The sequence below is a fragment of the Nicotiana sylvestris genome, chromosome 6 (assembly GCF_000393655.2).
Source record: "Nicotiana sylvestris chromosome 6, ASM39365v2, whole genome shotgun sequence".
Classification (NCBI taxonomy): domain Eukaryota; kingdom Viridiplantae; phylum Streptophyta; class Magnoliopsida; order Solanales; family Solanaceae; genus Nicotiana; species Nicotiana sylvestris.
The window spans coordinates 41627859-41699947 of NC_091062.1; the positions used below are offsets into that span (position 1 = coordinate 41627859).

General features: G+C 38.7%; 1 protein-coding gene across 1 annotated transcript; it reads right to left on the reverse strand.

The window, feature by feature from the left end:
* Positions 1-29119: 29119 nt before the first annotated feature.
* LOC104223243 (probable LRR receptor-like serine/threonine-protein kinase At1g53430) lies at positions 29120-45791 on the reverse strand. The gene is made up of 25 exons (XM_009774641.2): positions 45653-45791; positions 45394-45561; positions 43390-43567; positions 36417-36488; positions 35657-35725; positions 35495-35566; positions 35331-35402; positions 34987-35058; positions 34835-34906; positions 34642-34713; positions 34461-34532; positions 34300-34368; positions 33553-33615; positions 33387-33452; positions 33123-33179; positions 32970-33008; positions 32820-32869; positions 32245-32612; positions 31837-32035; positions 31619-31756; positions 31121-31239; positions 30713-30923; positions 30388-30625; positions 29963-30113; positions 29120-29664 (listed from the first exon to the last, which is right to left on the reverse strand). Exons 2-25 carry the CDS (start codon positions 45497-45499, stop codon positions 29254-29256), a joined length of 3036 nt encoding a protein of 1011 aa, XP_009772943.1. The 5' UTR covers positions 45500-45561; positions 45653-45791; the 3' UTR covers positions 29120-29253.
* Between the last annotated feature and the right edge of the window lie 26298 nt (positions 45792-72089).

Sequence of the window (72089 nt, forward strand, 5' to 3'; positions counted from 1 at the left end):
CCCATTTGTGTATCCTTAGAGACACGGTGCAGCGCGGAGGTGCCAAGCAGGTCACCTTAGATGATGATGGAGTTTTGAGATTGCAGGGTCGAGTTTGTGTGCCTAATATGGATGGGCTCCGAGAATTGATTTTAGACGAGGCCCATAGCTCCCGGTACTCTATTCATCTGGGCTCCGCGAAGATGTATCAGGATTTGCGGCAGAATTATTGGTGGCGTCGAATGAAGAAGGATATTGTGGCTTATGTGGCACAGTGTTTGAATTGTCAGCAAGTTAAGTACGAGCATCAGAGGCCTGGTGGTTTATTTAAGAGGATTGAGCTTCCCGAATAGAAGTGGGAGCGGATCGCTATGGACTTTGTTACTGGACTCCCGCTGACTCGGAAGAAGTTTGACGCAGTTTGGGTCATTGTTGATAGGCTGACCAAGTCAGTGCATTTCATACCTTTGGCAGTCTCCTATTCATCCGAGAGGTTAGCTGAGATCTATATCCGGGAGATTATTTGCCTTCATGGTGTTCCGGTATCTATCATTTCGGACTGAGGTACGCAGTTCACCTCGCATTTTTGGAGAGCAGTTCAGCGATAGTTAGGCACCCAGGTTGAGTTGAGTACAACATTTCATCCTCAGACGGACGGACAGTCCGAGCGGACTATTCAAATATTGGAGGATATGCTGCGAGCTTGTGTTATTGACTTCGGAGGTTCGTGGGATCAGTTTTTGCCTTTAGCAGAGTTTGCCTACTACAACAGCTACCAGTCGAGTATCCAGATGGCTACTTATTAGGCTTTGTATGGCAGGCGATGTCGATCTCCGGTTGGATGGTTTGAGCCGGGAGAGGCTCGGTTGTTGGGTACGGATCTGGTTCAGGAGGCTTTGGACAAGGTCAGGATCATTCAGGATAGGCTCGTACAGCTCAGTCCAGGCAAAAGAGCTAGGCTGATTGTAAGGTTCGAGATGTGGCTTTTATGGTTGGTGAGCGGGTATTGCTCCGAGTGTCGCCTAAGAAGGGCGTCATATGTCGCTTATTGGTTCGTTTGAGATTCTTGATCGAGTGGGAGAGTTGGCTTATAGACTTGAATTGCTGCCGAGCTTATCAGCCATGCATCCTGTTTTTCATGTGTCCATGCTCCGGAAATATCATGGCAATCCATCCCACGTATTAGATTTCAGCACTGTCCAGTTGGACAAGGACTTGTCTTATGAGGAGGAGCCGGTAGCTATTCTAGACCATCAGGTTCGCCAGTTGAGGTCGAAGAGTTTCCTTTCTGTTCGTGTTCAGTGGAGAGGTCAGCCTGTTGAGGCATCGGCTTGGGAGTCCGAAACGGACATACAAAGTTAATATCCACATCTTTTCACCAACTCAGGTAATTTTCTAATTCCGTTCGAGGACGAATGTTTGTTTTAGAGGTGGAGAATATGATGACCCGAACATGTCATCTTTAATTTAAATATTCCTTTCGAGGACGAACGTTTGTTTTAGAGGTGGAGAATATGATGACCTGAACATGTCATCTTTAATTTAAATATTTACTTCTGTGTTTTTTTTGAAAATGGCAAGAACTTACCTGATATGAACTTAGTAGCACCTGAATAGTCAATGTGAATGTCGTCCCTTTTCTAGAAATATATTACTTATGAGACCAACGTTGGTATTGTTTTTATGTTGGGTTGCATTGATTGGATTATGTATATGTTGTTAGTATTGGTTTCTAGGATTCTCTGACAGGTGGATAGGCCCAGTTACAAAGGAAACTCTAGCGAAATTTTTGGAAAATTACATAATAGACTAAAGTTGCAAATGAGTACGCGCAAGACCTGACTTTGGACAAGCATATATACATGGATATAATGAGTTGTATGATTCACAACATATCAAATTAAAGCTCTTTGAGTCTAGTTTCCAGAACATCAAACCGTTCGTCATTTGGACACTCCTACCAGAAGTTATGACTAAATTACCAAAAGCAGTGCAAAATTTTACACTACCGCGCCGCACCATGCGCCGCCCCATGCGGCGCGGCTGTGTAAATTATCATAGCACCTTCAATTTCGTTTCTAAACACATTTTTCATTACCACGCCGCACCCTACGGCGTCCCACGTGGCGCGGCTGTATAAAAAACGGGTTTTTCTGACCCGATCCCTATTTCATTTAACTCATTTAGGGTTCATATTTTTGGGTATTTTCCGGTGTTTTAGAGAGAGGGGAGAGCATTTCTAGAGAGAGAAAGAAGCATAAGTGTTTTGCTTCATAAAAATCTTTTCCAAACCTTAAAATTCCTCAACTTCTTCATCAAAGAGGTAAGAATTTCTTTTTCCCCAATTCTTCAATTTCGAAATCTAACTAGAAATGGGTAATTAGTAAGATGATTCATGGATGTTCGAGTATTAGTTATACATGCTTGTAACAATAAGGTTATGGGAAGATTGTTGAGTTCAAATAGGTAAAGATTGGGTTAAAAATGGTAGAAATCTTTAAGAGTTTAATTGAGGATTTGAAAGGCAATCCGATGTCGGAATTCGATAAATTTTGTATGGGTGAACTCGTATCGGAATGAGTATTCGGATTTCGTAAGTTTTTCCGGGATTCATGACACGGGTCCCACTGTTGAATTTTAAAATAAATTTCGAATTTTATCCGAAATATTAGTAATTTCATATGGAATTAATTCGTATGATTTATATTGAGTATATTGAATTATTATGACTAGATTTGATGCTTCAGACGAATTCGCGAGGCAAAGGCTTGTTGGAATTTTGAATTGGTTGCAAAGCGAGGTAAGTGTTTGGTCTAACCTTAGCTTGAGGGAATAGGAGTTGAGCCTTATTTGCTACTTGCTATTTGTCGAGTACGACGTATAGGCATGGTGACGAGTATATATACGTTGGTGTCTAGTATGACCGTGAGTCTTTATATTGCGAATATTCTAATTTTGTTGTATCTTCCATGCTTAAATGATGATTTCTATATGTTGTATAGAGCATGTGAAAGAAATTGCAATATTTAAATTTCGAGGAGCATTGGCTCAAGTTACAATACGAATTGAGAAAATATTTGAGATAATTGAACCCTTTGGAGCAATGGCTCAAGTGGTCGAGTAAGTGATGAAATGAAAGAGAAAGAAAGAGAAAGGATTATTAAAATGTACCCTTGTCGGGAAATTGTTGCTTTATTGATTATCTCTCTTGCCAGGATGTTGAAATTATTGATGTTGTTCCCTTGCCGGGATTTAATTGTTTAATTATTGTTCCCTTGCCGGGATCTCTATTATTATTTTATTTACTACCTTGCCCCTTATTTGTGATTGTTGTTTGAGTGAGGAAGAGTGATAAAGCACGAAGGGTGATGTCGTGCATTGTTTGCTATTGTGAGGAAAGAGAGTAAAGCACGAAGGGTGATGTCGTGTTGTACGATGTACCATTTCGTACCGATATCCATTGATTTTATTGTGAGGAAAGAGAGTAAAAGCATGAAGGGTGATGCCGTGCACATGATTATGATATGATTGATTTGGTAAGAACGAGAGTAAAAGCACGAAGGGTGATGCCGTGCAAACTGTTGACTTTTGATACTTGTTGATATTCCGATTTTGTTGCTTCCTTCTTTTATTGAGGATTTCTAATTGCAACTGTTGCCTCCCCACAGCATGTTTCCCCTCCCACATTGACTGATTGATTCCTGTATTTCTTTTTCGCTGTACATGTATATATATTTGAACTGCACAGGTTATTTGGTAGTCTGGTCCTAGCCTCGTCACTACTTCGCCGAGGTTAGGTTAGGCACTTACCAGCACATGGGGTCGCTTTTGCTGATACTACACTCTGTGTGCTTTGCACAAATCCAGGTTTCGGACAATAGCAGTAGAGCGAGAGTTAGCACCCAGACTAACGAGACACCGAGTTAGCCTTGCAGGCGTCCGCAGGCCCGGCGTCTCCTCTATCTTTTATTTCAGTATGTTATCTTATGTATTCGAGACAAACAATTTATGTTATCTTTCAAACGGTTGTATTTAGTACTCTTAGTAGTTCGTGAGTAAGGTGACACCAGTTCTTGGCTGGAGATTTATGTTGAATTTTTGCATTTTTATTCAGTTTTATTAATTTAAGTCTTCCGCTTATTTCCGGGTCGTGACATTGACGGTCTCGGCGTCTCCCAAATTTACTGCTTCGGTCTCGTCTAGATTGCACTTAGGCTTATTATCAAAGTTTTCAACCTCCCTGACAATTTCCTCGGGTATCTCATCTTCTTCATCTGAATCACTATTCTCATGTTGCATTGCCTCATTATATGTCATAGTCACTAGTTCATCAGGAAAAGTGATAATAACGCTGTAGAAAGGAAAAATGTAAAGATAGTAGTGAATAATAAAGAGCAAATGTGTTTGATTAAAACTGAAAAATCATCCAGACAATGTACGTCTCTACGAATTGAGCATTTATTATCTTAAAACAAAATTACAGGAAATCTTAAATGCCTAGAATGACCATAGAAGTAAAATCTGCCAAGCTACCCAGGGACTCGGCGGGCTCGGGATGGTGTAGCAGTCCAATTCTTGAGAACGAATCCCTTCTTTACGGTTTGAATGGTGAGGCCTTCTTCCCCCTCCTCCTCAGTTATGGCACTACAATCCATGTCCTCATCATCCAAGAACAAATTCTTCAACCCAGCTAGTGCTTCCTCTTCTGCAGTCCCTCATATCATATCAGCTTGGTGAAAAACTTGTTCCAAGTGTGGCACTAGTTGCTCGAGAGGGTAGTACGGTCCGCGCCACGGAGGTGACCAATTTCTATACTCTTTCCATGTGTACTGGTATCCGAGCCCAAAGGTGGTACCATGATTTTTTAGCTGTATTGTTTTGGTGATACCTTGGAGGTTCTTTCCCAATCCTTTGCCGGGTTCATATCCAGACTAGGCCAATATGATTTCTATTTTACTACTCCACCATTTATCCTTCTCAATGGCATTAACCCGTTTAATGTCATGATAGGTTTCCCCTCCTAGCCTTCTTCTATGTCCAATGGCCGGGATGGTTTGACTAGTGTAAATGGGGTTACTTCCATCTCCGTGAATGATTACCTTCTCACGGTTCCATTCGAACTTCACGGCTTGATGTAGTGTGGAAGGCACGGCTCCAGCTGCATGGATCCATAGCCGGCCCAACAGAAGATTATATGAGGCTGGTATGTCAAGCACCTGAAACTCGACGTCGAACCAAGTTGGCCTCATCTGCAAGCAAAGATTGATTTCCCCGATCGTGGCCCTTTGAGATCCATCAAAAGCTTTCACATTCATGCTTCTTACCCGTATTTCATGAAAACCTTTGTCCAACCTTTTCAGAGTGTCTAAATGGACAAATATTTAGGCTTGAACCTCCGTCAACCAAGACCCTAGCAATGAATTTGTCTTCAAATTGTACTGTAATATGTAATGCTCGATTGTGACTCAGCCCCTCCGGTGGTAGCTCATCTTCATGGAAGATAATCCTATGACTTTCCAATACTTGCCCCACCATGTTGGCCATTTCTCCGCCAGTGATGTTATTGGGTACATAAGTCTCGCTCAGCACTTTCATTAAAGCGTTCTTATGTGCCTCTGAATTTTGCAATAGTGATAGGATAGATATCTAAGCTGGGGTTTTGTTCAGATGGTCAATGACAGAATACTCCTTTTCATGTACTTTCATCCACATGTCATCTGGCCCCGTCTCAATGATGGGCGGCCTGGTAGTGGCATCTTGGCTTGATCTTCCCAAGTGTTCAGGCGTATAGACTCTCCCAGTCCTAGTCATTCCTTGTTATTGATACCCAATTTTTCCCTGTATATTTTATATAGGCAAAAACTTTCAAAATAGTATATGTATGCATATATAAACGTGTCTAAGTGTTTTAGTATTTTTCCTCATTTAAAAAAAAGATTTTTAAAATCAATTTATTGCCCTATTTTAGTAGTACAAAAAACCAATAATTATTCCCAAAATTATTATTTTGGTGAATAATTTATTTTATTCTCATATTTATACCAAAATATAGCTAAGATAATTTTTGCACATTTTTTATAAATTTATTTAGCATTTTAAAACTAAATTGCATATAATTGCAATTTTAGCCTGCTTTAAGATTTATTTGCATTTATAATTACAAAAATTGATTCTAGTATTTTTAATTTAATATATTAATAATTAATTTAGTACCTATAATTTATTTCAGAAATTATTTCACTTATTTTTATAAAATAAAAAAGGGGAAAAGTGGCTATTTAAACACTAGCCCTATTTCATTTCAATTATAGCCCAAATCAACCCCCCCAATTAACCCAATTTCAAAACCCCAATTGGCCGGCCCAATTTTAATCTAACCCGCCCCTGACCCAACTAATCTAACCCGCTCGACATCCCCTTTTGATCCAGGTCGTTGATCATTTTGATCAACGACCACGATTTCCCCTTTCCTTTTTAATTCACAAACACCCCCCCCAACCCTACCTCATTTCTCACCAACCGCCGCCTCTGAACTCTCAAACTCTCTCAAACACTCTCGAACCATCCCTATCCCTAGCCCCCTCTCACTGTCTTCCACCTTAAACTCACTGTAACCCATGGATTCTCAGGCCATGAGATTGTTAAACTCACCTCCCTTTGCTCTTGTACACTTGGTACTTGAAGATTCGAGGTCTGACCTCGAAGGTTCTTACTCAGATCTTTGCTGGCTCGAGGTTTCATGGCCATCTATGGCTTTGCTCCGGCGTCTACTGGTCTTATGAGCCTGTTTCTTACTTCTCCGACTCAGATCAGAGACCTTTTCAAAGCCTTTCTCATTCTAGGGTTCTTCTGAAACCCTAACCCTTCGAGGTTTTCTCCGATTTTTCTTAGATCTGTTATATATCTATGCTCTACTTGAGTTTTCAAACAATTTTACCAATTTTTTCTTTCAGAAATTATTCTTTTTTAAGGTCTTTGTTTTATGATCTAGGGTTTTTCTAAAATGTTTAAGTGATTTCTGACTTTCCTTTTCCTTTACGTGTACTTGCTCCTACTGTGTTCTTGTATTCTTCCTTTTACCATGCTCTTGTTTGTCTATCTTATTGTGTTCTTCTATATGTGCTTTTCTGCTATAATTTTCTAATGTTTTTTGTGTTCTTCTACTGTATTTTCCTACTAAGTTCTTAAAGTTCTTTGTTTGCCTTCTACTGAGCCCTGTTTAAGTTCCTTTTTAGAAAACTCCTTAAGCATGTTTCTTCTACTATTCCTACTAGTATTTCCATTATGTTCTGTGAATCTCTCTACTGTATTTTTTACCGCGTCCTTAAGTGTGCTTACTACTTTTCTTCTACCGAACTTTGTTTGAGTTCTTCTAAAAGAGCCTCTTAAGCATGTTTCCTCTGCTATTCTTATCGGTATTTTCCATTCTATCCTATGAATGCTGCTACTGTTTGCATGTTACTTTGCTATCATGTTCTCTCATGAGTTCTGAAAGAAGCATGTTAGAAGCCTCAATTCTCTTCTGAAACCCCTACACATGTCTCGACTTAACTTGTTTGCCCTCTCCTTTATGTTTTCTGGTTTGTTCGAACTAGGGCTTTATTTCGAGGACCCCTTAACTCTTTCAGACTGGTTTTGAACCTCTGAATGAGTTTGGATATCTTTATTTTAATAGGTCTAATTGATTGTTTGCTGATTTTTCTTAAGTTAAAATCTTTCCCATCCTTCTGACTTGGTTCATTCATACCAAATCTCAGACCTTGTGATTTACTGGCTGTTAATTGATTCCCTTACCTTATTTGCACAACCGTGTATTTCAAAGACCTTGTCCTTAAATAACGTTTGTGTATTTGCCCCTAATTTGCTACTTTGCACAAAGAGTTTGATTAATTTCTTTCCTTAATTAGTTTATGTCCGTTTGAATCTGAAACCCTTAATTAAGGGAGGTTTTGTGTAATTGATTAGCAATCAGTTTTCAAATTATTTCTTACCTTATTCCTGCCTGCTTTCTACACTATAAAAGGCACGACCTCTTTTTCACAAACACACTTTTCAATTCAGAACACTACACTTCACAATTTACAACTCTTACTCACACTTATAGTATTCTGTCTTCCTGCACTTTGGCTCTCACAAGACTACTGCTTTCTCTTTGTTTGTTTTCTATGAAACTGGTATGTCCTACTTTAAGTTTTAGCATCACTCCAATGTGTCTACTTACAGTTTTATATCCATGGCTACCTTACTGTTTATGTAGAGTTCAATATTTGACTTAATATGCCCATGTTCTACTATCTGTTTCTACTGTGAATCTTTGCTCCCTATCTCATTACCTCTATGTGTTTGTAAGTGGTGACTTAGGGCATGGCAACATGAGTTGTTGCCCATGACTTAAGTTCTGACTAGTGAGGTCCTGACCTCTAACAGGCTGGAGGATGTGCCAGCATATCCCTTTGCTGAGTATGCCCATCAACCTGCTTTTCTTGTGTTATTGCAAATTCCCTACTCCCTTATACCCCTATATGCACTGATTTCAAGTTATTCCCCTCTTCCCTTTCGCTTTTCAGAATTTCACTTCTACACTCGCACTCTTCCTTAGCTTTTAAGTTCTGCCCCCTCTTGTGAGCCTTGCCTTGGGACCTTGAGTTCCCTCTGAACTTGGACACTTGAGGGATGGCTCTTCCACACTTAACTATATCCTAATCTGGTTACACATTTGGGTGTGAGCACTACCCGGAGTCTCTATGAGGCTCTTAGGGAACTCTAACACATCCAAATGAGAGAAAAGCTTTGGTTCATGATCTCTTGAAGCTGGTCCATCTCATACTTCAGACATGGAGTCTGAATTAGGATCCCATTGGTTGTACTTTAATTGCTGATGTAATTTTGCTTTTCTTATTCATTCGGGGCTGTAATAACTTGTAATAAACGATTGGGGATGGCTAGTGAAAAGAGGAGGGAATAAATGTATGCAAAGGGTAGATAACTTGCCTATAGGTTTATAGAATTTTGCATTCACATAGATATCCTGCCTATAAGTTTATTAATTTCTGCATTTACATCCTGTCTATAGTGTACTTATAAATTTCCGCATATCATGTAGACATCCTGCCTATAAGAGTTTCTTTTTGAATCTATGCACTCACATATAGAAATCATGCCTATAGAATTCTGCATTCGCATATAGATACCAGGACTATAAGAACTTCTGCATTCTCATCTTTAGATAACATGTCTATAAGAATTTCTGCATAGATACCATGTCTATAGGGTGCACATGCATGTATATAATATGCCTATAAGACCTTTTTGATTCTTTCATACTCATCTCTCATTAGGCAAACATAATTATAGGCCTTAATAATTAGTGTAATCAGATATCACCTTCATAATAAAATATGACACCTAGACAACATGTTTATGCATTTCTTTGTGTCTATAACAGTGATTTTTAAGTTAACAAACACTTAGAAAGCAGGCCTATAGGAGTTTGAATCAAATCTAAATCGCCTCACTCGTTTTAAGTTTAATCTATCAGTAGTAATGCATTATCAATCGCAGAACTTATTTTACTCTGTTAAAACTGGCGACCTTTTTGTAATCAGTTTACCTCTTTGTAGATATCATGCCTATAGGTTTCGTCTAACAATTAGGCAAACATTAGGGTAAAAGTTTTAACTGTACTAGTCTTTATTAATTACAACCAGTGGGCAGGCCTAATCCAGACTTCTTATCTGAAAATATGTGATAAATCAACCTACTTTAACGTTTTTTTAAGTTTAATTCAGACCATAACCAGTACATGCAAGACATGCTAAACAACTGTCTTTAAGTTGAGGAGGCCTGTTTGAGCCTTTAAATGTTATGTGTTTTCCCATATCTGCTCTATGTGTTTTGTTTGTCGCCCTAAATTTTGTCCTTTAAACCATAAAAGCCCAATCTCCCTTCCCTTTAGGACTAGTAGTCCCAAATACCTCCGGGACTAATAGGATTGGTACGGGTAAGAGCATGCAATAAGTAACGAAACTATTCCGCGTTTTAATACCTTAACGGGGTGGGAAAGGGTAGATATGGATATGATGACTGGTGCGCTAATACCACGTGTAACCCCTCTTCTGAGGAGTGATTACCGGGTATTGCATTGATGTGATCCATATTATTTGTAAACCTAGGACCCCCTTCCCTTTACTTGTTTATTTTACTACTTTTCAGAATATTTAAACTATTTCCCCAAAATTTCAGCTTTCTTTGTTTATTCAAACTTTAATTTATTTGCAGCCATAATGTGACAATCCCTCATATTTGAAACTTTTATTTGCTTACTTATTACTTGTACTTAAAGTCATAATTGTAGCATGGCCGGGAACCACACTAGTGGATCCTGAGGGGTGCCTAAAACCTTCCCCTCGGGATAATTTCTAGCTCTTACCCAAACTCTGGTTTTCTAAATCAAACCCTTCTTAGTGTCCTAATGCACTTTAATCATTAGGTAGCGACTCTTCAATTCAAACACAATTCCCAAAAAGGGAACGAGTTTTCCTCGCAAATGTCATGACCCTGGTCTTACCATCCTTATTTGGTACTGGCACAACATTGGCTAACCAAGTGGGATATCGAGTGACCCGAATGACCTTTGCAGTAAGCTGCTTTGTGATTTCTTCTTTGATCTTCACACTCTTATCAGTCTTGAACTTTCATAATTTTTGCTTGGCAGGAGGGAATGCTGGATCAGTTGGCAATTTATGAACTACCAGATCAGTGCTCAAGCCCGGCATATCGTCATATGACCATGCAAAGATATCTTTGTACTCAAACAATATTTTGATTATTGCCTCCTTCACTTGCAGATCTAAATGCACACTTATCTTGGTTTCCCTAACATCATCCTGGTACACTAAATTGATTGCTTCGGTCTCACTCAAATTAGGCTTTGGTTTTTCTTCAAATTGTTTTAGCTCTTTACTGATTTCCTCAAATGCTGCTTCTTCATCATATTCTACTTCTTGGATTGTTATTTCAGAATTAGATTGGCTTTTAAGACTCAGCTGAAAACTCTTCATGCATGTCATGTCACTACAACCAGCATAAAAAGAACTGTACAAAAGAAAAAAGGACAAAATAAAACACTATTAAGAATAACGGAAAACGGAAAATTGCATTTCATTGAAAATAAAAGGATAGAAGGGTTTGAACATCAAAACAAGCAAAACTAAAAATCTGGATTACAACTCTGGAATAACCTAGATAACAGAAAGGAAAACAAAGCAAACTACCAAAAGTCCTTCCTGGTGGGGAGAGGAGTAGCTTCCCAATTGCTAAGCTTCATGTTTGGGCCAACGAGCTGCACATTTGCTTTACTAGAACCTTCACCAACTTCTACCAAATTGACCTCTTCGAACAGACTTTGGAACCTCTTGATCAGCTCTTCATCAACATCGACCACGAGTTTTGGGATTGAGGAGGTTGGAGGCTTTTCGGCCCCTGGCTTGACAAAAGACTTAGAGATGTGTGGGACGGGCTTGGGGAGCGACCATACCTTCTGTTTCAGATTTTTAACCCTTTTCACGTCCTTCTCTATGGGTATGAATCCCAAACCAAATGTACCAGGATTCCCACTGGGGCGCACTGGATGCACAATACCCTGCAGAGATGAGCCTAGGCCCTTGCCCGGTACAAAACCATTCTTCAACATTTCATTCGCAACCATGACGGACGCGGAGGATAGCTTAGGACCCGGAATGCATTTTCCTTCAGGAATTTTCTCAACAGACACTGTTTCGAAAGTCTGATAAACCCAAGGTCCCTTATCATCTTCAGCTTCGATGAACGGAACAATTGTATCATTACAGGCTGACAAGTCCTCATCACCGTGCACAACTATTTCCTGTGTGTCTCATTCAAACTTCACCATTTGGTATAGAGAAGACGGGACTGCCTTAGCAGCATGTATCCAGGGCCTGCCCAACAACAGATTGTAGGAGACAGCCACATCTAACACTTGGAATTCCATGGTAAACTCAACAGGCCCTATTGACAATTCAAGCATTATATCTCCAACAGAATCTTTACCTCCCCCATCAAAGCCTCGGACACACACACTGTTCAAGTGGATTCTTTCGGTGCCAATCTTCAGTTTTTGCAGAGTGGATAGGGGACAAATATTCGCACTAGAGCCATTATCAACCAAAACCCTTGAGACAACAGAATCTTCACACTTCACCATGAGATAAAGAGCTCGGTTGTGTTTTGTACCCTCAATAGGAAGTTCATCATCCGAGAAAGTGATCCTATTTGCTTCGAAGATCTTGCCAGCTATCTTTTCCAGGTGGTTCACTGTGATCTTATCAGGAACATGTGCCTCATTCAAAATCTTTATCAAGACCCTGCGATGTTCATATGAATGTATCAACAAAGACAAAAGAGAAATCTGAGCTGGTGTTTTCCTTAACTGCTCCACAATGGAATAATCCTGCGCTTTCATCTTTTTCAGGAACTCCTCAGCCTCTTCCTTAGTGACCGATTTCTTTACTGGCATTGGTCTATCCTTGAATAACTTGGCTTTCCTTAATTCTTCTGGGGTGAAACATCTCCCAGAACGAGTCAATCCTCCAGTTTCATTGACTTCTTCCTCTATTTCTTTTCCTTTGTATGTCACTATCACTTGTTTATAATTCCACGGAACAGCCTTGGCATCCACCACTGGAAGCTGGGTTACTGGTTTAATGATGATAGGGGTAGTAGGAGCCCCCTTCACAACTATGACAGGCTTACTTGAAATCCCTGGTACTACCACTTTTGAACTTTTCAGACTTGCCCCGATATCTTTCGACAGCCCTTTCACAACCAACACTGGTGGTTTCGAATTAAGTGAGCTCGGCTTTTCTGTTATCCCTTCAACTATCAAAGGCGTTGCTTTGGTAGAGTCTGGAGCTTTAACCAAATTGCTTTCACTGGCCTGAATCATCATGACGGACTTAGAAGACCTTTTGGGCTTCCTATCCTTGTGAACTATTTCAATCATGTGTGTCTCTGCATGGGCTAGCAAAGGGTTTTGGTTGATTTTTGGCGCATCTGGACTTTGGACTACAATTTGGTTTGTATCAATGAGCTCCTGGATTGCCCGTTTCAAATGCCAACACTTCTCTATGTCATGCCCTGGAGCATCAGAACAATAGGCGTATCTTAGGGAATAATCAAGGTTTTTTGGAGGGGGATTAGGTATCTTTGACTCAATCGACCTCAAGACGTCCAACTGCCTTAAACTTTGAAATAGACTAGCATAGGACTCTCCAAGCGGGGTAAAAGTTTGTTTTCGCTACTGCCTCTCTCTCCTATACTCTAGCCTTGATCGAAAATTTGAACCAGTGGGGGTTTGATAGGGTTGTGGGGGTGGATAGGTATTTGGAGTTGGGTAGATATTCTACGGAGCTGGAGCACGCCATTGCGGGTAAGGAGGGGGTTGAGCATATGACTGTGCGTGGTGAACAAGGTATTGGGATGGCCTGGCTGAGTATTGGGGGTTTTGCGGGGAAAAGTAATGTTGAGGTGGATTATATGGAGCTTGGGCGTAGGCTTGGGGTTGGGGTCGAGGATGGATGTACTGATGAGGTGAACCCCTTTATCCATGCCATGATCCGGAGACAAACATAGCAACATCTTCCTTCTTCTTCTTGCCTAGCAAACTTCCGGTACCACTCTGGATTGCCTGGGTGGTTGCTTTTATAGCAGAATAGCTCATGATCTTACTCGATTTGAGCCCCTCTTCCACCATTTCTCCCATCTTCACCACATCATTGAAAGACTTACCAATGGCTAAGATCAAGTGGCCATAGTAAGTAGGCTCTAGGGCTTGAAGAAAGTATTTAACCATATCGTCCTCTTCCATCGGAGGATTGACTCGTGCAGCTTGCTCCCTCCATCGGAGCCCATATTCTCTAAAGCTTTCACTGGGTTTCTTTTCCACCTTGGTCAGAGATAGGCAGTCTGGAACAATGTCTATATTGTACTAAAAGTGCCGGGCGAAGGCCTGAGCCATACCGTCCCAGGTGTACCACCTGCTGGCGTCCTGGCGGGTGTACCATTCTAAAGCTGCCCCACTCAGACTTTGGCTGAAGTATGCCATCAGTAATTTATCTTTTCCCCCGGCGCCTCTCATTTTACTACAATAACCTCTCAGATGAGCTACAGGATCCCCATGTCTGTCATACAAGTCAAACTTGGGCATCTTGAACCCGGCAATGGGACATCGGGGAACAAACACAAATCCTTATAAGCTACACTCACTTGGTTTCCCAACCCTTGCATATTTCTCAATGATTGCTCCAGACTTTGTACCTTCCTAAACATCTCTTCTTGCTCTGCGTTCTTGGGCAGTATGTCAGTTTCAACATGAGGTTCAAATTGGGGATTGTAAGAGTAAGGATCTGAGACTTTGAAGGTGGGCTCCGGTGCATAGTAGTGGGCATCTGTAGCGGGGAACGCGGGCTCACTGTAGGATTGGTGGAGGGTAGCTTGTGGAGGGGGTACAAAAATAGGAGCAAATGTTGGAGCAGGGTATGAGGTTGTTTTGGCTGGCGGAGCATGAACAGTTTGGGCTGAAGTACCGGGGTAGTTGTGGTAAGGGGTAAAGCCAGGTGCGTGTTGTGGGGAAAGATCAATGGTATTGGGCATCTGGGATTGAGATAGTGGTGTAATGGAAGCAGGGTTTTCTGTGTAGTTGGTAGGGAACGAGGGTGGAGGATGTCCCTTAATCGAGGCTTGATACATTTCTGCCATCTGATGCTTCAACCTCCGGACCTCCTCTTGCAGTTCCGATTCCGACTCAACAATCTCCCTTGGTGGGTCTACAACTCCAGTGTCTGTTTCCTTGCTAACCATGACTGTTTGACGCTTTGATCGGGTGTTGTATGGATGACTTGCCAGGATGCCAACAAACTAACCACCTTCCTGAAACTTAATAGAGATAACAGAGGACAACAACACAAAACCACCATGTTAGCGTTAGAGCATTTATCAAATAATAATATCACATTACGTGCAATGCACCTAGCAACAATCAACGGTTCTAAAATGGCTTTGAGGGTCGCAGGGTCATATGGCATCATACCAATTTGCTCATTTCAATCCTTTCTTCTCTTTCTTTCCAACACCTCTTATCACTCTTTTCTTTTTCTTTCTCCTTTTATTTTGAACCAAAAATGATTTGATCGAACCCAATGTAGGTTGCCTACGTATCATGTCCCTCATGAATCAGACCAAGCGTAGTTCTGGAGAAGTGGTGGAAAATAAATTGAAAACAAAATCTTTTTGAGATTTTTCATTTAAAACTTTTCGATATTAAAATACAAAGGGAAATACGATAATGAAAGACATGACAGACTCAACTACACTACGACAGACTCTGACATTACCTAAAGGACTCGGTACTTCTAGACAAGACACGAAAGTAAAAGACAACATAAGACAATGTCAAAACACTTAAATAGAATGACTCCTCAAGCTGCTCCTGAATGCGACTGTCCTGACCGGGATGGTCCTGGGCTGTCCGTCATGCTCAAACTCTGTAACATGCCTCGTAAAGAAACACCGATGTTGGGAATAAAGGCCCCGGTATGTGCCCCCGCATCCTGAAGGCCAACCCTAAACAAATACTGGCTATGCTGCTCCACGTTTGCTGCCAATCCCGCTAACTGAGACTTTATCAACTCAAGCTTATCCCAGGGATCTTGGTCCGATGCCTCCCCAAAATCATCTGTCTGAACTGCCCGACCCTTGAGTTGGGCTGGCAATGGGATGCTGACCCTTGGCGGGACGGACTGTAACCAAATCAAGTACTCCTGAGTACACTCGGGCCTGCCAACGTCCTCTACTAATGTATTTTTCTTCATCCTCTTTGCATTGTTCTAGTATTGCACATACTTGATTTCATCAGCCGCCTTTTTGCTAAATTTTATGATGTGCCTTTGAAGGTTCAAAGTTGGAGGCTCCTCTTGTCTTCTGCCCAATTGTCGCATTACCCTAACGGGAGTGTACGGCCTGACACACTTGAGTCCTATCAGCATCAGGAAAGGCTGCATGAGGCACCCTACCAAGATATCATCCAAAGGTAGCCAAAGGTAAGCCCACAAAACATTCCCATTTGTCCTCAAACCAAGGAACTCAATCCAAGCCGTGATGCCTACTGGGTACGTAAACTTAGGAGATTTCATCCTGCATTCGATGCATACCACCCGATCCCTCAAGGCACGGTCGATGGGACAAAGTAAGGAAGCGGTGTGCAAATGCTCCATCATCCACAGCTGTAGCAAAAGGTTACTTCCCTCAAAATATCTGACACCTCCCCTAACCTCACTCAGGGCTCGGTACAACTCTGCTAAGAACATCGGCACAACGGTAACGGTTTTGCGTTGCTTCTCATGAAATAGTGTCATTACCACTGACTGTAGACGGGTACTAATGTACCTCTCATCTAATGGAAAAACCAATAATCCCAACAAAGCAAGGCTGAAAGCTTCGAGGCGACGTCTTTGTAACTTTGCCTTGGTTGTGCAGAACTCATCCCAAAAGATATCAAAACTATCCTGTGGTCCAAATCTAGCAAACAAATAATCCAAGGATATCCAAGATTGCTCGAGACATTTTAAATGCTTATTATCTTTCAGGCCTAGGTCGCTGAGGAATCTTGTCCTAGAGTGGTCTCGGGGAAGTATCATGTCCTTGCCTATATAGCTTAAACGAGTGAGACCAGACATTTCCGCCAAGGTAGGAGTCATCTCACACTCTCCAAATCTGAAAATCAAATTTTGCGGATCCCAATAAGTCAGCATCGCCTCCACTAAGTCTGGGCGGGGTGTGATATCAAGAAGGGAAGTTAGGGTGCCCAATCTCTACATTAACTCATGCTGCTCTAACGATGAAAACATTTTCCACCACTTGATCAACTTCCTAGGAATCTTTACTACCATCAGCACTTTGGATCGAATCAGCGGGTCCATACCTGAATGAAGCAAACATGGTTAGCACCTCGGGACACTACGTGACCCCACCACATTTCCTAGTCGACAAATGCAGGACACAACTTGGCTATATTTGCAAAATGGCCTAAGTGGCTGAAAGTGGCTATTAGCGCAAACTTGACAAAGTTGATCTTTAATGCATGAGAAATACTCCATTTAAAGCTGACATGACTCTAATATCCCGACAATCGTGGTCTTAAAAATTACTTTGCAAAAATGGTCGATGTGGCCAAATGTGGCTAGGGACGCAAACACGACGTGGATGGACCTTAAAGTGATATGACACCGAGTTATAAATTCAAGATCCTAAGACATGGGTAATTGAGCCACTCTTGCGAAGATAACCCTATTTTGCAAGAATGGCCGATGTGGCCAAAAGTGGCTAGACATGCAAATTTGACAGGAATGAACCTTAGAATTAAGAGGACACTTTATTGTAGACTCAATATCCTAAGACAAGAAATAACAAACTACTTTGAGAAAACACTTCTATTTTTGCAAAAACGGCCAATGTGGCCAAATATGGCTATACATGCAAGATTTGGCTACGACCCCGGAAGCCAAGAACCTAGGACCTAATAGGAAGACCGGACCCTATGTGGGTTGCCTACGTATCCCGACCCATAAGACGAGAATCAGGTTCGCGTAGTTCGGGAAGATTGGTCATGGGAGAAAGCCTTTTTTTAAAAAATGCAACTAATTTGGAAAAACCATATTTTTTTGTCTTTTTGAGAAATGATGGAAAATGTAAACTCTTTTTGGATTTTATTTTCTCCTTTTTTTGAATTTTTGGAAAATGATGTAAAATGTAAATTCTTTTGGATTTTCTTTTTTTTTCTTTTCTTTTTTTTTTTGAATTTTTTGGAAAATAATGGGAAAATGTAAAATCTTTTTTGGATTTTTCATTTTCATTTTTTTTAAAAGTAGTGAAAGAAAAATATAACTGGGCCCTACTTGCTTCGTCTTTCACCTTTCTTTCCCAAGCATCGGTCCGCCAAATGACCCTCTTACCCTCAAAGATGCAACATGTATCACATAGGGACGATTGAATGTCTTTTTGGGCCACGGGCCCATTTTGACAAAATTTGGATAGGCTTCCTACAAAGGGACACGGTAACTGGGACCGAGCCCTGTTAGGTCTAAATGACATGATGCAAATAAAAATGACTGAAAGGCTGACCAAAGTTTGGGGTTCACTAACAAGGCAATTCGGGGGAGCGTATGGTCGATGGTGGCTGCTCAATCTTTCCACCCACTCCATACGTCCGACGGACCCCCCTCCTAAATTAAGGGTGACTCAACAAAGAGTTCGTGCACGCGACGCGTACTCCGAGACTTGTTGCAGAAAGAAGACTCATGGTTATGCACATGATGATAGTTTATAAAACAGTAACACATTAAGAAAAGCGATAAACAAATAACCAACAAAACAAGGAAATAAGACAAACAAAGCAAATAAAGAAAACAAACACCTCAACCGAATATCCTAAAAGCCAACAAGATCAAATACCAGCTCGAACCTGCAGGTCCCCAGCAGAGTCGCCAGAGATGTCACACCCCTTTTTAACCAAACTTCACTAAACCCTCTTAAATAAAATAAAAGATTTAGTAAAGCTCAAAAGGGTTTTTAATTAAAAAGTGACAAAATTGTGTTCAAAAGGAAATAACTCAGAGTTGCCACCTGACATTGGTTTCGGTGTGTCAGGTCACCATTTTTTTTTAAATGATTTTTCCTTTAAAATACTTTGGACTCCAAACTAAGTCTGCACCAGAGATTCGGGTAATGGGGTTCATTTGACTCGGGGAGAAGGTGTTAGGCACTCCCCAAGTCCCGTAACTAGTACGGTTGCATACTTGATCAAGTTGGCACTTAAAATATTCAAATTGAGGTATAAACACAGAAAAGAAAATAAACACAATAGAGGCTCGAGGTCGTCCCCACCTAACCAAAAGAAAATAAAAGAAGAAAATAAATGTAAAATCCTAAATACTATAATTTTCCCACGAAGTTCGTCATGGCCTCCAAATACATGATACTACGGGGCATTCCCCGGAATAAAATATATACAAATTCTTCGGGGCATTCCCCGGATAAATTTAACTAAGGGAGCGACCTCTTGCCTCAAGGCTAACAAAATCTTAAAGCTTGCCTACCCAAGTGTGGTCGGCTTAAACATGCTCCTATCGATTCAGTAGAATATAATAATAACAATTGAAATCCTTTTTTTTAATTTCTAGTACCCAAACCCCACTGCCACTTTATCCAATTCCAACATTTACACCAAGTATATGTTTTTAATATACTAATTCGCAATAGCAGTGATAAATATGCAGATTAAGGGAAAGACAATAGCATGGTTGAAACAGAACTTCATTCACGCTCAAAATTCGAGTAGGATGAGAAATGGACCTTACCGTCGAAATCTTTCAATTTCGGATTAACAAAAGAACATCCAACAATGAATCACCAACAAATCTTTGAACGAGCAATTGGACGTGCGACCAAAGAAAACTCGACCGACAGCCTCGAATTACAAATAGAGCCAGCGACCGAAACAGCCTTACAAACTCAGTCGACCAGACAGCCTTACAAACTCAGTCGAAGCTCTCAAAGAACGAAAACCGGTATCAACAAAAAGCTTCACTCGATTTGTTCTATTTGGGTTAGGATCTGCTGGATTTTCGGCTGAAAAGGGAGTTGTTATTGCTGGATTCTTGTTACGTTTGAGCTCCAATCTGATGGGGTCTGTGCAACGGTGGGTTTGAGAGGGAGTTGTGGTGGTGCGGTCGTTGGTCGTTGTAGGGCTGGTTGACGCCGTTGCTGGTGGGCGGCGGGTCTGGTGAGGTCGTGAGGTGGGTGACTGTAATGGTTCCGCTGCTGGAGTGTTCGGGGGATGGAGTGACTGGTCGTTCGGAGGAGGGCAGCGGCTGCGTGGCTGGTCGGCGGCGTGAGAGATCCGACGACGGGGGTGGACTAGCGGCTGGTTCCTTTTTTAGTTCAAGACTAGGAAATTGAAAAAAAACTTGGGTTAGGGTTTCTATAATTGGGTATTTTATATGAAGGTGGGAAGGGATGATGGTCATTGGATTAGAAGGAAATAGACTAGGATTAAATCTTGCACATAAATTGGCTAATGGGTTGGGAAGAATGGGCTAAGAATAATTGGGTTTAAGTTAAAAGAAATGGACTCACACCTTTGGGCCTACAAATTTTCTTGTTGGACAAAGACAAACTCAAAAATCCTACCAAAATATTAATTAAACTTAGTTAAGTAAATAAACAAAATTTTGAAATGAAACTACTTTTTTTGTATTTTTAAATGTTATAACAATAAAGTAAAAAGTAAAGAAAATAGGCTAAAGTCATGATAAAATTAAGATACCATGAATAAAAATATACTAATTGATCTTAAACTAAAGATAAAAATATAGAAACGCGATAAACACGATAAATAAAATTATTTTATGTTTTTTTTATCTTAGGACTAAAAGTAAAAAGATTAAAATTATATTAAAATAAAGTCAAGTAAATATTTTAAAAATATTAAAATACTAAAACTAACTTTAAAATTTGTGCGGGTCAAAAATTACGTGCTTACAGAAGTAATCTAAAACGGATCGAACGAACTGAATGTAATTCCTAATATAATCTTTTTCGCTAGTGGTCGATTTGCATTAAATAGTGACACTCATAGCTATCAAATCCTGGATCCGCATCTGTACAGACCTAAACGATGCTTGGAGAATCTGGCGTATCAGTCGTCTTCATTTTCTATTTCTTATCAGTGGGATCTTTTGGCACCCTTTCACCTTCATTTTCACGATTTTTAAGAATTTCAATGGATTTATATCCAACTGTTGTTTAACTTTTCCTTACTCTCATAAAGAAACCCAAAAAAAAAAAAAAAGAGAGAGAGAAACTTTATTCTAATTTATGATCTAATGAAAAAGAAAAATAGATTTAATTTAATGTTCCCTTCTTGACAATTCTCTTGTTTATCCAGCCTTCTTTTGCTATCCTTATCTTTTTCCCTATCGTTTCAATCTCCATAGTTTTTCTCCTCTTGAAAAATTTCACTTACTATGTGGTGGTGGCAGTAAGTGGGGATTTTTTTTGGTAGAGGGGAGGGAAGGGTGGATGCTGGAAATGACAGCATTTGTGATTAAGAGCCCGTTTGGTCAAGCTACCAAAAATTATTTATTTTAAAAAACGCGTTTGTTCAAAAGTGTTTTTTGAAAAAGTACTTTTCAAAATAGCAATTTGTGTCTGGCAATTCGTTTAAATAGTACTTTTTGCAAGCTCATTGTGTTTGACCAATTTTTTAAACAAGCACTTTTAAGTATCAAATTACGAAAAAGGACGGTAAAGGTTCAATTTGTGATTAATATTATTTAGAAAAAAGATGTAAATATTTATTATAAAAGAATTCAATTAAAATATAAAACGTAGAGTAAAAATATAAATTAAAAATTCTAATCAATATAAAATATAGTTATTCCAAAGTAATAACATTGATTGTTTAGTATTACTTGTTGTTTACATGATAATTTAAATATGTCAAAATACATCATTCAATATAAATTTAGAATCTACTCTTAGGAAAATTTAGAATCTACTCTTAGGAATAGGAGAAATAGAATTAAAATATGATAAAAATAAAACAGAGAAGAAATGTATAGTTGAAATAAAAAGGAAAAGGAAAATTTTAAAAAATTAATGAGGAATAATTTGGAAAATATAAACTTATTGTAAGGTTATTTTAATTTTGAACAAATTAATTTTCTGTGTCTGCTTCTTGGAAGGAGCTAGAATTTGTAATTCTCCCCAAAAGCAGAAAAACTGCTTCCGTTACTATTTAAAAGTACTTTTTTATTTTGGCCAAACACCTTAAACTTTTTTTTGGTTTAAAACCTCCAAGAAGCTTTTTTTTTTTTGGTTTCCCACCCGGTGTTCGATACCCGCATTGGAGCCCGACTATATCCGGATTCGCGCCGGGTAAGGCCCCATTCGGGGGGTAACACTCCCTATGAAGGATTTTTTCATACCCAAGGCTCGAACTCGAGACCTCTGGTTAAGAGAGGAGCTGCCCTATCCACTGCACCACATCCTTTGGTGGTGACCTCCAAAAAGCCACCTATTAAAACTGTCAGCACCCCACATGTTATATCTAAAGGAATATTCAATCAGTTGTAACATTTACCTCCAAGAAGCTTGGTTCTAATACTAAATGTTACAACTGATTGAATATTCCTTTAGATATAACAGGTGGGGTGCTGACAGTTTTAATAGGTGGTTATGTGTAGAAAATAAATAAAAACACTCTAAGTGGAAAGAAGGCTATGAATATGATCTGAGTGTGAAAATGGAGGCTGTCAACAGTAGTGAAATGGTGGAGAAATGAGAGTCATTTACTGTGTCTTTTGTGTCTATTGTGAACTAATTAGTTTATAAGATTACTTGTGTCTATTGTGAACTGGATTAAAATTGATGAAACTTAGCTTTACATAAAAATATTTACAAATATGCTTGCAAAATTAGACCATTGTACTACTTCAAGTGATGACCCTTTTATTATTTTTCCCTTCAAACTGAAAATATAATACCCTCGTCATGATGAGTTCATTAGTAAAAAAAAATTCTGTATAAACAAATTAAACTCTTCAAATTGAATGTATTTCAAGAACTCTTCTTGTACACAAACTTCATACTAGGATTGACATATATCAAAATATGAAAGAATTTGATTAGTAAAAAAGGATCTCTTAATCCGATTAAATAATTTGCTTGGTAATCCTATAAAATCCCCCACTCTAGCAGTGCAAAACGTAGTACTTAATAATATGGATGAGAAAAACTTGCTTTCTTCTTTTCTCATTTGTTCGTTTGCATTTTATTGTTCAGTTATGTAGGTAGAGCTGAGAAATCTGATTCATCCACACGTGATGATGATGCATCTTCACAAAGAAAAGAATTAGACTGGTTGCATATCTTTAGGGTTTATGTCTTACGTAACGATAGTAATAAATAAGATTGATATAGTTCAAGTGGTAATTATCTTTTAGTTTATTCCTAGTTTGTTCAGCTATATGGTTTTCTTTTGTTTGGCTTAGACGTATTATTATGAAATTAATAAGGTTAGTTTATAATAGAGTTTCTTTTCTTTGTTCTTATTTTATTAGATTTTTATATTTTTCAGTTTTTCTTTAAGTAGTTATTTCATTTTTTTCTCCGTTTCTACTATATATTAGCATGAAGTTTTGTGAATAGAAGCTCTGCCATTCGAATTACATGATAGATATTTTTTAACAACGAAATGATTCCAACTTAATGTTATGCCACTTTTTAATATTTCATGGAAAATGAGATATTTAAATATCTAAATAAGTACTCCCTCCGTTTCAACTTGTATGCCATAATTTAACTTAGGCTAGTTTAACTTGAGAGAGAAGGTAAAAAATTTAAAACTTTGTCTAGTCCTAAACATGCCAGTTTGCGTAGCTATAAGACTTTTGGAATTTGTAACTTAAACATAAATAATATTTGTGTAGCTTAAAAGCATTCTCAATCTAATAATTTAGTGTCTTGATCTGATGTATTTGATTTGAGCCACACAATTTGCTAAATCGTTTGTCATTGTGACTGATGGTAAGACTCTATATATAATCATGGAAATGGCGCCTCTAAATTTGTCAACTTTTGGATGAAATAATTTAGAAAAAATTGCAGATTTTAGCAATATATTTACAATTAGATTGTTCTATTGAAACTGCAGTTTAATCAAATGAAAAGTCAGTTTAACCTCTTGAAGGACAATAGTTCCTCGCTTTTGGCATATCAACATATTCTTTACTCTACTCTATCACAGAATTCTTCAGCTGGCCACATGCATTAATTTTCATCATGTTACTTATTTTGCTGAATTGCTAATTTCTATGGTTTCTCCTTTCTAGTGTTCTCATCATATATCATGCATGAACTCAGACTGGAACATGGAAAAAAAATATTTATCCATATCTTGCCTAACCATGATCATCATCATCAATGTCGTCAAGTGTTTCCCAAATCTTGACTCATCCATACATGTATTAGAGCATAAGTTAAGCATCAGCTACTTTACTGCGACCAAGTCTTTAGCTAGTAGTTAGGAATTTGTTATTCCTTTATCTTCTCAAATAAATCTCCTTATTCAAGGAGTTTGTTTAGCAAGTAGTTTAGTCCTCCTCTTCTAGAGGAGTTAGTTTAGGGAATTGGTTTGTCACTCTTGTATTTAAAGGTTGCTTTGATTCAATAAAGATATCAGCTTTTTGTGTCTCTCTTGTTCTTATATGGTATCAAGAGCCTCAACAAACTCTAACGAGTAAGATCCTATCTTTTTTCTCTCCCACCCACCCTCCATAAATAGCCAACACTACAGGAGTTGTTAATAACAATAGTGGTGTGATAGTCGTCCAATTTAATCCTGCGTCACAATTGCCAATAAAATTACAAGGCAGCCACAACTTTGCAACGTGGAAGGCACAATTTTCCATGCTTATGCATGGCCATGATCTTTATGGTCATCTAGATGGGTCTACTCCTGCCCCATCTCGCACTATCACAAATGGCACAGTCCTTAGTGCCAATCCTGCATTTGCTCTTTGGTTTCGTCAAGACCAACTCATTCAAAATGCACTTATGGCATCTGTTGATCCAACAATTGCCACTACCGTTGCAGCTGCTGACTCAGCAAAAAAAGCCTGGGATGCATTGCACACTGCATATGCTAACAAGTCCCAAACCAGAATTTTCAGTCTTCGCGATCGACTTGCGCGACTCACAAAAGACTCCCAACTAGTTATTGAATATTTGCAAAGTATTCGATCCATGGCTGATGAGCTCTCTACTGTTGGTGCCCCTGTCACAAACTGTGAACTCATTGTTAAGATCCTGAGTGGTCTAGGACCAGAGTTTCATGAGATTTCTGCTACGATTCGTGCTCGTGACTCCACTATTACGTATGAAGAACTCTATGAGAAGCTTCTTGATCATGAGCTTTTACTTAGACATGAAGAGTCAAAGAAAGCTCCTAGCCAAATTACTGCTATTGCTGCTACATTCAACAAATCTGGAAACTCCAACAATCGCAACAATCGTCACTCCAACAATAACAATGGCAACAACCAACAATGGCGATACAACAATCGCTCTAATTCACAAAATCAAGGGCGATCTTCGAACACCAACAACTCTTATGATGGTGTTCGCTTCCAGTTATGCAACAAACCAGGTCATGTTGCAAGTGTATGCAGATCCAGATCTCACAATCATTTTGAGGCCAAGGCCAACTATGTTTCGGGAATGCACGCATCAGCAAATCCCTGGATTCTCGACTCTGGAGCATCTCACCACATAACTGATAATCCTCACAACTTGCAGGAATACAATGGCATGGAGCAGGTCTCCATGGGTGATGGTAACAAAATACCAATAACTCACACTGGTTTAACTCAATTACATGCATCAAATAATGTTTTTAAACTCTCTAACACTCTCTGTGCTCCTAGCATTAAACGCAACTTACTCTCCATCTCTAAATTTTGTCAAGATAACCTAACCTCTATTGAACTCTTTCCGTTTCATTTTTCTGTGAAGGACCTGGAAATGCGGAATCTGTTGGTGCACGGTCGGAGTAGAGACGGTCTCTATGAGTGGCCAACCTCACATTTCATATCTTCCCCTAAAGCGCATTTGGTCTCCACCAACACATCCATGTTCACCTGGCATCGTCGATTGGGTCATCCGCATGCAAGAGTTTTAAATTTTGTTTTGAATAAATTCTCGCTACCTTGCTCGCGAGACAAATTTTTAGTTTGTAATTCTTGTTCATCGAACAAGGCTCATCGCCTTCCTTTTCAGAATCTTACTTTATCAAGTACCAAACCGTTTCAAACAATATTTAGTGATATATGGGGTCCTTCTCCAGTTTTATCGATTGACAAAAAATCATATTATTGCATTTTTATTGATCAATACACCAAATATACTTGGCTACATACACTAAAAAATAAAAGTGAGGTTAAAGACCTTTTCAAAAATTATCAAGTATTAATGGAACGTCGTTTCAATACAAAAATTCTTTCTATCTATACTGATGGTGGTGGTGAATATAAAAGTCTTGATCCATACCTAAATTCACAGGGTATTGAACATCTTTTATCTCTCCCAAACACCCCCCAAAGAGTCGCTCTTGCCGAACGACGTCACAGACATATTATTGAAACGGCAAGAACTTTACTTCATGAAGCTTCGCTTCCACCGACTCTTTGGTCATTTGCTTGTCAACATGCGGTTTATATCATAAATCGCTTGCCAATCTCACTTTTACAAAATAAATCACCTTTTCAAATATTGTTTGGTAACGATCCAGATTATAATTCTTTAAAAAATTTGGGTGTCTCTGTTATCCCTAGCTCAAACCCTATTCAAAAAATAAATTAGAGCCACGGTCAACACCTTGTATTTATTTAGGTTATTCTTTAAATTATTATTGTCATCAATGTTTTGATCCGAAATCTTCCAAAATATATTTATCTAGAGATGTAAAAAATTTTGAACATAATTTTCCTTTTCCAAATATCTTTTCAAATATTTTTTTAAATTTTAAAACTCTTGAGTGGGAAAACCTAATTGAAACTAACCCATCAAAATCTCCTATTTTTTCTCCTCCTATAATAAGTGAATTACCCAACCCTATACTTATCCCAAATACAGAAACCAGCGCTCAAGAGAACACTGTGTCCTCTACCTGTGCTCTAACAGAATCTGCAACTACAGGTACATCTTCTACTTCTCCTCCTACAAATTCTGTTGTTCCTCTTGATCTTAATGATTCCCAATCGTATCCCTCATTGCCATCCCCAACAGTTATCCCAAGAAATTCAAATGTCTCCTCTCATCCACAATCACTACGTACATTATCACTACCCCCTTCCTCAACACCTATATATTCTCAGCAACCATTCACCTCAGTCCCGCAGCCTCAATCACCATCTTTACCAATTGTATAAAGTCGTAGAACGACCAAAATGACATCTACTGGCCAACCCACTATTGCTCGTACCACTGCCTTAACTCCGCAACCCTCACAACCTACCCTCGAACCACTTCCAGTCACAGAACCACAACAACCTTCTCTCCCTCCTCCAAATCGTGTTGTGACACGTTCACAAAACAACATTCATAAACCGAAAACAATCCTTGACTTCATGGCTCACTTAACTATGCGCTTAGTGCTTTCAATTGTTGTCCAGTAGAATTGTCCCATACGTTAGCTTGATGTTAACAACGCATTCTTGCAGAGTCACCTAGAAGAAGAAGTCTACATGGTCCAACCTCCGGGTTTTGAAGACGAGCAGTTTACCTCACATATATGTCGCCTGAAAAAAGCTATATACGGACTCAAGCAACCTCCTCGGGCCTGGTACAATGAACTTAAGACGTTCCTTCTTTATTTGGGATTTGTCAAGTCTGAATATGATGCATCACTTTTCATTCGCAAAGTATCGAACAGCGTGTTGTATGTGTTGGTCTATGTCGACGATATCATCATCACAGGGAGCCATAGCTCATATGTAAATCAGGCTATATATTGTATTGCTGGCCGTTTTTCCATTAAGGAACTCGGAAACCTTAACTTTTTTCTCAGAGTTGAGGTGCTTCGTGTTGCAGATGGAATTACTCTATCACAATCCAATTACATCAGTGAAATCCTCTCTGAAGAAAATATGAAAGACTGCAATTCTGCAAAAACTCCAATGAGTTCCACTGAAGTGCTTCAACAAAATGATGGAGCGGAACCAACTAATGCCACTCGATACAGGAGAGTTCTTGGAAAACTACAGTACTTGTCTTTTACTCGTCCGGACATAAGTTTCTCAGTGAACAAATTGTCTCAATTTATGCACTCCCCATCTGAACTACACTGGAAAGCACTCAAACGAGTACTCAGGTATCTTCAAGGAACAATTCAGTTTGGTCTTCGCATTCAAAGAGACAACGACTTTAAGCTACACATGTATGCTGATGCGGATTGGGCTGGAGATGCGACTGATCGAGCCTCCACTACTGGTTACATACTGTTTTTTGGCCAAAATCCTGTGAGCTGGTCATCCAGGAAACAAAGAACAGTTGCTCGCTCATCAACCGAAGCAGAGTATCGAGCGGTTGCAAGTGCACTTGCTGAAACAAATTGGGTGACGAATCTGCTAAATGAACTACATGTTTCAATTCCACAAGCACCAACCATTTACTGCGACAATGTTGGTGCAACCTATTTATGCGAAAATCCAGTCTTCCATAGCCGCATGAAACACATTGCGGTGGACTTTCACTTTGTTCGCAAGCAAGTCCAACAGAATCAAGTTCGCATCGTTCATATTCATACTGCAGATCAGCTCGCAGATACCCTCACCAAAGCGCTACCAAAGCCAGCCTTTGACAGACACTTATTCAAGCTAGGCGTAGTTACACACTGCCTAACTTGAGGGGGGCGTATTAAAGCATAAGTTAAGCATCAGCTACTTTACTGCTTTCTTTACTGCTTTGACCAAGTCTTTAGCTAGTAGTTAGGAGTATGTTATTCCTTTATCTTCTCAAATAAATCTCCTTATTCAAGGAGTTTGTTTAGCAAGTAGTTTAGTCCTCCTCTTCTAGAGGAGTTAGTTTAGAGAATTGGTTTGTCACTCTTGTATTTAAAGGTTGCTTTGATTCAATAAAGATATCAGCTTTTTGTGTCTCTCTTGTTCTTATAACATGTAATGACAAAAGATTAGTGGAGTACAAAAAAAATTCTAAGTCAACTGATTTACAAGGAGCAGCTTATTTGTTATTCTAGCGATATCTGGCATGTTTGAGGGCCACAAGATTTAAAGGGCATTTGGTACATTATACACATCTTTAAATTAAGACCACAAGACTCAATAGTTTTCCGATTTTCCTTAAATTCCGCGCCTAGTCAAACTAAGACACTTGAATTGAGATGGAAGGAATAGTTGTTATCCGACTATTTTCTGATCTTAAGATAGCATGGATAAATCTATCTCATGGTCATTGAAATTGGAACTTCAAAGAGAATGCAAAATGGAGCTACACAAAATCTTGCAGCAAGGAAATCTATATAACATGCAAAACTTATTTTAACACGTTGCAAAAATTGTTGCTTAATTACATGATGGAAATCAAAAGCTGCTACTTCTAAAATTCTGCAGTATTATCGTTCAATCATTCTAGATTTACGTCATAAAGATCTGGAAGAAGCCTGCTCGTGGAAGTAGTATCATCTTTACCAGGGACAGAGGCCGAGGAATCGCTCCAAGGTGCATTCATACTTTGCACTTGACTGTCCTGAGAGTAAGATGAAACCTGTGTTTGACTGTCTTGTGATAGTTTCTCAAAGGATTTAAATCTCATGTGGTCATCTGATGTGGTGCGCTTAACTAGTGGTGCTTGCACCGGAACTTTTCCTTCGAGCATACTCACGACAGAAGACATGGACGGCCTGAGAGTGGGAGAGGGATTGGTGCACAAGAGACCCAGATTTATCATCTGCATTACCTCTTTTTTGGAGTAGCTTGAACCGAGACGTGGATCCACTAGTTCTAAGAGATTTCCCTGTTCCTGTAAGACGTAAGCCTGCACTCCAAATAGAAAACGAAATTGACATCGAAAGCAAGACAAAGATTGGAGATGAGGGGGAAAAGACAGTAAGATGTGTAAAAATGCATCAATAAGAATGTGAGTAGAACTAATGAAAGAACTATGATTCTAATATTTTCTTTCTCATCGCGTAGGAATGAGAAATGCTGGTATCAAAGAAAATCTGATTTTGCATGGAGCACTAGCACTGAAGCTTTTTTGGCAAAAAAATCCAGATTGCAATTAATCAAACATATAAATGGAAGACTTATGATGAATAAGTTTGACGATTTACCCAGTCAAGAAGGTAAACAAATTCCTCTTTTGGCCTGTAGTTTGTGTTGCTTTTCCCGCTGACAATCTCTAATGCAACAACTCCAAAGCTATAAACATCAGCTTTATCTGTCAAGTAGCCTCTCATTGCATACTCTGGAGCCATATAACCTCTATAAAATAGGAAAAAGAAATGTAAGATACTTCCTAGTAACCATGTTACTGTGATGAGGTACAAATTGCACAGAACTGTTACTCTCTCATTGCATGTAGCAAGATCTTTTGAAGAGTTTAGTTATGCCTTTAAGTCGGAAGAGTTTACTACTGGAATTTACCATCAGCTTTAGTAGAGGATTTCTTTTTCAGACTGATTTAGCCTCTGTATTGTTTCTAAACACAGAAAGGATTACGACAAAGTACAAAGAAATTGATGATAAGAAGGCTCACACTGTTCCAGCAATTCGGGTGCTAATATGAGTGTTCTCTTCTTCATCTAGTTTTGCCAATCCAAAATCTGAAATCTTAGCACTCAGATCTTTATCAAGAAGCACATTGGTTGCCTTTATATCTCTGTGGACAATTTTCAATGCTGATTCTTCATGCAGGTAAGCTAACCCTCTTGCTATTCCTAAGCATATCCTTTTTCTGGTTGGCCAGTCTAGGTTCAACCTCTGGTCGTCACGGCCTAAGAAAAGGAGAATTAGAGGAATAGAGAGCATAAAATATCATTGCCATGATCAATGATTTTAAAAATGATGTTTTAAAGCTTTACCAAAAAGAGCTCGAGCAAGACAGTTGTTTTCCATGTATTCGTATATCACCAATAACTGGTTCCCTTCTATACAACAACCATAAAGCCTCACAAGGTTTGGGTGGTGTAGAGCTGAAATCATGCCTATCTCATTGACAAATTCACGATTTCCTTGCTTCGACTTGGAAGAGAGCTGCTTAACAGCTATTATTGCACCATCTGCGAGTACACCCTACAGACAGCAGGATTAGTTCACAATGATCATATTACAGACAACAGGACTTAACTATTAGTACTACTGTATTTTCCTATGAACATAATGTCAACCATAAGCAATAGGAAATATTGCCACAGAACTGCAAGCTGTTCTACCACCAAATCAGTATTGACAGTCAGAGAGACAAGGAGAGAGATAGTGAGAGTAGCTACCTTGTAAACTGGTCCAAACCCTCCTTCACCAATTTTGTTGGCAGGATCGAAGTTATTTGTAGCAGCTTTAATTTGTCTAAGTCTAAAATGACCTGTTTGTAAATCAAGGGCTCTGAGTTCTGTAACAAGAATAATATAAGCGTCAGTATGCATAGATCTCCTAAAACGTCTGTATGATGAACAACAATTAAAAAAAACGACGAAGACAGATTAAGCAGTCATGAAGTTTTGTTGTGTGCTAATTATTTATGATATGGCATGATGTCGATCTACAAAACAATCATCTCAATGCAGGTTAATTACAGGCAGATAATTAATTTGTATATCGCGGCAGCTAGAAATTTTTTAAACAATCTGATTATCATAACAGAAATATTGCCCTACTATCAAATAGTTTCACCCATAACAAGGAATACAAAGATTTTGTCGTAGTAGCTGCTCCATCCCCATTTGTCTAAGCGTGTAGAGAGTGAATAAATGCTTTGATGTATGTATTACCTAATTCTTCCTTATTTTGCCCTCCCAAAATGCCTTTCTTCCAGAGAACAACTACAATAATCAGAAGCACCACAATCGAACCAAGTACAATGCCAATAACAGCTCCGACATGTAACCGGCCTGTATCAATGTTATAGTCTGCAAGAAGAAGTGGGATTTTGTTGAAGATAAGATTGTGGGAAGATAAGAGTAAAGTTTATAGGCAGAGATATACTGACTTGGTGTCACTGTGATAGCTGAAATCAGAGGTCCATATACACCTCTGTCAGGAATAGCGGTGGTCCCCTTCCCAGTCCAATACAAGTGAATCTCCAGAGTGCTACCATTAACAAAAACTTCTTTAAAGTCCATGATAAATTCTTTCCCAACACCCTTAGCTCTCTCCATAATGTTGAAGTCCTTCGAAACTACATTCCCCTGTGTAAGAAATCAAAATATACTGCATTATCTCCAATAGATTGGTACTTGTATATTAAATCAGAAAGTTGCCAATCATATCAGAACTCAGTAAATCAACACTCAAGTACCTTCAAGCCTAATCCATAAAGTTACCAAATCATATCAGAACGGAGTAAATGAACATTTAAGTTACATATTCACGAAACAAGTTAGAGGTCTCCACTTACTTGTATTGATACATCAAATATCCGCCTTCCGAGGCTGCTATATGTTGAGTCATTAGAAAACATTATTTCAGCAAAATGAAGGCGCACTCTGTAGCTACCTTGTCGCAGGCAAAGCGCATAATATTTGAGAGAAGTGGGGGCAAGGCGTGCTGTCTTGTAAAACTCAGGACCAGACACGTTCAGTGAAAATTTATTTGTTGCAATATAACTGGCTCCTTGATCACCCATGAACACTCCTGAACTGCTGAAAGCCCATCTATCCAAGGACGTGAAAAAATATGATGGACCCCCATTGGCCAAGTCCTCCTTATATTCATTTCCCTCAAAACTAGTACTACTTCCTCCACAGTTTATGAATAGCGAATGATCTGCAGATGATAAAGCACGTAGAAAGGAAAGATTGTGAATTCTCTCGTAACTCCGGAATTATGCTTTGATACTTAAAGTACATAGGTTGCCACTCCAAGAGTTGGTTCAGGGGTAAACGATATACAATGCTACTTCAGGCCCTCTCAAGGCCCAAATTAAGAATTTCGGATTATAAAAGAATAGGATTAATAGGGTGTAACTCTTACGTTTAGCTTCTCCAGGACAAGGGAGGTCCTTCTTGGAACACCAGGCACTCCTGCAGTTTCGAATAGATTAAGCCACATAACTATAGACAATAGACAGAAAGCATCAAATAAACTAGGAACCTGAAGCATAAGACAATATTTAGGACTTACGTGTTGGCCATTGCATTTGAATAGCTGGAGACTAAGTTTCTGGTGAAAAACGAAGGTTTGTAAGTCATGTAGTTATAGGACCAACATTTTCACTTATCAAATAGAAATAATATATGAATATAGGTTCCCAAAACAAAGAGGAATAAAGCTCACATGGTGGACTGGCATCCTGTAGTAGTTGTTGGTGTGAAATTGTTGTATGATATATCGCTGTATACAAAAGATGATAACTGTCATGAACTCAGAAGACACCAAATTCTTGTAAATGCATTCTTGCACCAAACAAAAAGTTTAGGAAGGAAAAGGTTAACTTTGAAGTGTGGCATGCTACAATACATTATTCCTGGCTAGCTACGATGTTAACCAAACTTTACTACTAAAATGCAGAAAAAGAAACAAACTTGAGCAAATACCAACATGTTCTTTTTACTATCCAATATCCAGCTAGGAATTGCGCCGCTTAATGTGTTGTGAGAAAGAAACCTACATCGCAGATAAAACTGTTGCTTGTTATAAATGAACAAAAACTTTGAGAGAGAGAAGCATGTAAAAGGTTTAATCTTCAACTTGTAAGGGTACCTACGTGTTATCTAAATCCAACTCCCCGAATGTGATTGTACCATTCAGCATGTTGTTGCTCAGATCCCTGCAAATAAATAACACTTATCAGAGGCAGGATCAGCATCAAACCGGACAACAAACTGAACCACTTTGGTATCCGAACAATTAGTGACAATCTGTACTCCATCATGCAACTACGAGGAAAACGTTGGTATGTAGAAGAATTTCCTTTTATACTATGAAGGGTGATTTTGGGTTTGTATTATATGCAAATTAAAAATTTACGAAATTCGATGAAAGTATACACTCCGTTGCAGAAAGAGAAGAGGCAAACAAGAAAGACTGCATCCTGTTACATCACCTTTTCAATTTAGAGTTTAGACCTTCTTGATATGAATATAGAAAGCGTTTTATTTGTTCTGACTAGTAAATCAACAAATCTTGTACAACAATCTCCAAGTCTAATGTTAAACTTGGCAGTCGCATTCGCAATTAGATAGAAGAGTAATATTAAAATCTTATAAATTCCAACTTTTGAAAAGATAAAGAAGAGGAAGTCAACACAAGAATATTTTCTATTCAAGTATAATCATAGCTGAGAATCATCAAAATCTATGTCATCTCCGAATACATCTCACCTAGACTTATATGTTCTAGTACTCCTGACAAACTAAAATGTAAAGAGCCAAAACACTATACTTGCTAGAGAAAAAGTTTCCCATGAAAGAATCAACAGAATGATTAAAAAATAGAAAGAAAACAAACTTACAAAAGTTTCAATTTAGTGTCACTTAAGTATCCCGGAATTGGACCAAAAATTGAGCAATTTCTCAAAATCCTGCATCATTAAAGTCAAATTAGAGAACCGTAAGAAATTATGATGAACAGATGTAATTGCTAATTTTCGAACTACAAGCATATACTACTCACAGCCTTTTCATTTGAGTGAGGCCTTGAAGATTTGGGAATCGCATTTGTTTTCCTCTCAAATCAGATATTCTCCTGACAATAACAATGCACATGAGAACTTCCACTATAGCCCTATATCCTTTCTTATAAAAGTGAATTTAACAGTTGTGTGACTATAAAAAGCAGAGAAGTGTGAACTTACAACTCGGTTATGTTTTTCAACTTGGATATTGTAGAAGGAATAGGTCCCTCCATTAATGTTCCTTGCATGTCTCTGCAAAAAAGTTTCATGATAATCGCAATTATATACTATGTATGCTACCATATTTTTGTTGGTCTAATGCTTAAAATTCTTCATGGAGAAGAAAATTGCATCAAGATTTGCATGCACTCACAATCTGTCCATTTTGGTCCAATTGCCAATAAAATCTGGTATGGTTCCAGATATTCTATTCCCATCTATCGTACTGCAAACAGACAAAAGAGTTAAAGACTTAAGAGATAGAAAACACAAAAGTCAGATGTGCTTCTAAAATTTCTTACTTACAATTCTGTCAAGTTCTTAAGATTACTGAAGTTCTCAGGTATAGTTCCTGTGAGATTATTGGCACTAAGACGCCTGCAAAATGCTCCTTCAATTAACCATGATAACTGAAAAATCACACCATTCGTTCCGATTTGTTTGGCACTTTTTGCTTATTGTTGAGTCAACTTGACCAAATTTTGGAGCTAAATCGGACCAGATTAACTCTTTCTTTATACTAAAACTTAAATCTTAAGAAACTACACATTTTAGTATGAATATTGAGAAGCGAAAAGTGCCAAATATTTAGGAAAAAGAGTAATAACTAGTAGATAATAGACATCGAATATCTGATTACTATGACTTACATTTTACTCAGGCGGCTCAAACTACCAAGGTTTGGAGGGAGAGGTCCTTCAAGTAGATTATTTTCCAGATTTCTGAAAATTCCATTTCATGAATGTGACATCCAATTAGGTACAACCAAAGTATGTAGAAATATAAAAGGAACTATGCAATATAATTTACTTACAGTTCTTCCAGTGTGTCAATATCTCCTAATTCCTTGGGAATCACACCACTGATACGGTTACCCAACAATGACCTATATATTTATGAGTTTGACCAAAATGTCAAAAGAAAAAACTTCTTCACTGAAATTTTGCAGATAGGTCAAAAGGAAAAACAGACTTACAGAATAGTGACGCGAAGCTTGCCATAGCTCGAGGGAATCGATCCATTTAAGAAATTGCGAGACAGATCTCTGAAATGCAAAAATTGATTGAGACTCCAATTTTGCATGTTATGGTCCAGTTTAAACTTTCCGATTTCACACTTTTTAAGGATATGGTTTACACAACTCAATAGACTTTGTTGCATATAAAGCAACAAACAATGAACTTGTCACTGTTATGATTTGTACAAAGATTGAATAACAATACATACCAGTTTCTGTCTTCAAGAGTTTACAAGGCAAAATTTTGATAGTTTGCCTCAGGTAAGTTCAGGAAAATTCCAGAAGTATTCCAATAGAGATTTAACCAAGTGGATTTCTGTTCAAAAATACTCTAATTTTAAGCAATTATATTGGTAAAATTCCATTCTTTCTTAATACATGCCACTCTGTATGTTTGCTTACATAAAATTTTCAAATTTATCTGTGAAAACAAATGAGAGTAATCCTGTGTTTGTTCTCCTATTAACTTTCTGGCCATAATTACTCACCCAAAAAAACTCATTACTTCAAAATATCAACACGAAAAATAGGTCCCATCATCTGTTAGGCTCAAGGAATCAACCACTAACTAATTGTCATTGTGTTACATTGATACAGTGGAAATTTGAGTTTTAACGCTACGAGAAATAAAATAAAATAAAATAAAATAACTTATCCTATGACTGAATGCAGAGAAAACTATAATCAAAATAATGTTATGGAATTAACTGATACTCACAATTCTCGCAGATGAATAAGCTCTGCAAATTCAGGAGGCAGAATTCCTGTCAAATTACGACGCTTCAATTGGCTGTATCAACAAAAACAGGAGAGAAAATCAAAAAAATTTATTAACATCTAACGGTAAAGGAGTTTATTAGCTAGGAAAAAAAACATAACAGGGTTTAAGCTTTAAATACATGCATTCATTGTGAAGTGGAGAGGCACAAATGCACCGGTGAGGAGGTGTGAGAGGTTGGTTTTGGAGGGCCTGAGGAGAGGTAGAGACGGGCCGAAAAAGTATTGGGGAGAGGTGATTACGCAAGATATGGCGTTGCTCCAACTTACGGAGAACATGACCATGGATAGGAAGTTATGGAGGTTGAGAATAAAGATAAAGGGTTAGGTAGCACAGTAGCTTTAGTACATTAGTGTTATTTGTGTTTTTAGTACTACTTGACTTCTATTATTATTTGTAGTTGCTTTCCTTTCGGTTTTCTGATTGCATTACCTAGTATTAGTTTTGCATTTTCGCAATTTGATTGGTGTGCTTGTTGTTGCCCTTTTTTTATCTTGTCTAAGTCGAGGGTCTTCCGGAAACAGTCTCTGACCATGGATAGGAAGTTATGGAGGTTGAGAATAAAGATAAAGGGTTAGGTAGCACACTAGCTTTAGTACATTAGTGTTATTTGTGTTTTCGTACTACTTGACTTCTATTATTACTTGTAGTTGCTTTCCTTTTGGTTTTCTGATTGCATTACCTAGTATAAGTTTTGTATTTTCGCAACGGTTTTTTGATTGGTATGCTTGTTGTTGCCCTTTCTTTTATCTTGCCTAAGTCGAGGGTCTTCCGGAAACAGTCTCTTTGCTTTCTTAAAGATAAGGGTAAAGTCTACGTACACACTATCATTCCCAGATCCCACTTATGGAATTACATTGGTTTGTTATTGTTATAAGACTCAAAGGGATATAAATCACAAGAATTCATTGTTCTTGGACTCTCTTTACACCCTATTGCATTGGCCACAATGCTAAATGTCAAGTTTTTGAATACCAGTAACAAGTGCAGTTGATCAATCAAAAATATCTTTCTCCTTTGAGTAAGAAAGAAATTAAAATGCCAATATAGATTAGTGCCTAACTAGTACTTTAATAGGGAAATATAGTGTCCTGATTGAAGTAGCTGATGAGCATTAAGTGCTGAAAAGCATTGCTTGAATTGATAATAAACCACTGATATGTTTGGTAAATAATATTTAAAAATAATTTCTCTTAAAATGACTAAATAAAGTTATTTGCCAAAAAAAGTTTAAAAGTATTTTCTCGAGGAGAAGAACGACAATGGAAATGAAATGGAGATGGAATTAAGAATTTATTTAGGAAAAGAGTATTTCGAGAATTAGAAAAAATATTAGTCATGAAATATTAAAATACTTGCCAAATGAAAAAAGCCAAATAGGTGATTTTAATTAATAAGCACTTAGCTTATAAGCACTTTGGATGCTTACCAAACACGTAGATAAGTCAATTTTGTGAAGGTTATGATATAGGAATAGAATGTAAAATAATTTACAATAGCAGTTCATTTTAACTATATTGACAATTTCTCTGCTTCCTAGGTTACCATGTCTTTTTTTTTTTTTGCGAAATTCCCAGAGAAACACGTAGACGTTACCCTTCGGGTGCACAATGGGTAACCTGCTCACTGCGCAATCGCTCGCAAACCACACAGGAGATGTAAACCGCACTAGACAAGCCCGGTGCGATGAACTCTGACTGAGGAGGCTGCTGATGAAGGGAATTGATCTCCGGTCTCTTATGTGAAAACCACTCATCCAACCAACTCAGTCAACCCTTGAGGGCTAGGTTACCATGTCATAATAGACCAATATAATCTAATAATGTAAAAATATTATTGAGAGTCAAGGGTTAAAATGTAATAATAGAAAGTTTGGAGTAGTTAGTTGTATAAGAAAAATAGGTTGTTATATAATACAGTAAATTTGTAAATCATATTTATCAGTACATAACCGACCTTCTTCCTAGCTGAAGCTTAATCTTTCTCTCTTTAGATTCTTCCAATTCAATCAATGAAAATTGTTCTTGCATGTGCTATGTAGTGTTTCAATTGTTCAATCTAGCTCAAATTAACATGGTATCGGAGCAGCGATTCTGAAATTAGGGCTCCGACGTGACTTCCGGCGATCACTGAATTGAGATCTGACGAAATCGACTGTTTTAGACTAAATCGCGATGGAACGAAATGAGGTTTCTTCACTCGAACACAATCATCCGTTGTTTCTTCAAGCGGCAGATGCACCAGGACTAGTTCTAGTCTCAATCAAACTAACAGGGCCTGAGAATTACGCCTTGTGGAGTAGGGCGATGAAGCTAGCTCTTATGGGCAAAAGTAAGCTTGAATTCGTTGACGGAACCTATGTAAAAACTATGTTCATAGGGGAACTAGCAGAACAATGGGATAAGTGCAACGCGATTGTACTCTCATGGATTGGTAGCACTGTTGCAGCTGAATTGATGCCCGGCATCATGTTTGCATCTAGTGCAAAGAAAGTGTGGAGCGATTTCAAGGAAAGGTTTGATAGATGCAGTTTGACTAGAATATATCATCTATGGACAGAAATTGCTAGCTTGAAACAAGGTACAGATTCTGTGACTACTTACTACTCGAAGATGAATGATCTATGGAGTGAACTAGATGTGTTAGTTCCTTTGTCTTCATGTGATTGTGAGGAAGCTAGGCCATCCATAGAACATCTAGCTAATCAGAGGTTATTACAATTTTTAATGGGATTGAATGAAAGCTATAGTAATGTGAGAAGTAATGTGCTGCTAAGAAGACCTGTAGTAACTGTGAATGAAGCATATGCTATAGTAACACAAGAAGAAAGTCAAAGATCCTTGGGTGTTGGTGATGCAAATAGAGATCCTCTAACTATGTTAGAAGGAAGAACTCAAGGCTTCAAGCCTAAGAAAGCAGGGCGAATCTGTAATCACTGTGGGTACAAAGGACACTTAAAGGAAAATTGTTACAAAATTGTTGGATATCTAGCTGATTTCAAGAGTAAAAAGAAACCAGCAGGAGCAGGAGGAAGAACTTATGTCAACAATGCTGCTGTGGAAGAAGCCAACAGTATTGGAAACCTTCAACAAGGACAAGGACACCTCCTGACAGAAGAACAATACAAACAACTGGTAGGATTGCTGAATAAGCCATCTGGTGGTGAGAGTTCTATCAATATGGCAGGTATTGTTGCTTTATTATCCAATGCTTCTCTTAGAGAGTGGATAGTAGATTCTGGAGCAACACATCACATTACTTGCAATAAGGAAATTCTAAACAATACAAAAGGATTAGAGGCAAACGAAGGAAGTGGGGTGCAATTACCAATAGGAAGTAGAGTTGTGATAACACACACAGGGGATGCAGTGATTCTAGGAGATCAGTGCATCAGAGATGTCCTATATGTGCCAAACTTTAAGTTTAATCTATTATCTGTAGCAAAGCTAACAGAGGACCTTAAATGCTTTGTTGGCTTTTATCCTGACTTCTATTTATTACAGTTACAATGGCAAGGTATTGGGGATTGGTAAGAAGTCTGGGGGTCTGTATATGCTGAAGGAAAGAGGTGCAGTAGCAGCAGCTGGATCAGTATCAAAAGAACACACAGAGAGTGCACTTTGGCATTTCAAGCTAGGTCATGTTTCATTGAAAGCTATGCAACACATTTCATCCCTACAAGGCAGAATAAATACTAGACAATTAGAATCTTGCTCTATATGTCCCTTAGCTAAACAATGTAGATTACCATTTCCTGTCAGCAATTCTAAATCCTCAGCTGTTTTTAAACTTGTTCATCTAGATATTTGGGGACCCTATAAGGTACCCACTTATGATAGGAAAAGGTATTCTGTTACAGTTGTTGATGATTTCAGCAGATACACTTAGGCTTGTTTGATTCAGACAAAATGTGAAGTTTGTGTTGTGTTGAAGAATTTTCTGTCTTTAATTCAGAATCAATTTGGTGTGTGTGTTAAGATTGTGAGATCTGATAATGAGACCGAGTTCTTCAATGCAAAGTGTAATAAATTACTGTCATCTCTTGGTAGTTTACACCAAAGTAGTTGTCCTTATACACCCCCAACAAAATGGGATGGTTGAAAGGAAGCACGGACACATCTTGGAAGTAGCCAGGGCACTGAAGTTTCAGAGTGGGATAACTATCAAATTTTGGAGTAATTGCGTGAAGACTGCTGTATATTTGATCAACAGAGTACCTTCTTCAATTTTGGGAAGAAAAACACATTTTGAATTACTGTATGGGAAGGTTAGCAGGATGGATCATCTAAGGGTATTTGGCTGCTTATGTTATGCAAGCAATCTGCCTAAGGGAGACAAGTTTGCACATAGAGCAAGGAAGGCAATTTTCACAGGATATGCTAAAACTCAGAAAGGATACAGTTTATACGATATGGAGACACAGTCCTTTTTTGTTAGTAGAGATGTTCAGTTCAGAGAAGACTGTTCCCCTTTCAAAATGGGAAATGTTGAACAAGGTGAAGGTGACTCATTTCTTTAGCAATCAACTCAATTCCTAATGCCTGATCCCTGTGACAATGCTGATAACTCATGAGCAGCTCACATCCCAGCACTTCCTGCAGATGCTTCTCTGCCTGAAGACGATGTTGAGACTAACATTGAGAATGCTCCACTACAGGACAATCATATCCCAACTGTTGTTGAATCAACTGATGCAGCTAATGAGCAGCCTGAACCAGTAATCACTGAAACCAATGAGCAGCCTGCATCAACAATTATACCACAAGATGATATTCCCCAATGTACTACTAGCATACCTCAGAGGAAAACAAGGCCTCCCATCTGGATGAAAGATTATGTGAATCCTACAAAAAGATCATCAGATCACACGTATCCTATATCCAACCATGTTGATTATTCACATTTGTCTACCTCATATCAGGCTTATATACAAGCTTTCTCAGTTCTCACTGAACCTAGAAGCTTCAAGGAAGCTGCAACTGATAAGAATTGGATTGAGGCAATGAAGCAAGAGGTTAGAGCTCTTGAGGACAATCAGACTTGGGAGGTGGTGCCCTTACCACCAAGAAAGCAAACAGTGGGATCAAAATGGGTGTACAAGATTAAGTACAAGGCAAATGGAGAGGTTGATAGATTCAAAGCAAGGTTAGTAGCCAAGGGCTACACTCAACAAGAAGGGCTTGACTACCATGAAACCTTTTCACCTGTGGCTAAAATGGTCGCAGTTAGGACAGTCATTGCAGTAGCAGCATCAAAAGACTGGCCATTATTTCAGATGGATGTTAATAATGCTTTTCTCCAAGGTGACTTAAAAGAAGAAGTCTACATGGAAATGCCTCAAGGTTTCCGACAACAGGGGGAGTACATGGTATGCAGGTTGTTGAAATCCTTGTATGGACTCAAACGGGCTTCTAGACAGTGGAATATAAAGCTAACCACTGCCCTTGTGCAAGCTGGATATATACAAAGCCCATATGATCATTCCATTTTTACTAAAAAAAAGAGGAGCTGATATTGTAGTCATTCTAGTGTATGTAGATGACTTACTAATCACAGGAAGTAATGTTGACTTAATACACGAGGAAAAGGATTCCTTGCATGGTAACTTCAAGATGAAGGACCTGGGGAATTGAGGTATTTTTTGGGCATAGAGGTGATGAGGTCAAAGGAAAGAATAGTTCTCAATCAAAGAAAATATGCTTTGGAGTTGATCTCTGAAGTAGGACTTAGTGGTTGTAAACCTGCTTCCACACCAATGGAATCACAAGCTAACAACTGTAGATTATGATAAGCATATGGGAATCACTGAAGATGCAGAACTGGGAGATATAACAGCATATCAGAAACTAATAGGGAAGCTGTTATAATTGACCATCACAAGTCCAAACCTATGCTTTGATGTACAGGTTATGAGTCAATTTATGCAAAGGCCAAAACAATCCCATTTGAATGCAGCAATGAGAATCATTAGATACATCAAAGGTTCACCAGGCCTTGGTATATTCTTGAAGAAATGAGAAACTCATACTCTTACAGCTTACTGTGACTCTGATTGGGCTGCTTGCCCCAATACTAGGAGATCAATCACAGGCTATATTGTGAAGTTAGGAGACTCACTGTTATCTTGGAAGTCCAAGAAACAACAAACAGTCAGTAGAAGCTCGGCAGAAGCAAAATACAGGAGCATGGCAGCTGTAGTAGCAGAAATCATTTGGGTAACAGGATTATTAGAAGAATTGAGAGTGAAAGTGCAGAAGCCAGTACATCTGCATTGTGATAGCAAAGTTGCGATACAAATAGCAGCAAATCCTATCTTTCATGAGAGGACAAAACATATAAAGATGGACTGTCACTTTGTGAGAGAAAGAATCAAGGCAGGACTGATCACTTCCAACTACATTCCTTCCAAGCAACAACTAGCTGACTTGATCACAAAGGGATTAGGAACAGTACAACATCAGCTACTACTTTCCAAGGTTGGAGTGTTAAATGTCTTTAACACTCCAGCTTGAGGGGGGTATTGAGAGTCAGGGGTTAAAATGTAATAATAGGAAGTTTGAGGTAGTTAGTTGTATAAGAAAAATAGGTTATTATATAGTATAGTAAATCTGGAAGAACATAACCGATCTTCTTCCTAGCTGAAGCTTAATCTTTCTCTCTCTAGATTCTTCCAATTCAATCAATGGAAATTGTTCTTGCACGTGCTATGTAGTGTTTCAATTGTTCAATCTAGCTCAAATTAACAAATATATATATAATCATTGCACACAACTTAAATGGACATACAACGCTTCTCTTCATACTATATAACAGAAGGAAATCTTTGCAACCTTGAAATACTAACAATAATGATTCTTCCTTGTAGCATAATTCACATATTAAGATATGATTCAAAGTATAAAGGAGGGCTTACATGGTCACCACATGGCAAACTGAGCTGTCATTGAATGAGCAGTCGCATGTTACATTGCTGAGAATTTCATTAAAAGCAGGATCTGTCACGTTGAAACCTCTCCCCTCGTTGCAAGAGGCTGTGCTGACGTTCCAAGTTGTGTTCTGAAGTTTCATTGATATTGTTTCCAGAACTTTAACTGTGACATCAAAGTTAAATTAAATCACAATCGTTACAATATCTAGATGATATTGAAGAGCAAATTCTTGCACCTCAAGTAAAGTTACTAGGGTAATAATCTGTTTAGTGCATCACATATGAAAAAGGGTAGAAAGCGTTTACATATAAAGCATCATGTTTGCGATTATTATTGTTGTTTGATGCTCCGACGTTGAATGGATAGTCTTGAAAAGAATATATGTACAATAGAATAAGTCATGCCTAGAGTATAAATTTTATTTTTTAATTTTCCTTTTTGTAATTATTTGATATCTAATATTCACTGATCCGACTAATCTAGATTAATTAGCGTCTCAGGAAACATTAAAAGGGGAGCGCTATAGGGATTTTTTCATTTTCAAGACTCAAATTTGAGATATCTAGTTAAGAGAATATCGTCTATTCCATCACACCCTTTGATAAAGCATCATTGCTAGAAGCCCGACGACTATACCATAGAATATCGGACACTTGATTTCACAATTTTTGGGATTAGGACTAGCCAAATACCTTGGCATGATTTAAAATGACGTAGCGTATCATAGAGAATTAGTATCAGAAAAATGCAAAGTTAGGAAGAATGATATTACGAAGCCCTCACTGGCAATGAAGAAGTTGAAGGATAGACTGGTCAGTGGCTGTTATTTGACACAAATTCAGCCTATAGACATACATGATTTAAAGGGAATAGGCGCACCTCTTAAAATATACTACATGCTTTTCATTTTTCTAATTTTATAAACACATATAGATAGTTCTACGTGATAAACACGTATTCATAATTGATAAGTACTATATATATCTTTAAATATGATTTTTGCGCTCACTTTAAGAAAGAATTTTATATTTTTAATAATAAATCTATTTAAACTATCATTTATCTATCCTTACAAGTCAGTACTTGATTAATATTTCACTAATTAGAGGTTGATCAAATGAGCTAATTTTTTTTAAAAAAAATGTTAAATATCTTAAAACAAATTCAATTGGCTAAAATAATCGATATTTGAAATTAGGGAGCAATTGTTTTGTTTTTGTCCGACCCGCAGAGTTGTTGAAAGCAGTAAATTTCGCTAGGGGTGGGAGAGAGAAAAAGGAATCCATTACATTAACCGTTAAAAAATAAACATGTGATTGACCCTCTACAGTAGACATTCAACGCGGCCATCACTTCAATGAAAAAGGTTAAGTTAAACTATTATGAATCTTTTTATTATCGATGTAATTTAATTATTATATTGTTTTGTAGGTTATAATATCAGACAAATTTTCTTATTTACATAGGTCAACTTATTCTTATAAAATGTAAAACTTTTTACATTTCTAGTGCAGATAACAGAAACTCATAATAGACTAATAATGAACGAAAAGGTCTGGACAGGATATTCTTTAATTATGCAAGACTACTTTATTACGTAGTAGATATTAACCAATATTGAAAAATCAAAGAACACAAACAAACAAAATATCCGCACACCACAACAGGAGCAAAAACTGACGAAACAAAAAAGAATGAAGAATGAAGAAAAAAGAAAAAGAAAAAGCAGACATGGATAGCACGAAAGGCAACCACATTAGATTCAATCTGGAACAGGAAAACAGTTTTAGCTTTCAGACAACAAATTTAAAGATAAAAATAAAAAAGGAAACGCAGTATGCACAAGAACAAACACAGATCAATGTGTGGTGATGAAAATCAAAGAGAAGAAAAGAAAGTGTTTATAATTAATTTAATTATAGATAAGAAGAAGAAAAAAGAACAATAATTTTTTGCAAAAACCGTCAAAGGAGAGAAAATGTAACTACCTTCCTCTGCAGGCAAAAGTTGAGAGACAGATCCCAAAGGAGAGAAGCAACTCAAAGCCAGAGATAGATACACAAACAAAGCACAAACTTTGATACAGGTATCCATTTGATGTTCTCTTCTTCTTGTTTCTGAATATCAAGTTTTAGGCCCTTAATTACAAATTAATGCTGCAAAACGGAAAACACAATTAAACAAGTTGTTCTTATAGAATAACTTGAGTAAATTATAGTAACACATAAAAGGATAGGAACTAATTACCATAAGTGAGAATCTGTAATTAGTCGTCTGATTGGGTTAACGGGAGGTGGTTACGGGTTAAATCCTTGAATTATAGGCGGGAATGGAGAAAGGAAGAGATAAGTAGTGTTCGCAAAAATGGAAAGAAGGAATGAGTTTTAGGTATTAAAATGGTCTTTTTATTTAAAAATGTTTTTGATGTAGACTCCTCTGGTCTCTGTCCAAAGGTCCTATTTTCTTTTTTTCTGAAGGTCCTTTTTTCTTTAGCTTTTAATGTTCTGCTAGCGTAAAGCGTTTTCCTTTTATTATTATTTCGAATTCTAATAAGAAGTCAAAGTCAAATTATTTTAAGATAAGATTTCTATAGTTTTTTAATTAATCTGTTTGGAAAGTCACCCTATAATTGAAATTGGCCCTAGTAATTACAAAGCCTAGTAATTACTCAGTTGTGTAATTACGACGACCTATTTGTTTGTCATAGCGTAATTACAGTGTAATTACAAGTTTATTGTTTGGTTGCACAAGTATAATTACACAATTAGATTAAATTTTAAATTAAGTAATTATCAAAACTTAAAAGTTAATATAATAAATATATGCCTATAAATTTTTATATGTATAAATGATATTATATTTGGTATTTAAGATGTATATTTTTCGTGAATATACATTAATAAGTAATCATATATTTATAACTAATATTGTAAAAATAATTTATATATATATATATATATATTTTTTTAAATTAATAATATTTAGTTTAGATACGTACAAAAATTAAAAATATACGTTTTTTTGTAAGAATGTCATGGAATTCATATTTGATAAAATAAATTAATATTTATAAATATAATGTCATAACATTATTCAAATGTTTGACAAAACTAATCTATCAATTCTAACTAAAAAATGAACAACATGCGACGTGAGCCAATATTACTAAAACAAGTAAATTGGAACCATGAATATAACACAATTTCAAAATTCAAAAAAAAAAAAATATTTAGTATATGTCAAATTCCTAACATAATAATAGTAAGTTCCACTATAATTTTAGATTAGGAAACGTAATAAGTTTATAACCACATTCAACAATGAAATTCCACTTTAATTACATCACTCATTATATGACAAGTTTGTAAATGACTCGTTATTTATAATATTAGGAGGTGTAGTTTCAAAAAATAGAATAATAAAATAAATAAAAATAAAATATAAGCAATTACATGAAATAACAAGAAATAAAGGAAGAGAAATAAAAGATAAATAATGTACAAAGAAAAATATATTTTAAAATTTTAAAAGAAATTTAAAAGTAAAAATAAAATTTAAAAAATTAAAATAATAGAAATAAAAAGTTATAAAGAAAATAAATTAAAATAAAAATAAAAAGGAAAGAAAATAAAAAATAACCTTGTAATTACACAGTGTAATTACTACCAATTCTCACCTTCCCCTTGAGAATTGGAGAGTGTAATTACACCCCTCCAATTACACCCAATTCTATGCTGACCAAGTAATTACTTGGCCAAACAAACATGTCAAACTGTGTAATTACACCCAAATCCAATTCCTAGGTGGCTTTCCAACATGCTCTAAAAGACAACCATATAGATCAAGGGGGGTGTATCATCTATGAAATTGTCGGTTTGTTATCAATAGTACTATGTGATGGAGTGGTAAATATTTTGCTCCTAATTTTGTTCTTTCGGTGTGAAACCAGTTGTTTTGTAGTTTTAAAATTTTACTGATCCCAAGTAAGAGTGCCTAATGGGTGGGCCGGGCTGGATAGGAAAAATTAGTAACCGTATGGGTTGGGGTCCGGGCCGGTTACGGGTTGGGGCTTACCGCGTTAAACGGGTTCGGGTTCATCCGGGTAAAAAATGAATCGTAAGGGTTACTGGTACAAGGGGTCGGGCCGGGTTAGTGTAATTTTTAATTTTTATTTTATTTTGTACAACTATTGTAAGTTATATTAATATAAAGTAATAATATAAAGAATACAATGAAGATAGGAAAAAATTGCACTTATAAATTGCAAGTGCTACATTTATTTCAAAATTACAAATTGAAGTTTGCATTTAACAAGTAAATTAACGAAAAAAGAGTAAAACTAAATTTTCATGCATAATAATACTTCAAATTAATCTAACAAACTAAAATATTAAGCATAAATACGTCTAATAATTTTAAAATAACACAAATTGTCTCAAATCAACTTAAATACGAATTTCTGGAGGACGCTCAAGACAACTCTTCATATGCCTCCTTAAAAGTGCTACACTTTGGACGAAGATTTAAGACTCGACCACAGTTCTTGCACTTTACTTTGTGAAGTTCTTCATTTTCTTCTACCACCTCAAAGTGCTCCCAAACATATGAGCGCACTCTAGAAGTACGGGGCATGATTTAACTTGAATTGAGAAATGAGGAATGAGTGAAGAAATGAAGAAGAGGGAGGGTGTATTTATAATTTTACAAAGGGTTAAATTTGTAATTACTAAAAGTGCTAATATTTTTTTTTAAAAAGGCCCAAAAAAGGGCTAATTGAGCAAATCACCCGTTGGGCAACGGCTCCTTGGCAGGTGACTATTGCCAACGGCAACCAAATAAGCCAATCAACAATTTAAAAAAAAAAGAAACTAGTTGTTAACCGGTCTGGACCGGTCCGGGCCGGGCCGGTTTAACCGGTTCTATAGTATTTCTGTTGATCGGGTTTGACCGGTCCGGATAACCGGTTGAAAATAGGTGAATGGACCAAACTCCCTACCCCTTTAACCCAGCCCCACTCGGCCTAATTGTACCGGTCCGGGCCGGTTCCGATTTTAACCGGTCTGAACCGGTCCGATTACGGTTAAATCCGACCCGTTAGACACCCTTAATCCCAAGTGCTTCATTTCTATCATTTCATATTCTTTTTATTAAAGTTTTCGAGTTTGAGTTTTGGGTATGAAGTCGCATTTGTTACCTCCATGAAACTTTCATGTGTGAAGTCGAACAAAAAGAAAAAAAAAGTCTGGTTTGTTGTTTAAAGCATAATATTTTGCCTTTATGTGTTTTAATGACTGTTTTAGCAACTAGCTATTTCTCCCACAAAAAGTTAGTTGAGTTCAGAAAGGTCTACTATAGAATCTATATTACCTATAGATTCAACCCCCTGATTTTTTTATTTGTTCTATCCATAGACTTGAGCTCTAAATTTGTGGTAGATTTTTCTCAGCAATGTTGTAGCTATTCTGCAAACATCTTTACTTCAGAAAAACGATACTCCCTTCTGTCTCAGTTGATGTGAATGTATTATTATTTGGAGAGTCAAAAATTATTATTTTTTTGAATAATTTTCTTAAATTCTTTTTAAACATTTTGCATTATTAACTATGTTACCTTATACCAGTATTTTTTTCATATAACTTTTAAATAATAAATTTAATTTTTAAACTTTTAAAAAATCTATGCCCGAATTTACACAAAAAATTAGATTTTTTAAATCCTTGTACTTCAATCTTCACAAAAAATGTGAAAGATGTTATAAATTCTGCAAATGGATTCATCCACTCGCGACGATAACAGGTTATGTATCCATAACAAGTTTTAGATTGGTTATATATTCATAATAGGTTTTGGATTGGTTATGTATTCATAATAGGTTTTGGATAGGTTTTGTAACAACGAAATATTTCTATAAATAGGTTCACTGATGAATTTATTTCACACTCTGAAATGAAGAAATAAGTCCTCTCTTCTAATGTTATCATTCTCTTCTATTATTTCCTAGTTAATTACATAATTTTTGCCATATTGCTTTTATTTCTTAACAAAAGAAGAGTTCTAAATATGAGAAGATTAGAGTAAATTCCTTGGATCACCCAACTTATGAAAACATCCTATCAAAGTCATTTTTGTTTCTTTTAGCATAACAAAGTCGTCCAACTATTGCGTTTTGACTCAAAAAACAAATATTGTACATTTGACATGACGTGTCATATTAAAATTATATTTTCTTATAATAAAACTCATTTAACCATGACCCTTATACTAATCTGACCCCCGTAAGGTTCTTATAACCTCTTTATTTAAGGATGGTTTAAAAGTTAAAACTAATAAAAGTTAACAACTTATCTAGCTAGTTTTTAAAATTTATCAATTTATTAAACTTCAAAAACTTTTGAAATTTTACTTAACAAAAATCAATTCAGTCTATAGTAAAATACTCGGACTCTACTTATTGATTAATTTGAACAAATTAACAAGCGTTAATATATTTATTATAATAAACTAATTATTTCAAACAATAGCAATAGAATAAATAGTACTATAAACTAAAATTAATAATTTTAGTAATATAAGAATTCTGAAACTATACAACAATAACAACAAATCCAGCGGAATCTGGGGAGGGTAGTGTGTACGCAGACCTTACCCCTACCTTGTAAAGATAGAGAGGTTGTTTCTGATAGACCCTTGGCTCAAGAAACGGTGAAAATAAAGCAACAAACAATAGTAACAATAATGTAATAGGGTAACGAAGGCGAATGACACAGCACGTAATAATAGAGAACTAGAAATAATAAAATACAAGAGATAGTACTAGTACTACTGGTACGCTAGGAGAAACACATGGCTACCTGTCAGCCTTCAACCCTAATCCTTGACCTCCACACCTTCCAATTGTGGGTTATGTCCTCGGTAAGTTGAAGCAATAATATGTCTTGCCTGATGACATCTCTCTATTACTTCTTTGGCCTAACTCTAACCTTCCTCAAACCCGCCATAATCAACCTCTCACACCTCCTGACCGGATATCTATGTCTCTACTCTTCACATGCCAAACCATCTCAGCCTCGACTTTTGCAACTCGTCCTCCACAAAGGCCACTCCCATACTGTCCCTAATAACTTTATTCCTAATCTTGTCTTTTCTGGTATGCACATATGTCCATTTCAACATCCTCATTTTAGTTGCTTTTATCTTTTGGACATGGGACTTTTTGACAGGCCAACACTCAGCCTCATACAACATAGTTGGTCTAATCACCACTCTGTAGAACTTGCCCTTAAATCTTGGTGGCATATTCTTATCACACAAGACCACAAAAGCGAATCTCCATTTCATCCATCCCGCTCCAATATGATGAGTAACATCCTCGCCAATCTCCCTATTGCCTTGGATTATAGACCCAAGATATTTGAAACTATCTCTTTTGGGGATGACTTGAGTATCAATCTTCACTTCCACTTCTGCTTCAAGCATCCCATTGTGAGCACGTGATTTTTGTTTTACGTGACAATCACTCCAAAAGAAACAAAAATAATAGCAATTGGTCTTGCTGTACAATTTTTGGATTTTTACGTGGCATTTCGTTAGTTATTTGTGATTCTGTTCATTTTTATTTTTATCAAACAAAATACAAAAAAATGTGTGTGTCATGTGTAGTTGAACCATAGTCCGGTTATCAAAAGGAAAATCACGAAATATGCATGTTTTGTCCTATTTGTCGCCTTGGTGATTTTACCTATTTTTAATATTTTTTGATGTGTGTGTAAATAATTGTATTAAGTGTTTAATTAATGGAGTTTAATTTTGTTTAATTAGGTTTTGTTTTAAAATAAAAAAATAAAAGAAAAAGAGTGCAAAATTGGCCTGAAATCAAGTTTGGGCCTGTTCCCATTTAAAATCTAAGACCCAAATCGAGCCCAAAACGTGTGCTTGCCCCGGTCCAGACAGCTGACCTCAGGAGCGTCCAAACGACGTAGTTTTGATCTGGTCTAATCTGGGCCGTTGATCTCAGAATGATCAACGGCCAAGATCACACTCCCCATACCCACGAACAAACCCGACCCGTTCAACCCCGGACCAACCCAACCCCTTGCACTTGAAACGACACCGTTTCCCACTAGCTGAAAGATCCTGGCCCTTCATCTTGCCTCATCCGACGGCCAGGATCTATTCACCCACTAACTATATAAGCTTATAACCATACCCCCACGCCCCATCCAAACACCTCCCTACCTTTCATCGTCCTCACCACAGACCCTTTAGAACCCTAGCCGCCCCTTTTCCCCTCACCATTAATCCCGGCGGCATGGACGCCGGTGACCCCCACCTTAACACCCTAGGACCGCCTCACCACCCCGAACATAGATCTGTTGTCCTTTGGTCTCGAATCCCCTCCCACCTTCTCGAATCTTCATTTGAAGGTTCGAGTCGGACCTCGACTTACCCCGATCTACACCAGTTTCACACCAGACAGTCCCCGGACCTCCTCGTGACCAAACCATGCTTGGTTTGGTCCGAATCTAACCAGGGAAACTTAGATCCCAAATCTACCCTTAGGAACCCTAGAAGTCCTGATGCCTGGTCTGTGGCCGTTTGAACTAAATGATTAGGGTCTAATGGACCTTAATCGAAGTGTTCTCAGTAGAGAACACTTCGATTAAAGTCCATTCAGCCCCAAGAAAGATCGATTCAAATCCGAACTAGGGTTTGCTGATTTTTCAAGATTTCAGGTATTTGTGTTTTCCTTTTTATCAGTTCATGAGTTTTGCTGTAGTTAAACGTTTGTTTATTGCCCCAAAATGTTTAGTTGATTTTATTTTTGAATTGTTTGTCGACTGTGTCCTGTCCGCCTTGCCTGAACCTCTGTGTTTGATCGAGTTTTTCTTCTATTCACTGATAATGTGTATATGTGTATGAGCTGTGCAATCAATTGAACTTTAAATTTGACTGATTAATTGATTCCTCAGTACAATTTTGGCTTAGTCAGTACAATTCGAATCATGTGTTTGATACTGTTATATGTTTGATCATGGTTTTCGATTGTACATGTTATAATTAGTATAGTCGATTCGATACGTATCGTCGAATAGCTTCAGTTATTTGAATAATAACAATTTGATCTGTTTCTGTTAAGCATTGTCTGAATCAATTAGGAATTGAGTTTAGCTACTTATAATTGATGTATTTGAATCAGAAATTTGAGGATTTGTTTTGTTTAGTTGCAGTCTGAAATGGGGGCATGTGCATTTGTGCACAACATGTGCATTAAGGCCTTTTTAAAGTTTAAAATAGTTTGCTGTCAGGTTATATTCCTGCTGCCCATGTCTACTTTTAGTTTAATAAGAGGATAAGGGGGACTGTCAGGGAATATGATGGGGGGTTCCTAATTTTAAATGTTTGAGTGGGAAAAACAGCTGAAAAGGAATAGGTTCTGAGTTGTTTAAACAGGCTATGAAAGCTGATGTTAGGATATAAAAAAAAACAGGCAGAACTTCCAAGGGGGGGACTGAATTTTGGAAAAAGAAAAACACAGACAGATTTTAGACTGAAAAATTTAGGCTGTGCCAGGAGATTGATTTTTAGAAGGCATAGATACAGAGAGATATCACAGAATAGGCATATACAGACACATACACAATAGAGAAAAACATACAAAAAATCAGAAACTGTTTCTTCCTACTGTTGTTTGGATTTCATTTGTTCAACCTGTTCAATCAATCCTGATTTCTTCCAAGTCTCGACTAAGTCTATTGTTTGGTTTGCATTGTTTGTTCTCCTGGACTTGGTCTTGTCTTGGAGCATTGTTTCTACTGCACTGTGTGCTGCTGTTGTTTTGTTACTACTTGTTCTATCGGCTATAGTTGCACTTTGCTCTGGGATTTGTCCTGTTGTTATCTGCTGTTACTGCTGCTGCATTTGTTGCCATTGTTACTCTGCTGACTTCTCTTCTTCTTCAACTGTAAACACTTCCAGGTACACACTTCTAAAACCATGTGTTGTTGAAAGCTTGAAGTTTTGAAGCAGAAATAAAGAAATGAATGTTGTTTACTTCACAATGCTTATGTTCAAAATATAGCCATAGTTTGAATGATAATTTGGCCTGCATTTGTTTAACTTCAAACTGCAATTGCTCTGTATGAATTAACATACATTCTGATTGAGATGAACTATTAGATAGCATTGTTTGTTAGCTCAGACGTATTTTAATGCATATAACCATTGGGTCTTGATTTAGTTATGACATTATAACATAGAATCATGGCAAGCATCTGTATGTATTTTGTCTAGACCTCTGAACTGTCAAATCTGTTGTATTTGGTTCCATTTGACTTCAGGATAAACGTATCCCAAACAAATTCTCATGTGGTTACGTTAACAGTTTGGCCATGTACGCCAACTCTCTTGTTAGACTACTTGTTCCGATATAGGTTCGATATGGGCTTCGATATAGATTCACTGTTTCGAAATAATGCGATGACTTTTGAGGAAAACTAATAGGCATTTTTGAGTTCAATTAGTAGTAGTTTTCCTAATAAACAGCCGATTTCATTAATCAAGCCCAAATAAGCTAGTTTTAAAATTCAAATTTGAAGGTCGTTTAATGTAAGTTAGTATATGTTATTAGTTTGCTTGCAATCTCCCTTAGCAAATTAACAAGCGTATTCACTCGTTGAAGACAAGGCATGAGGTAACTCTCACCTCGTAAACAACCAATCAGGTAATCAAACAAAATTCGGATTCGGCAAACATAGTAAAGATTTAGCATGTAGTTGCTTAAACAAGTAAATTTGGTATCTTCTTTCTTTTATTTTTTAGAGACAAACGTAATAGAAATATAGTCACCTTAGGACATCTTTTTTTAAAAAAAGTAATGAGACGAGCCTCGTCAAATAAAGATACACATTGCGGGGCCCTCAATAATCGATCATAATAAACACATAGGTTTTGGGATGGACTGTCTAGAAAAGTTCACTCCTTCCCCAAAGATAATAACGCGTTAGGCTCTTTAGGCGCGACTTAATTAAATTACATTCTTAAATTCGGGTGCACATTGATGTGACCCAAATCCAAATCTCAACGGAGTCAAGATGTGTTAACAACTACGGGTGCATTGATTGCGACGTGGTTCAAGATGCATTTTCACGACATTGCAATTTTATAAAAAATGGTAATAATGAAAGCGGTTTAAACTTAATAAAAACACATAAGTCACAACATGTATTTAAATCAGATATTTAGCCATTATAACAATTTAAGCGACCGTGCTAGAACCACGGGATTCGAGGGTGCCTAACACCTTCCCTCGGGTCAACAGAATTCCTTACTTAGAATTTCTGGTTCGCAGACTTCATTTGGAAAAGTCGAAAATTTCCTCGATTTGGGATTCAAGATAAACCGGTGACTTGGGACACCAAAAACCAAACCTTTCCCAAGTGGCGACTCTGAATTAAATAAATAATCTCATTTCGAATATTGTCACTTAAATTGGAAAAACTCCCTCGCGCATCTAACCCTTCGGGGAGGGCACTCAAAAAGGAGGTGTGACAGCTCTGGCGACTCCGCTGGGGAATTTTCTCCCAGAACCACTGGTTCAGGGTTCAAGAATTCGAGCTTAGAATAATTGTTATATTTGGCTTTATTATCTGATGTTAATTACGTGTTTTGACATAACGTGCTAAAAGTTGTCTTTTACCGCTTTGATATTATCTGAAATGTATATAAACTGTGCCGAACCCTTCTCTCTTCACCACCGGGGAGAAGCTCGCTGGTCGAGGCTCCCTATTCTATTAGTGTCAATACCTGAAATAAGAAAGAGGACGGATAAGTTACGAAGCCGGACGGCCTTTTGGTTCCCGGTAAGTTGCCCCTCCTCGACTCGAGTTGTCCGCTCGGGTACACAGTCTAGAACATCTACCCAGGTTATAAACCTAGTATAACGAAACCTCATGTCGGATCCCTAGTAGGAACGCCTATCTGCATCATGTTGCATTTGACATAGGGGACTCAACACAGGGGTTGGGTCCGTCTAGGACAGGCAACCTGGAATGAAAAGACCATCCTGCTGCATCCCGTTTGTTTTGCGCATCTATTTGCTTCAAATCTGCATGTTGACCGGTTTCCGAAAAATTTTCAAAAAAGAATAGCAGGGTAGGGAGATAATAACTTATTCTTTTGGAAACCAATGTCCAAGTAATGTCAAAACCTCACCGGAATTTTCTTAAAAATATATATATATAAAAAAAATGAAAAAACAAAGTTTGTCTTTCAGTTTGACTATTCCTTTTAATCACTTTCAAAATCCAAAATATATGTAAATATATAAATAAAAATCAAAAAAAAAATTATTGTTCATTTGTAGTACTCTTTAAAAGATTTTCGAAATTTCAAAAAAAAATGAAAAAAAAGAAGTTTAAAATGTATAAGTATTTCTTTGGTTTCTTTTTTAAAAAAATAAATAATAAAATAAAATAAAAAAAACATATAAACAAAATTCCAGAAAAAATAGTTATTCTTCTTTTCTTTAAAGGATTTTATTTTTTCCCCTATTTTGATCCGACCGAACTACGCCGGTTTGATTCTCACACGGTGTGAGATACGTAGGCAACTCTCATCGGGTCCAACCTTCCATTTTGCAAAAAAAAAAAATTAAAAAAAAAGATCTAGATAATTTTAATTTTTGAGTCTAATAAAGGTTTTTTTTAATCACCCTAAATAAATGTGCAGGATGAGCACGATACAAAACGAACCTTTTTCAATAATGACCAAGATCCCTTTTGAGTTGCGATTATGGTGGAACGACTTAGGCAAAGAGGGGCAAGGTAAAGTAAGGAAATATCTGAAAAATCTCCCGGATTTACTAGACATTCAGCCTCGGGGCGATATTATCAGATCATTGGTCACTTACTGGGATTCGGCGCACAATGTATTTCATTTCTCAGACTTCGAGCTCACCCCGACTTTGGAAGAAATAGCGGGATACATTGGGGGAGATGAAGCTCCGTTAAGGTTCAAATACTTGATTGCACCTAGGGCCGTCACGGTACACCGGTTTCTGGATTTCCTGAAAATACCCCGAACATTTCACCATCCAGATCTTGCCAAAGGTTTCTGCAGTCTCCACCTCATGTATGCTAGATACGGTCACGAGGGCGGGTTCAATAAGCCGGATTTCAAACTGTGTAGTAAAGGCAACCGACAAAAGTGGGACGAACACAGGCTGTTAGCTTTTATGACAGCCTTCTTGGGTCTTATAGTGTTCCCAAGGAAGGACGGAAACATCGATCTAAAAATAACTGGGGTCGTCAGTACTTTGCTTACCCAAGATAAAAGTACTCTGGCGCCTATGATTATGGCTGACATTTTCCGGGCTCTCACTGCTTGTCGAGCCAGGGGCGACTTTTTCGAAGGATGTAACCTACTGTTGCAAATATGGATGACCGATCATTTATGCCACCGCTCCCCGCTCTTGGGTTACGGCTCGCCCGAAAAAACTTGTATTGGAGAATTCTACACAAGAATCAAAGGGTTCAATTTACCTGAGGGAGTCACATCATGGACCTCATTTCTCCGAACTCTCACTGCTAGCCAAATCCAGTGGACGCTCGGATGGTCGCCTATTGAGGAAATCATATACATACCGGCAACCAGGCCCCACTTTCTGTTGATGGGACTTAAAAGCATCCAACCCTATGCACCATATCGGGTTTTGAGGCAACTTGGGAGATATCAAGTGGTGCCGAAAGATGAAGATCTGAGTACCCAAGTGATTGAAATCAGTCCGGACAGTCGTTTCCCCGAAGAAGAAGTTCGCCAAATCTGGAGTGAGTGCCAACATCTGACAGCAAGCACTTGTGTGATGGATATAGCAAAAGGGGAAGTTGCCCCAGGGTATCACGCTTGGTTCAGAGGCGACCTGTCTTGCGAAAGACCAGCTAAGAGACCGCATCTCAAAGATTTTGTAGAATCATCCCAAGGGCAATGGAACTGGTTAGCAAAAGAAAAGGGGTATCGGGCAGAGATCGGTGATTTGAAGCTACAAATTGACAGTCTGAATTTCAATAACAGCATACAAATCGCGGCGGATCGAAGCGAAAAGAATAAATTGATCCAAGAGAATGAAGAACTTAAGGCCCAAATCCAAAAATTGAGATTGTCTCTTGATGAACAGCCCAGAAGTCGATCAGACCAGCAGTTGATTAAGGGTTTAAAAAGAGAAGTCACGGAATGGCGAGATGGTTTAGAAGAATCTGAAAAGGTCATGGCAAAGCTCAAGGCACAGTGGGGAACAAGAGTAGAGAAGCATCGCCGATACTTGAACCAATTGAAACGCGACCACGAGAAAACTGTTGCCAAAATGAAGAGAGATATGACTATACTTGAGATCAAAGCAGTTAATCAGGCCAAGGATTTCCAAATTGAGAGCAGATACTGGTACGACTTGTTAGCCCAGATGAAGTTAGAAGTACGGCAACTGAAGAATCAGCATATACAGGATTCTCAGGTATTCAAGATGTGTAGCGATCAGATAAAACGCTTACTCATAGAGAAAAAGCAAACCAGAGATAGGATCAAGGCCATTGCCCATACCATCACCAGACGATGTCTACGATGTGAGAACAAGACCAGCGTTACCGTCCTCTCGGCAGTGATGGGTTATGTCAAGCAGACCATGCATGAGCTGGAGCAGCTTGAGAGGGATCTCGCACCTAGGACCGCGGCGAGGCCGAATGATGCCCCGCGGGCACCAATTTTCAAAACCATAATGTACTCATAAGTCGAGTCTGTATCGTAGCATCTTTTGCCTGTTTTTCCCATCAGTTTGTTTTAGTCTATTTGAGTCTAGGTTTATTTTCAAAGTTTGCTCTTTCTTTTGCAAAATGTAGTTTGTAATATAGACCGTTTCAACAATAAAAGGTGTGTTTCTTTTACGCTCATTTGTGTTTTTGAACTACGTAATGATCTGATTCACGTGGCATCGTGATACGTAGGCAATCCTCATCGGATCCGGTCGCGGTTTAACCAAAGAGAAAAATTGAAAAAAAGGGAAATAATAAAAGGAAAGCCTAAAAGAATGCCGGAATGACACATGATTTCGTCGCAAACATGTAGGAATCCATTTAACTGTATAGGTGCATCATGCCCCAACGTGAGATTGCCTATCTGTTATTTGATTCGAATTAACCGTTTGTTTGTCGTTGAGTTCCTTCCAGGTTTTTGGAAAAGGTTGTTGGTTTGGTGAAAGTCTGGCCTCGCACCCGTATTTCACGAGATCGAAAGGGAGTGTTCAATTACCTATTGTTAAGATAGGAGGCAGTGCTCACACTTACTTCACAAGGTCAAAAGGAAGTGTAGAAATGTCTTCAGAGATTCTGTTGCCAACAATCCCTGTTTCCGAGGAAAGTTCTATCTCGGCCGTCCTCACACCCGAATCCGCAACTGCGGAGGAAAATAGAATCTTGCGGCTTCACATGATGGAAATGCTTGATGACTGGAATAATGGAAAAGAGCCACCAAGCATCGTCCCTGGATTCCCAGAGTTATTCTCCAGGACAAGCGGGATTTCTAATGTCCCCATAAGCTATCCTGCTACCCCATTCGGATACCCAGCCATTTCAGCCTTCTCTGCTGGATTGCCCTCTGAGTCTCATCCTCGAGTGTCAACGACGGATGTAAACACAAATATCTTTACTGCACCACCTTGCCCGATCACGGCACAACCTGCTGCATACAAGCCGACTTTTGACTCGTCCTCGTTTACATTCCAAGCCCCATCTTTCTCAATGGAACCAACTAGGTTCGCCACCAGCACTAATCCTCCACAGCCTCAGTGCGAGCTTGCACCTGGGCAGGATCAGAACCCCAGAATTGCTGAACAAAATGAGATGGCCAAAAGAATGAGAAGCCTTGAACAAAGTTTGAAGAACATGCAAGGTTTGAGCGGACAGAAAAGTATCTCTTACGCCGACCTATGCATGTTCCCTCACGTGCACCTACCAGTGGGTTTCAAGACCCCAAAGTTTGAGAAGTACGACGGGCACAGTGACCCCATTGCTCACCTCAAGAAATATTGCAACCAATTAAGGGGAGCCGGCGGGAAAGAGGAATTGCTAATGCCATATTTCGGGGAAAGTCTGGTAGGAATAGCCTCAGAATGGTACATGGACTAGGACATGTCCCGATGGCATGTCTGGGATGATCTTGCTAGAGATTTTGTGAGACAATTCCAATATAACATCGACATCGCACCAGACCGAAATTCTCTGTCGAACTTGAAGAAGAAACCTTCAGAAAGCTTCAGAGAGTATGCTATTAAGTGGCGCGAGCAGGCGTCGAGGGTGAAGCCTCCCATGGATGAGGTGGAAATGGTCACTACTTTTCTCCAGGCTCAAGAGTCTGACTATTTCCAAAACATGATGTCAGCCATGGGAAAGTCATTCGCAGAAGCGATTAAGATTGGAGAGATGGTGGAGAATGGGCTAAAAACGGGTAGGATTTTGAGTCAAGCAGCCATAAGGGCAACCTCCCAAGCCGTCCAAAGCGGGTCTGGAGGAATGGTAAGAGGGAAGAAAAAGGAGGAAACGGCTATGGCGGCATCAGAAACAAGGGAATATCGTAATCCCAGACCCCGTTTTCCAGAAAGGACTCCACAACACTACTACCCCCACCAAAACATGGCATATGCTCCTCAACCATACATGGTTATGAACACCCAGCCTTATGTCCATCCGCCACAACAAGCCAACCGAGGCCAAGCTCCACCTCCCAGAAATCAGCCTCCATACCGCAACCACTACAACCCACATCCTCCTCATAATAATTTCCGCCCTCAGGAACCACCTAGAAGGCGGACTTTCACGCCCATCGGTGAGCCATACTCTACTTTGTTCCCGAAGCTAGTCCAGTTGGGTTTCCTACAGCCAGTCCCTCAGACAAGGCACAACCCGATGTCGCCTTCTTACAAAGCCGGTGTCAGATGCGCCTATCATTCAGGGGCCGAGGGGCACGATACAAATGACTGCTGGTCATTGAGAAGAGTGGTCGAGAATTTAATAGAGCAAGGGAAAATAGTGCTAAGGGACGAGGAGGTCCCGAATGTGACTAACAATCCACTACCTGCTCACAATAATGGGCCGCTGATCGGAATGATTTGCGAAGACAAAGAATTTGACCCTGCTTTAAAAGCTATAATCGCCATTGTCGACGCAGGGAAAAAGCCTGAAACAGCCCAGAAACCAGAAAAGGGGAAAAAGCCAATACTGTAAAGTGCGAGCCCGAAATGAAGGTGGAGAACAAGGCGGTGCCTGTGAAGAATGGAGTTCTTTACATCCCACGAGGTCAAACAGAGAAGCCGTAGAGCTTCGAGGTCAAAAGGGCAAAACCTATGTACATACCGAAAGGGGCCTATATGGTCCGGGGAACGATTCAACCACCTCGGCTGAGTGAGCCAGTGGTTATCGGACGCGTGCCACAAAAGCCGATGACCAACCCGTCCACAGTGCCGTGGAATTATCAAAGGACGTTGGTAACGTACAAAGGTGAAGAAGTCACAGGGGAACTTCCGGAAAGTACTTTCATTGGAAGGTATTCAAACACCCAAGAGATGAACAACGCCACACGGAGACGCTTCCCGCCAAAGAAGCCCGTAAGCATTGAAGAAGCGGAATTTTTCTTCCAACAAATGAAAATGCCAGACTACGAAGTAGTAGATCAACTGCGCAAATGCCCTGAGCAAGTGTCCATGCTATCTCTGCTAATGAGGTCAACCGAGCATCAAAAGATCTTACTCAAGACCCTGAATGAAGCATACGTACCAGCTGAAACCTCAGTTGAACAACTGGAACGGATGATGGAGAGGTTCTTTTCCATCAACCAAGTCTCTTTCAGCAAGAACGATTTACCCCCAGAGGGAGCAGCACACAACAAAGCCTTGCATCTAACAGTTAAATGTGAAGGCTACTACGTCAAGCGGGTGATGTTGGATGGGGGTTCAGGTGTCGACATTTGTCCCCTCTCCACACTACAGAGAATGGAAATTAGGACCGGAAGAATCCGCCCCAATAATGTCTGCGTGAGGGCTTTTGACGGCATCAAGAGAAACACCCTTGGGCAAATAGATTTGATTTTGACCATAGGGCCAGTAGAGTTTGAGGTAACTTTCCAAGTACTTGACATGGATACGTCCTACAATTTCCTCCTTGGCAGAACTTGGATTCATGCGGCAGGAGCTGTGCCTTCCACTCTTCATCAGATGGTGAAGTTTGAGTATGAAGACCGAGAGATCGTGGTCCATGGAGAAGACGAGCATGCTATTTATCGGGACCCATCCATCCCATATCTTGAACCAAGAGAAGGGAGCGAACACACGGTCTATCAAGCTTTCGAGATTGTGTTAGCAGAGCAGTATGAAGAGGGAAAACCTTGCCCCCAACCTTTCTTGTCTAACGCCTCGGTTATGGTGGCTAAAGAGATGATCCGACACGGATTCAGGCCAGGAAAATGGCTCGGACGAACATTGCAGGGAATAACGGAACCCATCACCCTGCCTTCCACCAAAAAACTTTTTGGGATAGGTTTTCAACCAACCCTAGAAGATGAAGAATGGGCAAAGAAAAGGAAGAATAAGGGGTGGAAATTGCCTCGGCCACTACCGGCTTTATATGAAACTTTCGTCGGACCAAGATACACTGAAGAAGAAGACGACGAGGTTTTCACGGCTGAGGAAATCGAGGAGATATGTGGGGCAATGAGAGAAATGCTCTACGAGGCTCACATGGTTCAACCAGGAGAAGGCACCAGCACCGCCAAAATACTATATATGGGGCAAAACGCCAAACTTCGAAACTGGGAGGCCACGCCATTCCCGACTAGACGGAAGTCCGGGTAGACCTGTCCTGCCACCTTTCATGCATCACAAGTTATCTCCAGGATATAACTTGGATGTTTTCTTCTTTTAATTGTTGTTTTGAATTCCTGAGTTTGTAAACATTGTTGTCTTCCAAATTTCAAGAAGAAAAATAAAAAAAAATCATCGTTGTTTTCCCATTTTTCCTTTGTTCTGATTTTGTTATTTTTTCCTTTATCTTTTCTTTCAGTTATAATAATGCAGCTTTAAATATGACATGCTCGCGGACTTCACGCCCAGATCACAGTGAGCTATTTAATTGTGAAATAATGAACCCAGAACCAGAATATGATGAAGAAGAGGCTTTTAGGGAAATAAACCAAGAGTTGGAACATTTTGAGAATAAACCTAAGCCAAATCTGAATGACACCGAATCGGTTGATTTAGGAACTCCTGAAGAAATCCGGGAGACTAAAATAAGCATTCACACGGACAAGAAAATGCGAGATGCGATAATTCAACTTCTTTTTGAATTTAAAGATGTGTTTGCTTGGTCATACGATGACATGCCGGGATTAGGTGTCGATATAGTAGTTCATAAATTGCCAATTCACCCTGATTGTCCTCCAGTTCAACAAAAGCAACGAAAGTTCAAAACTGAGATCAGTGACAAGATTAAAGAGGAGATCACCAAACAACTGAAAACGGGAGTGATTCGGGTAGTCCAGTATACAACATGGTTGGCAAATGTGGTTCCAATACCGAAAAAAGACGGGAAAACTCGGGTATGTGTAGATTACTGAGATTTGAATAGATCAAGTCCCAAAGATAATTTCCCACTACCCAACATCCACATCCTCGTTGATAATTGCGCCAAACACGAGATATAGTCTTTCGTAGATTGTTACGCTGGATATCATCAGGTATTGATGGATGAAGAAGACGCCGAGAAAACTGCCTTCACCACGCCTTGGGGCACCTACTGTTATCGGGTCATGCCATTTGGTCTGAAGAATGCTGGGGCTACTTACATGAGGGCCATGACTGCCATTTTTCATGACATGATGCATCAAGAAATAGAGGTGTACATGGACGACGTGATAGTCAAGTCCAGGACGCAGGATAATTACATCCAAGACTTGAGAAAGTTCTTTGAGAGATTGAGGAAGTATGACTTGAAGCTGAACCCAGCCAAATGTGCTTTCGGAGTTCCATCGGGCAAGCTTTTGGGCTTCATAGTGAGCAGGAGAGGTATCGAATTAGATACAACAAAGATAAAATCTATCAGGGATCTACCTCCCCCAAGAACGAAGAAAGACGTGATGAGTTTGTTGGGCAGATTAAACTATATCAGTCGATTTATTGCCCAGCTGACAAGCACGTTTGAACCCATATTTAAGCTGTTGAGGAAAGATGCGGCGATCAAATGGACGGCTGAATGTCAGGAAGCTTTTGACAAAGTCAAAGAATATCTTTAAAACCCCCCAGTTTTGGTCCTGCCAGAGCTAGGGAGACCGCTGTTCTTGTATCTGACAGTCTTGGAAAACTCTTTCGGTTGTGTCCTCGGGCAACATGACATAACCGGAAAGAAAGAACAAGCAATCTACTACTTGAGCAAGAAATTCACCGGCTACGAGGCCAAGTACACTCTACTGGAAAGAACATGTTGCGCTCTGACGTGGGTTGCTCAAAAGCTGAGAAATTATCTCCAAGCCCACACTACTTTCCTCATTGAGTACCTATTTTCCAGATGAAGAAATAAACACCGTAGAAGTGGTCTCGGAGGACGCTCATGTTTGGAAGATGTTTTTTGATGGAGCCGTGAATGCCAAAGGTGTAGGGATCGGGGCAATTTTGATTTCGCCTTCCAGTCAGCATTATCCAGCCACAGCTAGACAGCGTTTCTTTTGCACAAACAATACAGCTGAGTATGAAGCCTGCATCATGGGCATACATATGGCGATCGATCAGGATGTCGAAGACTTACTGATCATGGGAGATTCTGACCTGATTATCCGGCAAGCCCAAGGTGAATGGGAAACTCGGGATGTCAAGCTGATCCCTTACCGACAGCACGTGGAGGACCTCAGCAAGCGTTTTAAATCAATAGAGTTCAGGTATATCCCGAGGTGTCACAATGAACTAGCAGATGCGCTTGCTACTCTGGCTTCAATGCTACCCTACCTGGGCAACGCCCACGTCGATCCTTTGGAAATCCAAATCAGGGAAAGACACGGTTACTGCAACGTAATCGAGGTAGGATCAAATACTCAGCCTTGGTACCATGACATCAAGAGGTTCCTGAAGACGCAAGAATACCCTAAGCATGCTACTGGAGATCAAAAGAGAACCATTAGGCGACATGCAAGTGGTTTCTTTCTGAGCGGTGAATTGTTGTACAAGAGGACCCCGGACCTCAATCTACTAAGATGTGTCGACGCCGAGGAGGCAAGAAAGATCATGCACGAAGTACACGCAGGAGTGTGCGGACCCCACATGAACGGGTACGTCTTGGCAAAGAAAATCCTTCGAGCAGGTTATTATTGGATAACCATGGAAAAGGACTGCTTTAGTTTTGTTCGGAAGTGTCACCAGTGTCAGGTGCATGGTGATTTGATTCATTCACCTCCTACGGAATTGCATCCCATGTCTGCACCTTGGCCATTTGTCGCCTGGGACATGGACGTCATCAGTCCGAGCGAGCCGAAAGCCTCAAATGGACATAGATTTATACTAGTTGCCATCGACTACTTCACAAAATAGGTAGAGGCTGTCACTCTCAAGTCGGTCACTAAAAAAGTTGTAGTGGATTTTGTACACTCAAATCTTATCTGTCGTTTCGGTATTCCTGCGACTATCATCACAGATAACGCAGCAAACCTGAATAGTCACTTGATGGGAGATGTATGCGAGCAATTCAAAATAATGCATAGGAATTCTACTCCTTATCGGCCAAAGGCCAATAGCGCTATAGAAGCGGCAAACAAAAACATCAAGAAGATTTTGAGGAAAACGATCCAAAGTTCCCGACAGTGGCACGAGCAGTTACCATTTGCATTGTTGGGGTATCGCACTACGGTACACACGTCAGTAGGAGCAACTCCTTATCTTTTGGTTTATGGGACCGAGGCTGTAATACCGGCAGAGGTAGAAATTCCTTCGCTTCGAACCATTGTCGAAGCAGAAATCGAAGAGAGCGAGTGGGTCAAGACTCGATTAGAGCAATTGACTTTGATCGATGAGAAGCGAATGGCCGCGGTTTGTCACGGACAGTTGTACCAACGAAGAATGGCCCATGCTTACAACAAGAAAGTCCGACCCAGGAATTTCGAAGTAGGTCAGCTGGTACTGAGGCGTATTCTGCCACATCACCAGGAAGCAAAAGGGAAATTTGCTCCAAATTGGAAAGGCCCATACATCATAAGGAAGATATTGCCGAGAGGAGCATTGTATCTAGGTGATATCGAAGGAAATGACCCCGAAACAACAGTAAATGCAGATGCAGTCAAGAGATACTACGTCTGAATGACACCCCAGCGGTCCTGACGCATTTGAAATGCTGAAGGTTTTTATTCCCACTATCAACTCTCTCTACAAGCCTTTGAGCCGGTTAAAAAAAAAAGAAAAACAAACAAAAACAAACAAAACAAAACATTGATCGAGGCCTGAACTACGTTTGACTTGATTCCGAAAGGATACGTAGGCAGCCTCTCCCTGAGGTTCAGTCACACCAACAATAAAATCCCATTTACCCTGAAATTGAAACCGGGGCACGTCAAGCGGTTTAGAAGTTAGTATCATCTACCTCTCTTTACCAAGCACAAGCATTTCAGATCAATTACCAAAGGTAACGGGAAGCCAAAAAGCGTCACGAATGGAGACCGGTACACTGTAAATTGAGAGAAATAAAATGAGAGAGTCTCGTCGGTGAAAACCTCCGGGCACCGCGAGGCGACGGGAGTAGAGAAATCAAAAAGAGAGAGCTTGTGTAGTAAAAACTCGTAAAGAGTGCCATCAAGCGACAGCAAGGAGGGAAATGAGAGAGGTCAACTAGTGAAAACCCGCAAAGGGCGCTGTTGGCCGAAAAGATGACTCCACCCCAGGAAGTCTCGGCAAAGTTCCACCGGTTTGAAACACAAACCCATTTTGGTTCGGGAGGAAATGCAAGTTCATTGAAGGTCAGGCGTCCAGTCCAAAGAGCATGTCATGTCCATTTAAAGTCAGCATTGTTTTCCTCAGATAAGTCTTTTTCGTCCCGAAAGGGACACTTCTTTTCTGAAGTTTGCTTTCTCCTTTCTTTGCTTTTCTTCAAATCCCTTTCATTTTTAACCCTAAGTTTCCAGATATACCGGAAAGGACAGGTGGCAGGTTTGGTTTCACGGAATTCCATTTCGCAAAGGAAATGCCCCGTTTCGTTGGTACGTTTGTCCAAACCTGATGAATCATGATGTTTGACTGTGTTTTTTTTTTAAAAAAAAAAATGTTCCCCCTATACAAATCCGCTTGCTGGAGAGAGAAATTTCCCCAGCAAGTCCGCCTTATACAAATCCCCATAGAGTTTCCCCTTGTACAAATCCCCACAGAGTATCCCCAATAAAATCCCCGTTGAGAATCCCCAAGCAAAAAGGGACACAAAAAAGGGAGCCTTAAAAGGCAAATCATCATAGAATTTAGAAATACAAGCCTGAGCAGTCCAAAAGGGTTTCACCATTTGAATCCAATCAATGGCAGGATTTCTCAACAGAAATAAGGACGCAACAAAGCAATGGGAACCATCAAGGTCGCCGAACCAACCGCCATTTCCGAACTAACAATTGTTCTTTGTTTGAGAGGTTGAAACAAGAATAATCCAAGACAACCGTGCAAGAAGCAGATGTCACCCAAAGAAGAAGGTACGTGAGTACAAGAAACAGTTTGGCAATAAAGAATTCACTCAAAAGGCAAGTTTCCACGAGATTCCCTTTTATCTTCTACTAAAACAAGAAAATTCAAAAAAAAGAGGTCAGTTAGTATCCTCGAACTTTGTCCCCAGCCAGTCAGCATTAGGGTTTTAAACCCTAAACTGAACTTTTTCCTTTAGTCAGCATTAGGGTTTTAAACCCTAAACTGAACTTCTTCCCTTTAGTCAGCATTAGGGTTTCAAACCCTAAACTGAACTCTTTCCTTCAGTCAGCATTAGGGTTTTAAACCCTAAACTGAACTTTTCCCTTCAGTCAGCATTAGGGTTTTAAACCCTAAACTGAACTTTTTCCTTCAGTCAGCATTAGGGTTTTAAACCCTAAACTGAACTCTTTTCCTTTAGTCAGCATTGGGGTTTTAAACCCTAAACTGAACTCTTTTCCTTTAGTTAGCATTGGGGTTTTAAACCCTAAACTGAACTCTTTCCTTTAGTCAGCATTAGGGTTTTAAACCCTAAACTGAACTCTTTCCTTTAGTCAACATTAGGGTTTTAAACCCTAAACTGAACTCTTTCCTTTAGTCAGCATTAGGGTTTTAAACCCTAAACTAAACTTTTTCCATTTAGTCAGCATTAGGGTTTTAAACCCTAAACTGAACTTTTTCCATTTAGTCAGCATTAGGGTTTTAAACCCTAAACTGAACTCTTTCCTTTAGTCAGCATTAGGGTTTTAAACCCTAAACTGAACTTTTTCCCTTAGTCAGCATTAGGGTTTTAAACCCTAAACTGAACTTTTTTCCATTTAGTCAGCATTAGGGTTTTAAACCCTAAACTGAACTTTTTCCTTTAGTTAGCATTAGGGTTTTAAACCCTAAACTGAACTTTTTTCCATTTAGTCAGCATTAGGGTTTTAAACCCTAAACTGAATTTTTTCTATTTAGTCAGCATTAGGGTTTTAAACCCTAAACTGAACTTTTTTCCATTTAGTCAGCATTAGGGTTTTAAACCCTAAACTGAACTTTTTCCATTTAGTCAACATTAGGGTTTTAAAACTTAAACTGAACTCTTCCATTTAGTCAGCATTAGGGTTTTAAAACCCTAAACTGAACTTTTTTCTTCAGTCAGCATTAGGGTTTTAAACCCTAAACTGAACTTTTTCTTTCAGTCAGCATTAGGGTTTTAAACCCTAAACTGAACTCTTTCCTTTAGTCAGCATTAGGGTTTTAAACCCTAAACTGAACTTTTTTCCATTTAGTCAGCATTAGGGTTTTAAACCCTAAACCGAACTTTTTCCTTTAGTCAGCATTAGGGTTTTAAACCCTAAACTAAATTTTTTTCCATTTAGTCAGCATTAGGGTTTTAAACCCTAAACTGAACTTTTTCCATTTAGTCAGCATTAGAGTTTTAAACCCTAAACTGAACTTTTTTCCATTTAGTCAGCATTAGGGTTTTAAACCCTAAACTGAACTTTTTCCATTTAGTGAGCATTAGGGTTTTAAAACTTAAACTGAACTCTTCCATTTAGTCAGCATTAGGGTTTTAAAACCCTAAACTGAACTTTTTTCTTCAGTCAGCATTAGGGTTTTAAACCCTAAACTGAACTTTTTCTTTCGGTCAGCATTAGGGTTTTAAACCCTAAACTGAACTCTTCCATTCAGTCAGCATTAGGGTTTTAAAACCCTAAACTGAACTCTTTCCTTTAGTCAGCATTAGGGTTTTAAACCCTAAACTGAACTTTTTCCCATTTAGTCAGCATTAGGGTTTTAAACCCTAAACTGAACTTTTTCCCTTTAGTCAACATTAGGGTTTTAAACCCTAAACTGAACTTTTTTCCATTTAGTCAGCATTAGGGTTTTAAACCCTAAACTGAACTTTTTCTTTCAGTCAGCATTAGGGTTTTAAACCCTAAACTGAACTTTTCCTTTAGTCAGCATTAGGGTTTTAAACCCTAAACTGAACTCTTTCCTTTAGTCAGCATTAGGGTTTTAAACTCTAAACTGAACTCTTTCCTTTAGTCAGCATTAGGGTTTTAAACCCTAAACTGAACTTTTTCCATTCAGTCAGCATTAGGGTTTTAAACCCTAAACTGAACTCTTTCCTTTAGTCAGCATTAGGGTTTTAAACCCTAAACTGAACTTTTTTCCATTTAGTCAGCATTAGGGTTTTAAACCCTAAACTGAACTTTTTCCATTTAGTCAGCATTAGGGTTTTAAACCCTAAACTGAACTTTTTTCCATTTAGTCAGCATTAGGGTTTTAAACCCTAAAATGAACTTTTTCCATTTAGTGAGCATTAGGGTTTTAAAACCTAAACTGAACTCTTCCATTTAATCAGCATTAGGGTTTTAAAACCCTAAACGGAACTTTTTTCTTCAGTCAGCATTAGGGTTTTAAACCCTAAACTGAACTTTTTCTTTCAGTCAGCATTAGGGTTTTAAAACCCTAAACTGAACTCTTTCCTTTAGTCAGCATTAGGGTTTTAAACCCTAAACTGAACTTTTTTCCATTTAGTCAGCATTAGGGTTTTAAACCCTAAACTGAACTTTTTCCATTTAGTCAGCATTAGGGTTTTAAACCCTAAACTGAACTCTTCCATTTAGTCAGCATTAGGGTTTTAAACCCTAAACTGAACTTTTTCCATTTAGTCAGCATTAGGGTTTTAAACCCTAAACTGAACTTTTTCTTTCAGTCAGCATTAGGGTTTTAAACCCTAAACTGAACTTTTCCTTTAGTCAGCATTAGGGTTTTAAACCCTAAACTGAACTTTTCCTTTAGTCAGCATTAGGGTCTTAAACCCTAAACTGAACTTTTCCTTTAGTCAGCATTAGGGTTTTAAACCCTAAACTGAACTTCTCCATTTAGTTAGCATTAGGGTTTTAAACCCTAAACTGAACTTTTTCCTTTCAGTCAGCATTAGGGTTTTAAACCCTAAATTGAACTTTTTCCATTGAGTCAGCATTAGGGTTTTAAACCCTAAACTGAACTTCTGTCCATTCACTCAGCATTAGGGCCCCAACCCTAAACTGAACTTTTCCCCAGTTGGTCAGCATTAGAGTTTCAGCTCTAAACTGAGCTTCTCCCCAGCTAGTCGGCATTAGGGCTCTAACCCTGAACTGAACTATTTTTCCATCCCGCCAGCCTTAGGGATCCAACCCTAAACTGAGCATTCATATATTGTGGCCGTATCGTTGATCCAATCCCGGAATTGGCATTTTGGAAATTGAAATTTTCCAATTCCTTCATCAATTCTATGAACTTCCTGGCAAATAACTCACGAAATTTTCCTAGTGAAACTGGGGCAGAAAATTTCGTTCGTTTGTTTTTCCCCGCAGGTCTAACCTCGAGGCGCATGGATCGAGACGACCCACGAGATGAGTCTCAACCCAGAATAAAAAAGGGGGGAAGAAGAAGAAGATGTCCCGAGATACCGGAGAAAATGGAAGGCGGATTGCTCCAAGACTTGATCAAGGTCCCGAACTCTGCCAATCACGTCTCACTCAGTATCCCAGAGATAAACAAACACCTACAACTCGCAAGCATCAAGATTCGGATCGAAGTCTCCAAGCAAAATCAGCTAAGACCCAAGATCAAGTTGCAAAAGAATCATAGATAGGAATCTTGTAACTAGCAGTTGACATGCATATAAGTATTTAGTTCAGTTTCAATTTTTCTTTGGTTGTAATAAGGCGGTCAATAAAGCAGCAATAACAACAGCAACAGCAGTAACAACAAGCATTGCAATCCCATGGTAGTCCCAGCTGCCAAAATTTCCCGAACTACATTGACCTGATTCCTGTTTAGCCTAGGATATGTAGGAAATCTTTGAAGCGAAGATTCGGTCAAATCTTTCAAAAAAAAAAATCGCTTCACACGGAGTCTTCCGATAGTCAAAAATCGCTCATATCTGCTCACTTTATCTTTGCACGAAAACCCTTCGTGTTTCCGAACAAAGAGGGGCAGCTGTGAGCACGTGATTTTTGTTTTACGCGACAATCACTCCAAAAGAAACAAAAATAATAGCAATTGGTCTTGCTGTACAATTTTTGGATTTTTACGTGGCATTTCGTTAGTTATTTGTGATTCTGTTCATTTTTATTTTTATCAAACAAAATACAAAAAAATGTGTGTGTCATGTGTAGTTGAACCATAGTCCGGTTATCAAAAGGAAAATCACGAAATATGCATGTTTTGTCCTATTTGTCGCCTTGGTGATTTTACCTATTTTTAATATTTTTTGATGTGTGTGTAAATAATTGTATTAAGTGTTTAATTAATGGAGTTTAATTTTGTTTAATTAGGTTTTGTTTTAAAATAAAAAAATAAAAGAAAAAGAGTGCAAAATTGGCCTGAAATCAAGTTTGGGCCTGTTCCCATTTAAAATCTAAGACCCAAATCGAGCCCAAAACGTGTGCTTGCCCCGGTCCAGACAGCTGACCTCAGGAGCGTCCAAACGACGTAGTTTTGATCTGGTCTAATCTGGGCCGTTGATCTCAGAATGATCAACGGCCAAGATCACACTCCCCATACCCACGAACAAACCCGACCCGTTCAACCCCGGACCAACCCAACCCCTTGCACTTGAAACGACACCGTTTCCCACTAGCTGAAAGATCCTGGCCCTTCATCTTGCCTCATCCGACGGCCAGGATCTATTCACCCACTAACTATATAAGCTTATAACCATACCCCCACGCCCCATCCAAACACCTCCCTACCTTTCATCGTCCTCACCACAGACCCTTTAGAACCCTAGCCGCCCCTTTTCCCCTCACCATTAATCCCGGCGGCATGGACGCCGGTGACCCCCACCTTAACACCCTAGGACCGCCTCACCACCCCGAACATAGATCTGTTGTCCTTTGGTCTCGAATCCCCTCCCACCTTCTCGAATCTTCATTTGAAGGTTCGAGTCGGACCTCGACTTACCCCGATCTACACCAGTTT

Excerpts from the sequence above, each read along its gene's own strand:
- LOC104223243 (XM_009774641.2), bottom strand. The coding sequence starts at position 45,499 with ATGGATACCTGTATCAAAGTTTGTGCTTTGTTTGTGTATCTATCTCTG. Across the intron at positions 32,036-32,244 it reads TATTTGATGTATCAATACAA|GGGAATGTAGTTTCGAAGGA; the intron begins GTAAGTGGAGAC and ends TTTCTTACACAG. Across the intron at positions 30,114-30,387 it reads ACCCGAATTGCTGGAACAGT|AGGTTATATGGCTCCAGAGT; the intron begins GTGAGCCTTCTT and ends CCTATTTTATAG.